The sequence below is a fragment of the Castanea sativa genome, chromosome 9, assembly GCF_040712315.1.
Source record: "Castanea sativa cultivar Marrone di Chiusa Pesio chromosome 9, ASM4071231v1".
In the NCBI taxonomy this organism is placed as follows: Eukaryota; Viridiplantae; Streptophyta; class Magnoliopsida; order Fagales; family Fagaceae; genus Castanea; species Castanea sativa.
This window is the reverse complement of record NC_134021.1, coordinates 41,757,613-41,828,933: the sequence shown is the minus strand read 5'-3', so window position 1 is coordinate 41,828,933 and position 71,321 is coordinate 41,757,613. Positions and strand designations below refer to the sequence as shown.

General features: G+C 34.1%; 6 protein-coding genes and 1 long non-coding RNA gene across 12 annotated transcripts in view; 6 read left to right on the top strand and 1 right to left on the bottom strand.

Moving 5' to 3' along the window:
- LOC142611106 (putative inactive purple acid phosphatase 16) overlaps positions 1-1,248 on the bottom strand; it is a 5,995-nt gene extending 4,747 nt beyond the window's left edge. For 2 of the 3 annotated variants that reach the window (XM_075783141.1, XM_075783142.1), the window contains exon 1: positions 939-1,248. In XM_075783141.1, the coding sequence (XP_075639256.1) occupies positions 939-1,197 (259 nt within the window). In that variant the 5' untranslated portion in view covers positions 1,198-1,248. Of the gene's footprint in view, positions 1-70; positions 189-938 lie in introns of those variants that run through there. The other variant, XM_075783143.1, reaches the window with a different exon arrangement.
- A 14,179-nt stretch (positions 1,249-15,427) lies between these two features.
- On the top strand, positions 15,428-17,648 carry LOC142610936 (uncharacterized). Its single transcript, XR_012839905.1, has 3 exons — positions 15,428-16,134; positions 16,220-16,311; positions 17,324-17,648. It is a non-coding gene; the product is annotated as an uncharacterized LOC142610936 (long non-coding RNA).
- A 14,232-nt stretch (positions 17,649-31,880) lies between these two features.
- On the top strand, positions 31,881-34,937 carry LOC142609333 (uncharacterized). 2 transcript variants are annotated; one of them, XM_075780905.1, is made up of 3 exons: positions 31,895-32,286; positions 32,558-32,650; positions 33,660-34,937. In XM_075780905.1, exon 3 carries the CDS (start codon positions 33,755-33,757, stop codon positions 34,532-34,534), a length of 780 nt encoding a protein of 259 aa, XP_075637020.1. In that variant the 5' UTR covers positions 31,895-32,286; positions 32,558-32,650; positions 33,660-33,754; the 3' UTR covers positions 34,535-34,937. The 2 variants fall into 2 exon arrangements, with proteins under 2 accessions (XP_075637019.1, XP_075637020.1); XM_075780904.1 differs by lacking the exon at positions 32,558-32,650 and having other exon boundaries at positions 31,881-32,286.
- Positions 34,938-39,981: 5,044 nt separating this feature from the next.
- Positions 39,982-43,746, top strand: LOC142610860 (large ribosomal subunit protein uL6c). Its single transcript, XM_075782822.1, has 3 exons — positions 39,982-40,121; positions 41,464-41,772; positions 43,277-43,746. Exons 1-3 carry the CDS (start codon positions 40,087-40,089, stop codon positions 43,611-43,613), a joined length of 681 nt encoding a protein of 226 aa, XP_075638937.1. The 5' UTR covers positions 39,982-40,086; the 3' UTR covers positions 43,614-43,746.
- Positions 43,747-47,513: 3,767 nt separating this feature from the next.
- On the top strand, positions 47,514-54,398 carry LOC142611164 (U4/U6 small nuclear ribonucleoprotein PRP4-like protein). Its single transcript, XM_075783214.1, has 6 exons — positions 47,514-47,773; positions 48,339-49,261; positions 49,934-50,387; positions 50,550-50,747; positions 50,870-50,951; positions 53,926-54,398. The coding sequence occupies exons 2-6, from the start codon at positions 48,345-48,347 to the stop codon at positions 54,018-54,020; spliced, it is 1,746 nt and encodes a 581-aa protein (XP_075639329.1). The 5' UTR covers positions 47,514-47,773; positions 48,339-48,344; the 3' UTR covers positions 54,021-54,398.
- A 3,365-nt stretch (positions 54,399-57,763) lies between these two features.
- Positions 57,764-59,397, top strand: LOC142610410 (eukaryotic translation initiation factor 1A-like). The gene is made up of 2 exons (XM_075782230.1): positions 57,764-57,892; positions 58,772-59,397. The coding sequence occupies exon 2, from the start codon at positions 58,797-58,799 to the stop codon at positions 59,223-59,225; it is 429 nt and encodes a 142-aa protein (XP_075638345.1). The 5' UTR covers positions 57,764-57,892; positions 58,772-58,796; the 3' UTR covers positions 59,226-59,397.
- A 4,074-nt stretch (positions 59,398-63,471) lies between these two features.
- Positions 63,472-68,704, top strand: LOC142609543 (O-fucosyltransferase 13-like). 3 transcript variants are annotated; one of them, XM_075781145.1, is made up of 8 exons: positions 63,472-63,586; positions 64,121-64,234; positions 64,695-64,859; positions 65,365-65,444; positions 65,860-65,930; positions 66,037-66,125; positions 66,811-67,032; positions 67,717-68,704. In XM_075781145.1, the coding sequence occupies exons 3-8, from the start codon at positions 64,732-64,734 to the stop codon at positions 68,447-68,449; spliced, it is 1,323 nt and encodes a 440-aa protein (XP_075637260.1). In that variant the 5' UTR covers positions 63,472-63,586; positions 64,121-64,234; positions 64,695-64,731; the 3' UTR covers positions 68,450-68,704. The 3 variants fall into 3 exon arrangements, with proteins under 3 accessions (XP_075637260.1, XP_075637261.1, XP_075637262.1); XM_075781146.1 differs by having other exon boundaries at positions 65,826-65,930; XM_075781147.1 differs by lacking the exon at positions 64,121-64,234 and having other exon boundaries at positions 63,479-63,586.
- Positions 68,705-71,321: the final 2,617 nt, after the last annotated feature.

The following is a 71,321-nucleotide window of genomic DNA, read 5'->3' as shown; positions in this document are numbered from 1 at the left end:
TTTACATAAAGAATGTGCATCCACAGGTACTAAGTACTAACAAACTAACCATTAACAAGTAATACGTTACCATGAGTTGACCTTTCTTTTATGAACAAAGCTTGGGTTCCGGTGTCCACATTAAACACATAAGGATGATAACATGTATAGCACTGGATCCAAGCCAAGTCTTTCATATTTGAGCTCTCAAAATTGAATTTCAAAATGATAAATTTATATACAACACATTCATTAGGGTCTTTTATTTTTATTTACTGAAATTCATTAGGGTCCATTGGGTGCAATTATTTTGAAAAAATAAATATTTAAAAAAAAATAGACGAAAAGATGCCTTTTGAAAAAGCATTATTTTTTCCTCTTTCTAAAAAAATTACTTTTTAGTCTAAAATTTAAAAACAAAACAAAAACAAAAGGCACTTTTGGGGTTTAGATACAAAAATCCAATAATAATAATAATAATAATAAAGGCTTTCTGATTTTACTTTTTATCTTTTACATCAAAAAATAAAAACCTAATTACAGTACATCTTTTGTAAATGATAATAAAAAAGAAAAAACACACACATACAAAGGCCGATTTTTATAACTTTACCTCTAAATCTCACAAATTACAGCATATGAACATTTTGCAACGAAAAAAATAAATAATGGGATTATTCTTTATTCTATAGTAGGACAATATATAATAATAACATGGGACATGTACTTCACCAAAGTTTTAATAACGTGGGACTTTCTTTCTTTCTTTCATGGTACAAATACAACGACAACAGACACACACACAGCTAGCAAATGATAAAAAGAGGTACTAATAAAATAGACCATTAGTTCATATCATGTATTTTCGTAGACTCTGATGGGTTGTCTTTTACAATTATGGTAACATATGTATCAAAGTGTGTAATAGCATTATCGATAAATGGGAGCGATAACATTACCTGGAGTTTCATCGTCAAGTATAGTGTTCATAACTCTTGTTGAGTTCACGTCCTGGAGTGGACCCCAGTCGGTCGACGTGGCCTCCCCATAATGCAGGTCAGCAAACAGCGCTATCTTGAACGGTGCACCCGCCCGCATCTGAACATACCTCTCACCCGAGGCCTTTGTTGTTGTTGTTGTTGTTAAGCCGAGCACTTGGTAATCTGATCCGACGGTCAGGATGAAGAGAGAGAAGAAGGTGAAGGATAAGATGGTCATTTTGGGTCTGATTTTGTGACCACTCTGACTCCATTAACGGAGAGCAGAGCAAAGATATGGTTTTTTTTTTTTCGTATCAACGAAGGTGAAGGTTGGTGGAGGTGGGAGTGAGTTTTGGTGGGAAAGAGGATGAAATAACGGAATTGCCCCTGGTTTGATTGAGATGGTTTTTGGGTTTGTGATGAATGTCCCTATTTTTAAGCATAATTTTGATTAGGTCCCCAATGATTTTGCGAATTTGCAGTGTACCAAGAAAAACATGATTTTGTTCATAGTGTAAAACACAAAAAGTCAAAACAACTCGTGACTCATGAGGTTGGGCTAAGCATGCATATTATCAAGATTTTTCAAAAAATATTTAACTAAGTCTTTAACTTTTTCTTTCTTTTTTAGTTTCAATTTATGGCATTTGCTCCTGATTTTAGTTTATCACCAGACTATAGCACTAATTAGTTTTTTGTATCTCTTAATTAACTATCAAAAACTTTACCAGTTGAACTAATTAAAACCTACTACTTTCTCTAACCTTAGAAAAACAGTATTTAATATTGTGTGAAAGTGCATTGTTCTCCTAAGAGGGCGTTTGGATTCAGTGGCTGCGTTTCCACGTTTTGGTTTTTTTTTTTTCTCTACTGCGGGGACAAGCGTGCACTGTGCGTGCACTGTTCATGTACTTTTTTAGCAATTTTTTATTAAAAATGGATCCCGCAGCACTATTTACACATTTAAAAATTATTTTGCTACAGTGTTTTCAGTTTTCAGTTTTTAATTTTCAGCAATAAGTTCTATCCAAACGGAACCTAAGTCCTCAACTTCCTTCCAATCGCTTGTCTTTTCTTTTTTTCTTTTTTTCTTTTTCTAGAAGATCCAATCTTTTGTCTGATTGCATAGGTTTCATAGTAACTGTATCATAGAAATTATATGTGTAATGAAATATCTAGGTAGCCAATAATAAATAAATAAAAGTTAGGAACAAATTAGATTTTTTTAGAAAAATATATTGTAGTATACAAACCCAAAGCTGAAGAATAGTTTTTGCATTTTATCTTTTTTTCGAATTTTTATTTTTTTCAACTTGCCGCCAAGGCCAAACTTTTGAAAAATAAGATAATTGCTAGTAATGGCAATATTGTAATTATGAAATGGGGCTTGGAGGAGACCCTTTTTTTTTTTTAATTAAAAAAATGTTGTTTTTAATCTTGGAAAAGGTGTTGTATATATTTTTTTAGAAAACTAAAAAAACGGCTACCAAACAAAAAGCCCAGTAACCAAGTACAAGTAGCATGTGCGGAAATTGGATTAGATTGGACTCATTTTGGCCCAATTTGGTGGCCTGTTTAGCGGACTCAAGTCACAACTTGAACAGCTAAAGAAACTGGTCAGAATAGCACGTTTAAAAGCTGGGACCCTTTTTCTCTCCTCAATCTATGTGGACTGTGTGGAGGTGACCAAATAGAAAATAATCTCTCTTTCAATTCTCTCTCTCTAATGGCCTGTTTGGATGTTTAAAAAAGGTGGGAGAGTAGAGTAGAGGGAGGGAGAGTAATTTAAATCCCTTGTTTGGAAGTTTTTTAAGGGAGGAGGGGGAGGGATTTGGAGGGGTTTGGGGGGGTTTCAACTACCTCTAACCCTTCATTTTTAATTCCCCCAAATTGGAGAGATTTGGAGGGAGAGTAGAGTAGATAAATTATTGACCAAATGAATTCTCCAATTTACCCTTTTTAAATTAACAAAATTACAAACCAATTAATCATAGACCAATATTGCAATTTATTTTCAAATATAGGTAAATTTGTCTATTTAATCATTTCCTCTCCTCTCCATCTCAAATTTAAAAACATCCAAACAAGGGGAAGGGCTAATTACTCCCTTCCCCCTTACTAATTTTAAAAACATCAAAACAAGGTGGAGGGTAATTATTTCACTCTACTCTCCTCCCCACTACTCTCCTCTCCTCTACTCTCCTCCCTCTCTAAACTTCCAAACAGGCCATAAGTTAAGGCCTTTTAAGGGTTTCTAGGTGGTGGAGTGGTGTGTTTTGCTCTACTATCATCAAGTGCCACCACCTAAGGCCGTAAGGTGCAACAACCTATGATATATTATATTGTATAGGTAGTGTTTGGATTGCTTTTGCATTTTGCCTTTTGCCTTCTTTTTTTTTTTTTTTTTTTTTTACCAGCGCCTCTTACACTGTTCATGGGACATAAACAGTGCATTAAAGTAAATGAGCAGTTTTTTCATTTGTGAACAATAACCGAAAACTTTTTTTATTGTTTTTAATTTTTAGTAAAATAAGCGGTATCTAAAATGAGAGTTTAGGAATTTTAAACTCATAACTTTGAGAAGTGAGAACTATTAGACCAATCCCTAGTATTTGAAACCAACCCATTAAAATTTTAGTCTTATGGTACTAGTCATGAGGTAAATTCAAATTCAATCACACTTCCATTTATATGTATTTGGTATGTACATTATTTATTTTGTGGCTCGTATATGTATCCACTAAATATTGTTTGACAAAATATGTAATATTGGAGCTTTGAGGTGCCCACCTACTGAAATATATATTCAAAATAAAATTAAACCTGCTCAAACACTAAAATAGTAGCAAGTAACAAAAGCATATATAGCTTGTCTAATCCAACCCAACTATTTACTTCTAACAAATCCTAATTGTTTATTTGGGGTTTTTCTTTTGGTAGTTAAGTGATACTGAGTTAGTACATGTGTAAAATGCTACCTTTCTTGTCATTATGATTTCTCTATCTCTGATTATGATGGCTTTTGACCTCAAGAAGTAGCAACATAAAATAACAATAACAAAAGCTAAACATCAAAACTGAACGCTAAAATCTAATGAGTGCTTGGCAAATCAACTTTGACAATATTCAAAAATAGAGAGGATGGATGAGCTCAGCCAAATAAATGGGTATATCTTATCATCAAACGGGCTTTTGTGGTTACCCCCAATCAGCTATTTCATTGGCTGAACGGTGAACTAAATTGAGTATTCAAACTTTTAAAGTAGAGTACAAATCTAGTCAAAACACAAAATAATTGATGCGAAGATTTTCCAAATGAAAAATAAAAATAAAAAAACAAAACCAAAAAATAAAAAGCTCTAGACAAAAGTTAATTTTTGGCATGACTTTTTAAGTCTTTTCATAAAAGCAAAAACAAAACAAAACACTTTATATCAACATTACTGGTATTTTATTAGGCAATTTGTTTTTTTTTGTGTGAAGTACGAGGTTATTGTATAGAATATATGTTGTCTTTAAAGTAAAATAAATCATTTTCACTAGTCAACTTGAGAAAGTTTGGTGTGAATCTACTGTTAAGCCTAGTGCCATAAATATTTTTACAATTTCGCCACGACTTTGCAGCATGACAAGTTATAAGAGTAGAATTAAAATAGTGAGTTTATTGGTTTTAGTTAACTTAACTGGTAAAAATTTTTATGGTTGTATAAGAGATTTGGAATTCAATCTTCGCATACAACAAAAACTAATTGGTGTATTAGTCTGATGATAAAAAACTATTATTAGAAGTAGAGTTATGATAAAATTGTGAAAAAGTTTGTGATACTAAATTTACAAGCGAATCCGTCTCCAATATAACATTTTCTACCCCAAACTTATTGCCATTTCGACCCCAGTCCTTTCTAGCCAATATATGCCTCAGCTCATTAAATAGCCGCTTCTTTCAATTATTTCTTGATAGAATTGAATTTCTGAAACTTCATTTTTTTTTTTTTAAGGATTAAGACAACGTAATCTTCATTGATAGAGATATTAAAGCCAGTTTATAGTTATTAATCTGTTTTTGGCAAAGCATTTTGAGTTTATTTATTTCTTATCATAGTTAATTAGTACTTATACATGTGATGAATGAAGATAATGTAGTATAAAAAATGTAATGCTTGAAAAGATGGAGGTTAAAATGAAAAAATTATAACTTTGAGAGCTTAATTGAGAAACTAAAACTTGCCCAAAAAAAAATAAAACAATTAGTTAAAGAACTCATTTGTCATTTCGCTCAATCTAGTCGATGTAACACAACCTCTTATTAATGAATGGTTCCTTAGTATATTCTCTGGCATATAGCTCCTCTGACTTTTGCATTTAGCATTTTGTTTTATGTTTTTGTTTTAATTTCTTTGTAAGAGTTGTGAAATTAATTATCAAAACGATGACAGTGATAACCAAATCAATAACTCATCAATCCAACACAAAGTACAACGTAATCTAAATACCTAGTTGGACTCAAAATGACAACATGTTTTACGAGTAAATTAATCCTTTTTTGTAAAAAAAAAAATTATATAGAGACCAATTATATGAGGCTGAAACTAAATGAAAAATAAATTACCATTCTCTAAATTTTCTAAAACAACTCTATTATGGAATTTGAAGAGGATGAAAAACATGAGACGGATCTTTCCTCCGTCCTAGGAGGACAGAGTGGAAGTAGACGGATTAATGTCGTTGTAGTGTATATAAGACGGTGCCGATCATTGAGAACCCGTCCGATATTTGATTGATTATAACTCCTTAGTTGTTTGTCACACGATGTGTTTGACTTGGTTTTGCTTTATCTCCACGCAAGCGTGTACACCTGGAGTTCTTGCGTTACACATTTGACCATAATAAGAAGACTCCTATATGGAAAAGAGCTCAAGAAGGAGGTAGAATCTTAAAAGGAAAGGAAACTCTACGCCAATATAAATATCCCAAAAACCCTAGCATCAAGGTACGCACAATTATCTCGACTCTGGCACTCTAGGGTTGTAAAAGGAGACTAACTTGACCTTCGGAGGGTTTTTGGCCGGCACCACACCGGTGCTCTCTTTTAGGTCCTCTATTTTCTTTTTTGCAGGCGTTGCTTTGGTTTGAGGAGTGCTCGCAGCTTACTGGTGATTTATTCGGCATCATCAGTTGGCGCCGTCTGTGGGAATTTTCGATTATTTCAGCCTTGCTCTATTCCTGAGACAAAAAGTTGCATGGTACTTACTCGATCGATGGCAACAAACAACAATCAAGGCGACGAACCGCACACCACAGCTCTAGAGAGGCAGGTCCAAACACTTGCAACGGCGGTTGAGCGCCTCACCAAGCAAAATCAGGATTTGGAAGAACAATTGCGACAAAGGACTGCACACCCAAGCGCACCAGAGGAAGACCAGAAGGGTGCTAGTCCGGAAGGAAGGAACGCGAAAGGACCTGGGGGCAGCAACGCTCCAACTAGACCGGAGCGGCAAGAGACCAATCGACCATCCGTCTCGGACACCTTGCCGACCCACATCGCTGCTGAGATGCAGGAGATGAGGGAACGAATGGATTTGATGATGAACGCCCTTAGAGGACGAGTATCCAGCGACCTGGACAACCTAGTCCATAGGACGGATTCGCCTTTCACAGCGCTTGTGAATTCATGCCCTCTTCCTCCAAAGTTTCGCATGCCTCACGTGGAGAATTACGACGGATCCAAGGACCCATTGGATCACTTGGAATCCTTCAGAACCCTAATGCATCTTCACGGCGTACCCGATGAAATCATGTGCAGGGTTTTTCTCACCACTTTGAAAGGGCATGCGAAGGATTGGTACAGTAAACTAACGCCTAATTCCATCGGCACTTTTAAGGAATTAGGCGCACAGTTCGTATCACACTTTATCGGAAGTCACCGGCATAAGAGGTCTACTGCGTGTATATTGAGTATTAAGCAACGAAAAGATGAGACATTAAGATCATACATAGCCCGCTTTAACAAGGAAGCCCTCTAGATAGACGAGGCGGATGACAAGATACTTGTGGCAGCATTTACAAACGGGCTACGAAAGGGTAAGTTCTTGTTCCCTCTATGCAAGAATGACCCAAAGACTATGTCCGACGTGTTTTACAGGGCGACGAAGTATATGAACGCAGAGGATGCCTTGCTAGCCCGAGAGAACAATAAGCCCAGAAAAAAGGAAAGACTGGAAGATGCGCAACAGGACAAAGGACGAAAAATGGCAAGAACCAGAGAGCGACGAGAAGACCGACGTCCCAAACCGCCTTCGGGAAGGTTTACGAGCTTCACCCCCCTCACAGCCCCAATTGACCAAGTGTTGATGCAGATCAAAGATGAAGGAACCTTGACGTTCCCGGGCAAGTTGAAGGGAGATCCGAACAAGAGGCCAAGAGATAGATATTGCCGTTTTCATCGCAATCATGGCCACGATACAATGGACTGTTATGACTTGAAGCAACAGATTGAGGCCCTTATCAGGCAAGGAAGGTTGCAGAGGTTCGTGAGGAAGGAGAGTATGGATCAACCCTAGGAGCAGAATCCCAGACGGGAAAATGAGCGTCCCAGGCCACCCGTAGGAGATATACGGATGATTGTAGGGGCAATACTTCTGCAGGGTCGTCCAAAAAGGCCCGAAAAACATACTTGCGGACGGTTCAAAGCGTCCAGTCGACAGGTGCCCCACTAAAGGCGACACGGCAAGATAACCCCAGCATCGAGTTCTCGGAAGAAGATGCACGACGCCTTCACCACCCATTGACGACGCACTCATGGTCAGCATACGGGCAGGGGACTACAACATGCATCGAGTTTTGGTGGACAACGGAAGTTCAGCAGATATCCTCTATTACCCCGCATTCCAGCAGATGGGGATTGCTAAAGAGCGGCTGGTCCCAACGAATGCACCCTTTGTTGGCTTTGGAGGAACAAAGGTCTATCCTTTAGAAGTCGTTGTGTTGTCTATGACGGTTGGAGATTACCCACAACAGATAACCAGGGATGTCTCTTTTCTCGTGGTTGATTGCTCTTCAGCGTATAACGCCATCCTCGGACGGCCCACTCTCAATGCATAGAAGGCTGTAACCTCTACCTACAATCTAATGATCAAATTTCCTACCGAATATGGAGTTGGAGAACTGCGGGGAAATCAGGTGGCTGCACGGGAGTGTTACATCGCCATGATGGAAATGGATAATCACCTACAAGCGATGAACATCGAGGAACAGAGAACAACAGTGGAACCGGTGGAAGAGTTGGAAGAAGTTCAACTGGATGATTCTAGGCCCGACCGAACAACCAGAATCGGCACCCTCGCCGACCAAACAATCCGACAAGCGCTCGTATTATTCCTCCAAAAAAATCAAGATGTTTTTGCATGGAGTCACAAGGACATGCCGGGAATAGATCCAACAGTCATAGTTCACAGGTTGAACGTATCACCCTCCTTCTCTCCAGTTCGACAGAAAAAGCGAGTGTTTGCCCCAGAACGAGATCGAGCCATAGCAGAAGAGGTGCAGAAGCTACAAGAAGCGGACTTCATACGCGAGGTGTACTACCCTGATTGGTTGGCGAATGTAGTAATAGTCAAGAAGTCCAATGGGAAATGGAGGATGTACGTCGACTTCACGGAATTGAATAGAGCCTGCCCCAAGGACAGTTACCCACTCCCACGCATTGACACCCTTGTAGACTCCACCGCAAGACATGAACTTTTGAGCTTCATGGACGCTTTCTGCGGTTACAATCAAATCAAATTGGATAAGACTGATAAGGAAAAAACCTCGTTTGTAACAAGCTAGGGACTTTTTTGCTACAAAGTAATGCCTTTTGGGCTTAAGAACGCGGGAGCCACGTATCAGAGATTGATGAACAAAATGTTCGTGCACCAAATTGGCAGAAACGTGCAGGTTTACGTGGACGATATGCTGGTAAAGAGCGCAAAGGTGTCTGATCATCTGAGGGACCTCCAGGAGACTTTCAATACTCTTCGGACGTACAAAATGAAGCTGAATCCAAACAAATGCGCGTTCGGAGTCACCGCCGGGAAATTCTTGGGATTCATGGTATCCTAGAGGGGCATTGAAGTCAACCCGGAGAAAGTAAAGGCGATTATGAAACTATCTCCTCCAAGAACGGTAAAGGAAGTGCAAAGCTTGACCGGGAAGATAGCAGCCTTAAACAGGTTCGTATCTAGAGCAACGGACATATGTCTCCCCTTCTTCCGAACACTAAGGAGATCTTTCAAATGGACGGACGAGTGCCAAAGGGAATTTGAAGAGTTGAAGGCATATCTCTCCACTCCGCCATTGCTTAGCCCATCTGCGCCGGGGGAGGAATTGTTCCTGTACCTTGCCGTCTCATCAGCAGCGGTCAGTGCTGCTCTCATCAGAGAAGAAGGAAGGATACAAAAGCCCTTGTACTTTATAAGCCGGGCACTAAGAGGAGCAAAAGAAAGATACCCGCGGATGGAAAAACTCGCATTCGCTCTTGTAATCGCAGCTCGAAAGCTCTAACCCTATTTTCAAGCACATACCATAAATGTCCTGATGGATCAGCCCTTACGGAAGGCAATGAGCAATCCCGAAACTGCTGGATGGATGGCTCTGTGGGCAATCGAGCTAAGTGAGTACGATATCCAATACCAGCCACGAACGGCTGTGAAAGGACAGATACTGGCAGACTTCATTGCGGAATTCACTATCGCTGAGGAGCAGGGGGTAGAAGAGACGCCCACATGGAGAGTTCACACAGACGGATCCTCCAATAAGCACGCGGGGGGTGTCGGGGTCGTATTCCACACCCCGGAAGGAGACAAAATTGAATGCATGATCCGTCTGGACTTCACCACTACTAACAACGAAGCGGAGTACGAGGCCTTGGTTGCGGGACTGGAGCTTGCGATAGCAGCAGGGGCTAGGAAGGCGGTTGTCTACTCCATTCTCAAATCGTAACCAGTCAAGTTAATGGGAGCTATGATTATAAGAATGAGAGGATGAGAAGGTACCTCGGGGAAGTGAAGAGTCGAACGAATGACCTCCAATTTACGATAGTTCAAATCCCAAAAGAGGAGAACCAAGAAGCGGATCGACTCGCAAAGGCTGCTTCGGCCAAACCAATGATCACGCCAGAACAGGTATTGTCCTTTGTCCAACTTTCATCACTATTAGATGACATTAGAATGCAGGAGGTAAGCATTGAGAATGGTTGGACGGTTCCAATTATGGCATACCTCAAAGACGGCAAGCTGCCAGATAACAAAGACGACGCAAGGAAGTTGAAGGTTAAAGCTGCCCGATTTGTCCTGGTTAAAAACGTCCTGTACAAAAGAGGATTCTCCCAACCATATCTATGATGTCTCGGCCGTGAAAAAGCAGACTACGTGATGAGGGAGATCCATGAGGGAATTTGTGGGAACCATTCAGGATCAAGGTCTCTAGTGCACAAGCTACTCCAAACAGGATACTACTGGCCAACAATGCAAAAGGATGCCCATACGTACGTTAGAGCTTGCGACAAGTGTCAACAATTTGGCAATCTCATAAGGCAGCCAACGGAAGAACTCACCCCTATGACGGCTCCATGGCCGTTCGCACAATAGGGGTTGGACATCATGGGTCTATTCCCTACAGCGGTAAGGCAACTGAAGTTCTTGGTGGTTGGTATTGACTACTTCACCAAATGGGTGGAAGCAGAAGCTCTAGCTACTATCACGGAGAAAAACATCCGTAGCTTCGTGTGGAGAAGTATTATTTGCAGATATGGAATTCCAAGGGTGCTCGTTCAGACAACGGGAAGCAATTTGACAACGACGCGTTTAGGGACTTTTGTTCTCAGTTGGGAATCAAAAATCACTACTCGTTGCCCGCCCACCCACAGGTCAACGGACAAGTTGAAGTCACGAACCGGTCCTCGTTGAAGATTATCAAGACCCGGCTCGAGGGGGCAAAGGGCATCTAGCCGGACGAACTGCCAAGTGTTTTATGGGCATACAGGACAACGGCGAGAACACCAACAGGAGAGACACCGTTTCGATTGGCGTATGGTATTGAGGCCCTCATACCGGCAGAGGTGGGATTAGCGAGCTACCGTGTGGAAAGCTACGAGGAGAGCAAGAATAACGAAGCATTGCGTTTAGAACTTGACCTTGTAGACGAGGTCAGAGCAGCAGCTGCACAAAGACTAGCGCGATACCAAGACATGATGGCAAAACATTACAACTCCAAGGTTAGGCACAGGGACTTCCAGGTGGGAGATCTGGTATTGCGAAAAGTACTCGGCGCTATAAAGGATGCCTCCCAAGGAAAACTGGGTCCTAACTAGGAAGGGCCGTACAGAATTATTTCATGGCATAGGAAAAGAACGTACTACTTGGAGATGTTAGACGGAAGGAAACTGAGCCATCCGTGGAACACAGAGCACCTGAAGAAGTACTACCACACTACAAGAAAACTGGCCTATTGCGGCGGACCTATTGCGGCGGGTGCGAAAACTGCCGCTATAGGTCGCCTATTGCGGCGCTTTTTTGGCCCACCGCTATTCATGAGATCTATTGCGGCAGACCAGTGGCCCGCCGCAATAGATCTAGTCTATTGCGGCGGGTCAGTGACCCACCGTAATAGACTTACTTTAGCGGCCTTCGGCTTAGATATAGCGGCAGGTCAATGACCCGCCGCAATAGACCCTGAAATTGCAGCGGACCTATTGCGGCGAGTGCAAAAACTGCCGCTATATATCACCTATTGCGGCGCGTTTTTGGCCCGCCGCTGTAGATGAGATCTATTGCGGCATTTTTTGTGACCGTTGCTATAGGTAAGGCTTTTGTATAAAATCAACTTTTAAGATCAAATGGTAAATTACATCCGATTGGCATGAAAATTAGCATGCATGTTAAGAACATATAGAAAATGTGATCCAACGGTTGGATTTTCAAAATATGAATTAAACAATAACTTATTGGTTGGTGTAACATTTTTTAGAGTTACATTAAGTGTAACTTGAATCAAATCCTATATTTCTTAATTCAATGTGAATTTTGACAAATCTACTGTTAGATTACATTATCTTCATATATTTTTCATGCTTGCAAAATTTCAAGGTGATCAAAGATTAATTGTCATCAATCAATTGTTTAAATTCAAGTTTTTATAGTTTAAATAACGCATAAAAGATGAGTTTTAAGATCAAATGGTAAATTACATCCGATTGGCATGAAAATTGGCATGCATGTTAAGGACATATAGAAAATGTGATCCAACGGTTGGATTTTCAAAATATGAATTCAACAATAACTTATTGGTTGGTGTAACAGTTTTTAGAGTTACATCAAGTGTAACTTGAACCCAACCCTATATTTCTTAATTCAATGTGAATTTTGACAAATCTACCGTTAGATTACATTATCTTCATATATGCTTCATGCTTAAAAAATTTCAAGGTGATCAAAGATTAATAGCCATGTCATCAATCAATTGTTTAAATTCAAGTTTTTGTAGTTTAAAATAACGCATAAAAGATGAGTTTAAAGATTAAATGGTAAATTATATCCGATTGGCATGAAAATTGGTGTGCATGTTAAGAACATATAGAAAATGTGATCCAACGGTTGGATTTTCAAAATATGAATTCAATAATAAGTTATTGGTTGGTGTAACATTTTTTAGAGTTACATCAAGTATAACATGAACCCGACACTATATTTCTTAATTCAATGTGAATTTTGACAAATCTACCGTTAGATTACATTATTTTCATATATTTTTCATGCTTACAAATTTAAAGGTGATCAAAGATTAATAGTCATCAATCAATTGTTTAAATTCAAGTTTTTATAGTTTAAATAACGCATAAAAGATGAGTTCAAAAATCAAATAGTAAATTACATCCGATTGGCATGAAAATTGGTATGCATGTTAAGAACATATAGAAAATGTGATTCAACGGTTGGATTTTCAAAATATGAATTCAACAATAACTTATTGGTTGGTGTAACATTTTTTAGAGTTACATTAAGTGTAACTTGAATCCAATCCTATGTTTCTTAATTCCACGTGAATTTTGACAAATCTACCGTTAGATTACATTATCTTCATATATTTTTTATGCCTGCAAAATTTCAAGGTAATCAAAGATTAATAGTCATCAATCAATTGTTTAAATTCAAGTTTTTATAGTTTAAATAACGCATAAAAGATGAGTTTTAAGATCAAATGGTAAATTACATCCGATTGGCATGAAAATTGGCATGCATGTTAAGAAAATATAGAACATGTGATCCAACGGTGGGATTTTTAAAATATAAATTCAACAATAACTTATTGGTTGGTGTAACAGTTTTTAGAGTTACATCAAGTGTAACTTGAACCCAACCCTATATTTCTGAATTCAATGTGAATTTTGACAAATCTACCGTTAGATTACATTATCTTCATATATGTTTCATGCTTAAAAAATTTCAAGGTAATCAAAGATTAATAGTCATGTCATCAATCAATTGTTTAAATTCAAGTTTTTGTAGTTTAAAACAACGCATAAAAGATGAGTTTAAAGATTAAATGGTAAATTATATCCGATTGGCATGAAAATTGGTGTTCATGTTAAGAACATATAGAAAATGTGATCCAACGGTTGGATTTTCAAAATATGAATTAAACAATAACTTATTGGTTGGTGTAACATTTTTTAGAGTTACATTAAGTGTAACTTGAATCCAATCCTATGTTTCTTAATTCCACGTGAATTTTGACAAATCTACCGTTAGATTACATTATCTTCATATATTTTTCATGCCTGCAAAATTTCAAGGTAATCAAAGATTAATAGTCATCAATCAATTGTTTAAATTCAAGTTTTTATAGTTTAAATAACGCATAAAAGATGAGTTTTAAGATCAAATGGAAAATTACATCCGATTGGCATGAAAATTGGCATGCCTGTTAAGAAAATATAGAACATGTGATCCAACGGTGGGATTTTTAAAATATAAATTCAACAATAACTTATTGGTTGGTGTAACAGTTTTTAGAGTTACATCAAGTGTAACTTGAACCCAACCCTATATTTCTTAATTCAATGTGAATTTTGACAAATCTACCGTTAGATTACATTATCTTCATATATGTTTCATGCTTAAAAAATTTCAAGGTAATCAAAGATTAATAGTCATGTCATCAATCAATTGTTTAAATTCAAGTTTTTGTAGTTTAAAATAACGCATAAAAGATGAGTTTAAAGATTAAATGGTAAATTATATCCGATTGGCATGAAAATTGGTGTGCATGTTAAGAACATATAGAAAATGTGATCCAACAGTTGGATTTTCAAAATATGAATTAAACAATAACTTATTGGTTGGTGTAACATTTTTTAGAGTTACATTAAGTGTAAATTGAATCCAATCCTATATTTCTTAATTCAATGTGAATTTTGACAAATCTACCGTTAGATTATATTATCTTCATATATTTTTCATACTTGCAAAATTTCAAGGTGATCAAAGATTAATAGTCATCAATCAATTGTTTAAATTCAAGTTTTTATAGTTTAAAATAACGCATAAAAGATGAGTTTTAAGATCAAATGGTAAATTACATCCAATTGGCATGAAAATTGGCATGCATGTTAAGGACATATAGAAAATGTGATCCAACGGTTGGATTTTCAAAATATGAATTTAACAATAACTTATTGGTTGGTGTAACATTTTTTAGAGTTACATTAAGTGTAACATTTTTGGATAAACAATAACTTATTATCAATTTTATTTTATTTAAAATAATTTTTTTATTTTCATTAATTTACACATGATTCTTAATTAATCAAAAAATTATTAAATATTACTATCTATATTAAATATAAATATATATATTACTATTTATAAGATATTTATGTATTAAATATTAAATATTACTATTTATAAAAGATTTATGTATAAAATATTTATTTATAAAACTTAAATATTACTACCGTTAAATATTATTTATTTATAAAATGATTGGTGGAGGTCGTTTGATTACAATGACTTTTGTTTGTTTTATAAACTGTTTTAATTTTTTGGATAAGACTAATGTAATTAAAAGGTGGATTGTCGTGAAATTTTTGAAATTTAATTTTCAGCTATTTCATTAGTTTTATTTATTTATTTATATATATATATATATATATATATATATATGTATATATGTGTATGTGTATGTGTATATATATATATATATGTGTGTGTGTGTGTGTGTATACATATATATATATATATATGTCTGTATGTATGAGCCGTGTTAGAGTCAGGAGCTGAGTGGTATAGTGTGAGTGCAACAGCTAAGTGCTCTATAGTTCGAGCCTTTGCATAAGCGTATTTGAGTTTTTTAATTTTTAAAACCATTAAAACCCTACCAGTTATAACCCTAACCTATTTATAACTTCTTATTTCACTCCAGCCGCCCCTCTCACTTTTTTTTTCTCTCTCTCTCTTTCACCATTTTTTCTCTCTTTCACCAATCTAGAGCTTAGAGAGAAGGAGAGAGAGAGGGAATGGCGGCGAGCGAGCACACCGTGTTGGAGTTCGGAACGTCGTCGTCGACCTTGACAGCCAAAATTCACCCTCTCATCATCTTCAACATATGCAACTGCTACGTCAGACGCCCTGACCAAGCCGAGCGCGTCATTGGCACACTCCTCGGTTCGATCTTACTTGATGGCACCGTCGACATTCGCAAAAAAAATCAGGTATATCACCTTAAAGACATATATATTGAGATACAATAGAAATTACTTGGGTCTATATATTTGCCTTAATTTCTTCTTTTCCCCTACTGGTATGGCAAGAGGTCATTATCTCAAATGACCTTTACCTTGATCGGAGTCTGATATCACTCCCTGAAGGGATTGGAAGTCTCACATCACTCGAGAGGCTTACTGTCTTTTGCTGCTCCAATCTGACATCACTTCCATCAGGAATGCATCGGCTCTCCTCTTTACAAACCCTGCTAATCATTGACTGTCCCCACTTGAAAGAAAGATACCATAAGGGAATTGGCGAGATTGCTCATGTCCCACATTTTCAATATTATAATAATCCTGATTATATTTATGATCATTTTCAGTTTTAAGAATGAAATTCTTATTCAGGCAACTAATATCCTTCGGCTTCTTCAGGTAAGAACTACAACTTGTACTATTTCTTTTCTTTTTGTGCCGACTTCTTTATCTTCTTCCAATTTATTTGCAATTTAATATGCAGATTTATTCAAAGCACTGTACAAACAACTGAAAGGATGCCAAGGAAACATGGGACGGTTGCCTAAAATTGCTCATTGATGAACCCAATTCTTGGTATGTCCAAAAGCATTTGCATTTATTTCATATGTCAATTTTAATTATTTTATTTTTTTGGCTATGTGAACTAAGTATAAGGATTAATTAAACCCACCAGGAAGGGTGTGGATGCCACGGGTACCACTGCTCTCATATGCAAAAGCAATTGAATCATAGAAAAAGTCCCAATGTCGTACTTTTTTTTGTTTAAAAACTTTTGGGCACAGCAATTGTGCGAAAAGTCAACAACTAGGAGGTGAGTACCTTCTTTTTCTTTTGTTTTCTTCTCTCACAAAATTTGTCATTTGAGATAATGACCTCTTACCATACCAGTAGGGGAAAAGAAGAAATTAAGGCAAATATATAGACCCAAGTAATTTCTATTGTATCTCAAAATATATGTCTTTAAGGTGATATACCTGATTTTTTTTTGTATAGATTGTGGTTGATAAAGATTTAACTTTTGTTGCAAAATGATATAGTTTGCACAACTTAAATTGTTATGGAAGCACATTTGGCTCAATATAAATTTAGTAAATTTTGAATGTAAATCTTTTGACAAATTTGTGGCTTAAGATAAATTTCATAATTTGGAATGCAAATTGTTTAACAAATTTGCGCTAGTCTGATAGTGTCATGGTGGGATCTGGAAGATGGTATGGTGATTGGTGAATAAGATGGTAAAGGTGCTCAATTCTCACACATTTCAGAATGTAGAGAGATTCCTTCAAAGGTTGAAATTCTCGTACTTTGTTGAAATTGGGACTAATAAAACTAGAAATCTATAACGGGCTAGATTGTTTTTGTGGTTTATCTGAATAACTTAAATTTAAAAACCAATGCAATAGATTAAAAAAGGTGTTGACCTTTTTGGGTACATATAAACCTTGGAGTTTCTCAGTCAAATCAAATGGAGGATTATGCTCCATTTTTTGTTAAACTAGAGATGTTTGGAATTGGTGGTTATTTGTTTTCTTGTCATTCTATTCTATTTATACGTACTAATTGAGTAACCATACTTTGTATGTAGGATGTTCCTTTGGCCGAACATTCTCCAAGTCTGCCAAAATCGTCAGCCGCATCTTGTCAACCAAGCAGCTTATAAGTTTTATCTTGGTGTTCGACGACTTTTTTGTGAACAAAGAACTATGGAAGAATGAGGAAGCATTTTTTGCAAGTGTTGAAGGATATTTGTTAAACACTTAGAAACTTTGATTATTGTATTAGCTTAATTTGAATGGTTGTTTTACTCAAAAGACCACATCTTTTTTTGTTAATTTTATGATGGTGGTTATGGACAATGTTATGTATTTGAGAATATATTTCTATGCAAATATTACGTTAGTTTGGAGACATTTGTGGTGTTAATTAATTATATTTGTGGTATTGTGTTAGTAGAGCTAAAACTACTATAGGTTCTTTGTAACAGGTTTCAACAATATATTTGATGCAAAACAGGTTCTTTGAAACAGGTTGTCTCTTGTAATTGATGTAAACAGTAGTTTCAAAGCCCACGGGAAAAAAAAAAAAAAAGAACCTATAGCGGCGGTCCAAAAGCGCCGCAATAGGTTCCTATTTTATCTATTAAATAAAATCCTATTGCGGCGTTTTTTGACCGCCGCTATATGTTTGAACTATAGCGGCGGGCTATAAGCGCCGCAATAGGTTTCCATTTTATCTATTAAATGAAACTCTATTGCGGCGCTTTTTGACCGCCGCTATAGGTTCAAACATATAGCGGCGGTCAGAAAGCGCCGCAATAGGGTTTCATTTAATAGATAAAATGGGAACCTATTGCGGCACTTTTTGACCGCCGCTGTAGGTGAACACAATAGCGGCGGGCACGACCTGCCGCTAAAAGTCATTTGAAACAAATTCGAACGGGCCTATAGCAGCGGTTTTATGCCCGCTGCAATAGACTAAAACCGCCGCTGAAAATCGTATCTATAGCGGCGGGTTTTTGTACCGCCGCAATAAAGATACTGCGACGCGACAAGCCTGGCGGGGAGAACCGCCGCAATAGCCCCCGCTGCAATAGGTGAAATGTACCTATAGCGGCGGTTTTTGGGGCTTTAGCGGCGGTTTTGGCCCGCCGCAATAGCCCAGTTTTCTTGTAGTGCAGTAGTGCAGCGGGCATAAGACAACATCTACCTCCTTGTTTCTAGTTCATTTTTAAATAGTTGTAGTTTTTACTTAATTAGAACCTAAGTTTTCTTTTCCATGAAAAATATGGTTTGCTGATCTGACATAATGAGAATGATTTTTATTTAGAACATATGAAATGTATGGTGCTCAAAATTTAGAAAGTCCACAAAGTGGACGAATCATCCAAAGGATGAAGACCTTCGAAGTCCATAAAGTGGACGGATCATCCCAAATGATGAAGACCTACGAAGTCCATAAAGTGGACGGATCATCCCAAAGGATGAAGACCTACTAAGTCCACAAAGTGGACGGACGAGCCCAAATAATGAAGACCTACGAAGTCCACAAAGTGGACGGGTCGTCCAAAATGCACAAAAATCTAGTCCACATAGTGGACGGACATCTACTAAATCCACACAGTGGATGGATTACCCAGAAATAGATAAAAATCTACCAAGTCCACATAGTGGACGGACATCTACTGAGTCCACACAGTGGACGGGATTATCCAAAATGGATAAGAATCTACCAAGTCCACATAGTGGACGGACCCTAATACGTCCATATAGAGTGGACGGATAATAAGGATCTACCAAGTCCATATAGTGGACGGATCATCCAAATGGATAAAAATTTGGTCCACATAGTGGACGGGTCCCTATTTTGTCAGCATAAGGGACGTATATCTATCAAAGAACACCTTGTGAACGGGTCATCCAAGTGGATAAAAAGTGTCCAAAACAGTGAACGGATCAACCTACAAAGATTGTTATCATATTACTTCACATAGGGTACCGTCCAATAAAATGGACGGAATGACCCCTGAAGGGTGAAACGTACCAATTGTGAGACGGATTGACATCATAAATGAAAAATGTCTTCATTACATTCAACTCACAATTGGACGGACCCCTGCGACATGATTAAACTTGCATGCAGCAATAAATTAAAAGTACTCGACGGATAAAAAGCAAGCAAATACGCTAACAAGATTTGATATGAAATGTGCACAATTACAAAACGACGGTTCGACAAAATAAATTACAACGGTTAAGTTTTTGACCGCGGTTTTATAATAAAAAAAAAAAAAACTGCTAATGATGCTTTGGCGAAGTGTTTTCAATCTTTTGACCGTCGTTTGGTTGACTTGGAGGGAGAGTTTGACCTTCATCAGCTGGAGCAGTGACGGCAAACACATCGTCTGTGCTCCCTGAACGGACAGATTGCGCGAGTGTTTGCCCTTGAGCGTCGATGGAGACATGGGACACATCCAGATCGGGATATGAAGACTTCACCTGACGGATGGCGTCGTCGAATCCGTCAGCAAAGGATTATAACTCCTTAGTTGTTTGTCACACGATGTGTTTGACTTGGCTTTGCTTTATCTCCACGCAAGCGTGTACACCTGGAGTTCTTGCGTTACACGTTTGACCATAATAAGAAGACTCCTATATGGAAAAGAGCTCAAGAAGGAAGTAGAATCCTAAAAGGAAAGGAAACTCTACGCCAATATAAATATCCCAAAAACCCTAGCATCAAGGTACGCACAATTATCTCGACTCTGGCACTCTAGGGTTGTAAAAGGAGACTAACTTGACCTTCAGAGGGTTTTTGGCCAGCACCACACCGGTGCTCTCTTTTAGGTCCTCTATTTTCTTTTTTGCAGGCGTTGCTTTGGTTTGAGAAGTGCTCACAGCTTACTGGTGATTTATTCGACATCATCAGAATTTATCAAATAAAACCAAAATATTTTTAGCTAATATTTATTTAGGCAAAAATTGTCAAATTTTGTAATGGGGGGATTGAGTAATGAGCCACCTACAATCATTAATCATAATAGAGGCAAAAAAAAAAAAAAAGAACACCAAAATTGACTTTTTCATTAATCATATTAGCAACTAATTAATTACTCACATACCTAAAAAATTAATTAGCTACCTCAACCTCCAAAATGAGTAAATTTGGTGGTTAGGTTCACAAATAATGATTTATGTAAGGTATCTTGCGTGTATTATTTACGTAATATATGCATGTACTTAGTAGTAAATGCAAAACATCCAGGGCTTTCTTTTTCTTTTTCTTTTTTTCTTTTTTGGCATGAAGAAAAGACTGCAGAGACAACAAACCAAATAAATATCCAAAGTCAAACCAAACATAAAATTAAGCAAGTGTGACATTAATTAAAGAGGTCCCTTTGAGCCACCAAATGTCATAATCCGGAGTAAAGAAAGAGGATTAAGGTGAAGACACCCAGTTCAATAAACCTAGACGCTTCATTGTATTGATGGATACCTAATTTGGAGTTTTGTTAGTTACTTTTCAACCTAAATTGATTATGATTGCTACAAAATAATCATTTCTTTAGTAAGAGTTATAATATACAAACAAGTAATACTACTCTCATCAAAAAAAAAAAACAAGTAATACTACAGCCACAAATTATTTTACAATATTTTTACAAATTGTTGATATGTCAAATTTTTATTGGGTCTCATTTGAGTTCACCACTAATATCACTTTTTTTTACTTATTAATAACCACTCACGACATCAACAATCTGCCAAAAAAAATTTGTAAAATAATTTTAGCATTTTCCTTTACAATTATTCAAGTTTTAAGTTAAGAATTATGACTTATGAGTAAGGTCGTGTGTGTTTTATTCTGGTGTCTTAGTAAGGAACTTATATATAACTTAACTTTGTAGTTTGTAGTTTGTAATTGTATATATTATGTAAATTTTATAGGTAGGAAAGGCATTTAGTTTTTTCTTTAAAAACAAAAATACAATAAAATGCTTGTCCTTTATTTTGTATCTCAAAGTACGTTGGTATGGTCATTCAATAATAATATTAATAAATAATGGGTGACCTCTTGAAAAGTTCTCGTGTTGCACCCCTTTTTTTTCGGTCTGGTGAGAACGGCCGGAGTTTAAATTAGACCGACGCCTTGCCCGGTGGAGTAATATAGCCATAAAGGCCTCCATTTTTATTAACCAAAAAAATATATATATTAATAAATGATTTTTTTTTCCTTTTTGCTAAAGCTTAGACATAATAGTAGCTATAAATTGCCACCTATTTGGAATAGAATGTGTGGGAAGGAAGGAAGGAATCGAGTACGAGTTAGAAACTGTGGGCCTATCCTGATGGTGAAAAAAGGCGTCACACACATGCCAGATCTTGGCCCAACCCAAGGAAAAAAAAAATAAAGAAGCCAATCCTCCGAAGAGCCCAAGGAGCAAGCATCCCTTAGGAATTCTCAAGCAAGCCCACGGTACTACAAGACAAGAAACTAATGGCTTGTTTGGATGTTTAAAAAAGGAGGGGGAGTAGAGTAGAGGGAATGGGAGTAATTCAATTACCTTGTTTGAGAGTTTTTTAAGGAAGGAGGGGGAGGGGTTTGAAGGGGTTTTAACTACCTCCAACCCCTTCATTTTTAATTCCCTCAAATTGGAGAGATTTGGAGGGAGAGTAAAGCACATAAAATTATTGATAAAATAAATTACCTAATTTACCCTTATTATATTTATAAAATTACAATGTTAAAAACAAGGGGAAGGGCTAATTACTCCTTTCCCCCTTACTAATTATAAAAACATCCAAACAAGGTGGAGGGTAATCATTCTCCTCTACTCTCCTCCCCACTACTCCCCTCCCCTCTACTCTCCTCTACTCTCCTCCCTCTCTAAACTCCCAAACAGGCCATAAGAGAGGAGGAAGGGACAAGAAAGCAAGGAAGAAAGGAAATATTTAAATAAAGTAACCAGCGCGTTTGCATTTAATGTACTGTAACAACTAACATCGCTATATTAATAAAGGAGTGGCTCCTGAACAGTGAACTTACCACTTGCAACACAGTTTATCATCTCCAGCACAACTCTGATGGAACAAGCATCTATAGGAAAAACCCTAGCTATACAAGTGGAGGACTAGAATGCAATCCTAAGACCTATATAGAGGGAGGGAATACCACCAGAAAAAGGAAAAAAAATAAAAAACACAAAACCGAAAAAAATATAAACTGAAGAGCAGGACTTTGTATTAAAGACTTAAGCTTTTCTTTGATTATTACATCCTCAGCAGACTCGAGGAAGTGTTGTTCCTTCATCGCTGTATCTCTATGTTATCTTTAAAAATCTAATTCTACTAGCCCTCTATCTAGACCATAATAACGTATCAAAGTTGACCTTGCAAGCTCATGCTCTAAAAAATTAATTGTACTGGGCACAAAGAATCTGACTCCACTATTCTAAGTAGGCTTTACGTTCCGAGCTCCTACAAAATGATACAAAATCTTTTTCTCAATTCTTCTCCCAAAAAAAAAAAAAGAATGATACAAAATCTATGTATCGAATTGTTATAAATATGAGGGGTGTAAATTATATTTTTTATTAAAAAGATAAAAAGAGAGGTATTATTTCAGCAACTATTTTGTGATTTTGTGTAGGTAGGCTATACATGAAAGGTTAAATAAACACAAAATATTAGGTAAGTTTTCTTAAGTGCAATAAATTAAGTTTTTTAATTAAATTTAAATACATGACTAATTGACCAATAAAGTAGAAACAATGTTAAATTGCATGATTAAATTTAAATACATTGACCAATAAATTTTTTTTTTGATGAATACATTGACCAATAAATTAAATACAAACAGTGCTATCTTTTTCCAAAAAAAAAATCAAAGTTTTTTCTTTTGAGTAGATAAAAAAATTAAAGTCAATAAAACTATATGTTCAAATTTAATTTTAAGACCTAGCATAGTGTATTGAAATTTACCCTAGATATAATTTCAAATCAACCTAAGTACCCTCATCCTTCGAATAACAATGAACAATATTTGTAAATTCAAACACATTGTCATCACTCAATACTTCATAAATGAAGTAACATGTAATATCAAAGGGGGTGGATGCTCTCTCGCCACATGGCCTTGATCATGCAATTTTTGAAGGAGATTTGGATGTGGTTTTCAAGGCTCTCTCGGTGGGAGTGGATGCTCTCTCGCCACATGGCCTTGATCATGCAATTTTTGAAGGAGATATGGATGTGGTTTTTAAGGCTCTCTCGGAGGGAGTGGAAGCTCTATCACCGCATGGTCAAGACTATAAAGGCATGTTTAGTAAACTTTGATAGGTATTATAATGCAATAGTTATTCTTATAGTTTAGTTATGTTTTTATTATAAGGAATAGTCATTCCTTATGAATAGTTAGGTCATTTTTGGCAACAATTTTTTTTTCTATTTTCAAAAACTTATTTTTTGAAATATAAAGAAAAAACAATTTTCTTGTATTTTTGAAATAAAAAACAGGTTTGGTTAGTTGAATTTTTTTTTTAAAAATTATAGTTTTTTGAAGAAAAAAAAGAAAATACTAAAATATGTTGTTACTAGGATTTAAGCTTTAATGCTAACTCATTAAATGAGACAGATTCATTAAATTAAATGCGTATTTTCATTAATTTTTGAAAATTAAAAACTGAAAATAGCCTTTTGCATATTTTCAGTTTCCTTCACAAAATGAGTTTTGAGAACAATTTTTATTTTCTGTCAATTTTTGATTGCCAAACAAGTTTTTTAGTTTCAAAAATAGAAAATTGTTTTTAAAAACAGAAAATAAGGAAAAAAAAAAACAGTTACCAAACATACCCTTATTCTTCAAAATGAGAAATAACTATTTCTCTTTAAAAATGTTGTATTAGCTATTCCGTAATAAGTGCAATAATTTCAAAACTTAATATAATTCAAAATAAACAAACTTTCCATATACATCTAACAATTATAAAATTATAAAATCATAAAAAAAACACATATCTCTCTTAAATTTAAAAATAACAATTTTTAAAGAGATATAATTGTATGAGTAAAATATTTCCTAAAATAAATGTTAAGTTTCATTCTAATGTTGTAATTCACAACCAAACTAATGAATATGTTTAATTATTACATTACAACACATTTTATTCTTAGTAATAAAGATTACAATTTCTATCGTAATCTCTATTCAGTGTACCAAACGCACCCTAAATTTATTGCAGGTTCGCAAAGAGCTCATTTCTTCTCTCATACTAGAAAGCAGAGTGATTATGTTGTCCATGCTTTAGCAAAGAGAACTAAATCTTCTTTTCTATTATTAGTCTGGATGGACTTTGTTCCTTTAGACCTTTTCAATTCGTAATTTATGATCATCTATAGTTGTTGAATAATATAATGAGGTAGTTTTCCTATAAAAAAAAAAAGAAGAAGAAGTAAACGTATAATATATAAAAAGCAAAATTAATGCTCCATCAAGTGCAACCTCAACACATATGTTCAACTACTGTTAACCACCGCACACACTTGGTGCAATTGTCACTTTATAAGTACAAGTGTTTGTGGAGTGTGGGAGGCAAGGGCTGAAGTTCAAGTCTCTAGAAGGGAGTTTCACACACATATACACTTAAATTATATTAGAATATAATTTTCTAATCCAGTAGCTCGAATCATTTCCCTCCTAAACCCCTAAGCACTTTGTATATGAGTATGTGTCAATTCAATTACAAGGCATTTGGCTTCTACTACTATTAATCATATAATAACAACTTCTTCTTCTTTTTTTTTTTATGATTTAAGCTTTCTTATTAGGGAAAAAAAGACTAAAATATTCTTTAAATTTGGGGTCGCTTCTAAATCAGTTTCTTAAATTTAAAACCCACATTTACACCATTGAATATTAAAATGAAGTCATCATGTACCATCAAATTCTCAAATTATATATATTGACCCAACAAAAATAACATCATTCTTCACAATGATTTTATTTAAGAAGTAAAATCATAAATAAAAGATGAGAAATTATAAATTTTCACAATTTCAATTTTGTTTAAATATAAGTGGGACCTTTCTCTCTCTTATAAAATTTTAAGGTGGTGATAGTTACATATGCAATCACGATTTCAACTAGACTATGTACAAAAATGTGTAATTTAGTGTGTAACAATAATTAGCAATTATATATATATATACACACACACACACATCTCAAGTGGAAGAAATTTTTGTATTTGGTGGAATTTCTTTAGGAAATAATCTAGGTCTATAACTTCTTGTTCCGTAATTTGAAAGTGGAGCACTGAGAATGGTAAAGAAAAAATAAGAGTAATACTACAAGTACAAATTATTTTATAACATTTATACAAAATGTATAAAAAATTTATAAAATAATTTGTATTTTTAACATTATTCAAAAAATAATAATTTTATGTAAATATGACAAAAAATTATTTATTATTTACCATATAAAATAATCGTAAAAATAGTATATAATATTGTTGTGGTCCTAGAATTACCGAATTATTATTCAATCTCTCCGTTTGACAAGGAGCGTGGACCCTACTCATGGTCCCCACACGCGGCTGCCACCCCTTTGCTGAGAGGTTTCTTTGCACTTCCTTAATAGTAAATTAACACGTGCCGAATTTGACTCGTTGATTTTGGTAATATTTATTTTAATATAAATTTACATACTACACACCATGCTTGTGTGCCAAGTGTTTTAAGATAAAAAATTTACACACTACATGGACCATATGTAGGTGATAAGATTCTCAAAAAAAAAAAGAAAAAAGTAGGTGATGAGATTGGCCTTAATCAAAGGATTTTTTTTTTTAATCACCGAATTTGATATATATATATATATATATAGAGATGCTACGTCTACAACATTTTTATAACAATTTTACAACAAATCATAGGTGGTTAGTTGTTATAGGTTCAAATTTGAATCTAATACTAAGATTACTTTTTTGTCCCAACAATAACAACCAGTAACAACTTGCCACTTAAGATTTGTTGTAAAAATGTTGTGGACATATCATTTCTCATATATATATATATATATATATATATTTATATAGTTGGTGTCTATTTGAGAACAATTTATTTAGTTAAAATTGAAATTTTTTTACTGAAAGTACAGTAAATAAAACTGAAAGGTAATTGAAATAATACACTAGAGTTAATAAATAGTACCAAAAAGTGCAATGAGACTCATAAATAGTAGCAAAAATAAACTAAATAAAAAAATTGACTTTTTAAGCAATTCCAAACACACACTTAGTGTCCATTTGGCATGATTAATTTTGCCAACTTATTTTACTATTTAATTTATTTTTGTTACTATTCATGAATTTTACTGTACTTTTTGATACTATTCATGGGTCTTACTAAACTATTTCAACTAATTTTTACATTTATTTATAATACTTTTAGCAAAAAAAATTTAATTTCAGTAAAATAAGCAGATCACAAACATACTCTTAGTAAGTTTTTAATAGAATTATGTATGTGTGGTGGCATGCTTAGGGTCTGGTTTTTTAAAAAAAAAAAAAAAAAAAGGTCACGAAGGTAATTCTACCCCAAATATGCCTCTGAATCACAAGTAAACAAACGGGGTCTTTATTGTCGCGTAGGTTGTGACTTTCTAGAATATTACCCCATTTCACCCGACAAGGTCACAGACACGGAATTATATTAATTGACGGAAGGGTATTTTCGTCCATTTGTTGCATTTACGGTCTTGTTTGCACATTCGAGATTTCACACTCAACAAAAAAAAAAAAGGTCTTCGGTTTCTGTCTTTTACTCTTTTCTCACCTGCGCCTAAAATTCCCCCATGCGCGTGCTTTACACTTGACGCGGACAATACATATATATTGACTTATAAATTTTTTTAAAAAAGAATTGATTATTTTGATAACTTTTTTATATTTTGGGTAAAAAGTTTAGATTTTATTCTCTAAAGTCCAGAGGTGTTTGGTTTTTACTCTCTAAAATTTCATAATTTTGGAGTGTAAAATCTGATCACCCCCAAATTTTAGGTGGTAAAATTCAAATATTGAAATGTCAAGATGTAAAATTCAAACACCTCCGAACTTCAAGAGCTAAATTTTAAATTCTGAAATTTCAAAATGTAAAATCCAAATACACCCAAACTTTAAGGGTGTAATTTATAATTTACCCTTATATTTTTCTTAAAAGTAGTATCAAAACTTTCGTTAAATGATCCATTAATAAATGTTCTAAGCAAATTTGTTAACTAGGCTCAATATATGTGTGTGAGTATATATATATATCAAATTTTCAATAGGTTGCTCATCCAAATTCCAAGTTTAGGAAGATTTCCTAGAATTTGCAAGAAAAAAAAAAACTAATCGAAATGACCAACAGGATGTATCCTAGTAGAGAAGACTTTGATGCTTAAATTTTGATTCTCCCATTATAGGCACTATTTTAAAAACCAAATTGGTTCAATTAGGTATCAAACTAGGAATCGATTCAATCAAAACCTGGAAAGAATTGGTAGAAACCAAAAATCTGTCTCTTTTTTTTTTTTTTTAAGTTTTTTGACAGTTTTGATTTTTAAAATCATGATTATAGACCTAAAATTGTAGCAATTCTACTCATAAATGTCTCCATTTTTCATAATTGAAAAGAGTTATTATTCTAAATGTAACAGTCGTTTAATTAATGAGAGTTATGGCCATTAGCTATCGTCATTTAATGAACCTAATGACCTAGACGATTATGTCTCGATTTTCTTTATGGTTATCTAGAGGTACAAGGTTGTCCATTAGGGTGGATAACCTCACCAATTTTTCTTTACCCATTAGAAGTGTTCATTTATTTAATTAGTCTAGATTAAAGGACTAATTCTCATTATATTTATTGGATAAATTTGATATATCAATGATTTAAAAAAAAAAATTTCTAAAAAAGGATTTAAAAAATTAAAATTTACCTATTTGAGATCGATTTAAAAAAAAAAAGGTTAAAAACCCTTGCATTTAAAGTTTAATCATGTTTGAAAAAGTAAACACATAAAGCAACATATCAAAATTATTATCATTTGAATATATTATAATCCTGAATCAAACAAGTAATTAATTAAATTTCAAGTGGGTGATGTATAAATACCAGTTTTTAAATCACAAATTAACAAATTGGATTTGAATCAAACCTTAGGTGGATAGAGTATAGGAAACTTTTTTACCTCCAAACCAATTTGGAGACCAACTCATTGCGTGTAGATTGATAAAACTATCCACATATATTTGTAGTTATATGATCTATTTAATGAGTTTTGTGAATTTTTTAAATAGAACACGTAAATAATTTTACGAGTCATTATATAATATGTTAAAGGAGATTCCTTTGAATCAGTTTGGATATTTTTTATATTATAAAGTATAATAACCTTATCTATAGTTACTTGATTTTTCTATAAAAACGCAAATCCTTTGGTGCTGCAACATAAATGACAACTCAGAAACTTATTCTCATCCATTATTATTACTATTTTTTTAAATATCCTAAACATTTGGTACTTAAATAAAGAAGTTAAAAATTGATTAAAATGTCCTATTCTTAAAGAATAATTGTAAAATTAGAAGTGTATTACCTGCTTCCTTTTTAACTGAAGACATGGATTATTCATCATCTAGATTTAGAACACATTGAATATATTATTAGATTAATATATTATGATGAATTAGTTTCTAATGATTTAATTTTTATAAGAGTATGCACATCATTAGATTAGATGACAACTTCTACTTGCTACATAAATTCGAAAAACCTCTTTATTTGTACTTCTTTTTTAATAGGTAAATAATAGGGAGAGAGAAGGAGAATTGGACCACATACATATAGGACACCACAAATAATATAATTAACGTTGGACAATCACATGAATTCCATATTTAGAATAATGCTAGATATACAAATTTTTTTTACAAACTAATAATGTGGTGAGTGATTATTGGTAAATAAAAATATGATATTAACAGTGAGCTTAAAGGAAAACCAATAAGAGGTTGGCCACATCAACATTTTTTGTAAAAATGTTGTAGAATAGTTTGTAGCATTGCTCCCATATTTAATATCATAATACATTTCACAATTAGAAAATATTTTATGGACAAATATTTCCTCCAATTTGGTTATATAAAGATTCATAAAGCCATAAATTACACAACTCCTTAAGTTATTTAAATAAGTTACATGATTCATTGAATTATTCAAACAAATTATGTAGCTCATTAAATATGTTTTGCAATTAAAAGTACATATGAATGGTTGTTTGAGTTGCAACATAGTGAGCTGGAGGAATTTCCTCCAAACCAATTTGTATATAAACTCTATTTATATTTTGTTTGGAAATGTTAAAAGTACTACAACTTTGACTACATAAACCTTACAAACTAATATGACAATGGATGTGATTGATAGGTTTCAACTACCTTGTAACTGAATGTTTGAATTATTTTTTGATAATTAGTGGCACATTAATTTGTAAACTCTATGTAATAAAACTATTCTTAGTATTAATCATTTTATTACATCAAATAATTTATGCTCATATAAAAAAATTTCTATTATGCAAAATCGATTAATAGGCTTCTATAAATGCATGAGTGTAGTAACCTCCAACCTAGTTTGGACATTATTCTATGTTTTCACAATTTGCTCACCAGAAAAGTTGTGTTTGGTGAACAAGTTTAACACCAATTCCACTTGAATAGGATACTATCGCCACTTTTATTATCTGCTAATTATAATTTATCACCTTACTAATTTATAAAAAAAAATATGTGCATAAATTTATTACTATTTATCATTATATACCATAATTTTTTTGTTTTATTTAAAGAAAAATCTAAAGAAAAAGATAGAATATTTAGACAGAAGATTATTTGAATAATTTTTCGCCTTTGGCATAGTGCATATCCCAAAGGCCCAAAACTTTACCCACCTCATCAACGGATTACGGATCTCCTGTTTGATTACTTTCCATTGTAATTTTTTTTTTTTTTGAGAATCACTTTCCATTGTAATTTGTAATAGATTCTATCTTCTATTTTTCTCCCTTAAAAAAAAAAAAAACCCTATCCATTATGGGATCTGCGCTCTAATCATTGCAAAGTTTCATTAGTTCAAGAGGCCTTCCCAAGTAAATTAATAAATATGGTGAGATAAATTTTTTTACAATTAATATCAATACTTTATGATTATTTTAACCTTAACAAGCATTGCTCATTGCTTGTTAACATTTGCTATAAACATGATATTAGTAATGATTTCATCTAAAAATAGTAGTTATCAATTTATAGGATAGAATATATATGGTACATAAATACACGTTTCATTTTGTTCAATATTTTAAAATTGTAGTAAAAAGGGTTTTGTGAGACTTTGTTTGGCAAATGGGTTATGACAAAACAAAAATGAGAAAAGAATATATAAATAAAAGTATGAGTAAATATGTAATGAATTTGAAAGACAAATTTGAGACTAAAAAATGGTTACATATGTTAATTTATTTCTTTTATTATAATTAGATTATTAGCATATTATGTAATCTTAAAAATAATTTTATAAGATTGTATAAAAAATACACACATATATATAGGGTTTGGACGAAAACTTCATTTTTCAGTAAGTATCAAAACTTCAAAAAGTAGATTACCCAAAAAAGTAAAATGAAAACATGGTTAGAGTAAATAGACATTTGCTTTTTCTTTGGTAAATCTACCAAGTTGTGAGTAATTAGGTATATAAAAATTTATGCCATGTTGGATATACACCACTAAGGGTGTCCACGGGTCGATTCAAGTCAAGTTTGTGCCCAACCTGAAACCGACCTGCTCACATAGAGTGGAAGGTTGAACGACCCGCCGTCGACAATCTTGGGTCGAGTCGAATCGGTCTCCGGTGGACAATGGTCGGGTCGGTCGAAGTCGAAGTGAGTTTCAACCACTAGATCTTCGTCAAATCTTTATTGGATCTTTGCTGGATCTGTTGATTTTTCGTCGGATCTATGTGACAACCACAAGATCGAAGCAAAAACCACCACCTCAAGCTAAAGATTTGAGCGAAAACTTTTATCTCTTCGGTCAAATCGAGTTTTGGAGAAGAAAACCTGTCTTCCGACCTGCTTAAGTCGGTTTTTGGTGGTGACAACCTGCTGCTGACCGTCATCGGCGCCGGGTTGGCCGACTTTCGGGTCAGCTTGGACAATTTGGGTGGGTGGGTCAGTTTTCGGTGAGTATCCCTATTAAAATTTTCTCTCATTTTTCCTTGTGTGTAAAATACTTAATATTTTAAAAAGGAAAAAAAAAAGAAAAAAAAAATATAAAGAGATCCTTGTGTGAGGTGAACAACAAGAACACGCACTTATGGCGGCGTGGTGTTCACCAATCAGTGGAAGTCCTTATCAAAAAAACAAAGCAAAGGATGGACCAGTCCAGACCAGACCAGTATAGTAATTCTCTTTTTTTTCTTTTTTCAATAAATTTTTTCATGAACAGTATAGTAATTCAAACTTTAAAGTTTCAAACAAAAAGCAATGAATATTGAAAATAATATAAATATAAATTCCTACACCACACTATTTAAAACTAGGGGCTTTACTTCCAAGCAACACTCATAACGTATCTAATAAAACCTCGGACCAGTTCTCATATTTTTTATATAGATCATCACTTTTTCTACAACACCACCCTCCCCAAAAAAAAAAAAAAAAGAAAACTCTTTGATTGATTAACCCTATCAGACCCTTCTGACAAATCTGCCAAACAAACCCAACACTCTTCTATTTTCTAGAGATTTTTGCAGATTTTGTTTGTTGCTCAAAAACCCATTTTCTGACACACTGTTTTTTCTTGGGGTTCCTTTGGTTTTTTGTTGTCTTTGGGGTTTCACTGTTTTTTTTTAAAGAAAAAAGTAATGGGTAGTTGGAAGAGACAACCCAGTGGAATTCATCATAATGAACCTCAGGGCACAAGATCACACAACAGGAAACCACCTCTGGGTATGTTTCTTTTTCTGGGTTCTTATTTGTTTTGTTCCAAGATTCTAGTTTTACACTGGAAACTACTAAAATCAGGTTATGATTTTTCTGTGTAAATAGTTTTTCTTTAATGGGTTCTTGTTTCAAGAAAGTGGGGTTTTCTTGGAATTTGATATAGCCGTCTCTGTTTGCGTGTGGATTTGTTGTTATTATCTCTTTGGTCCTTATTCTAAGTTGTAAGGTTAGTTATAATCTGCGATCTTCTGAAATGTTTGTTGTTTATGGGTTTTAGGTAATGACAAAATGGGTTTGTTTAACAGTTTTGACGCGGTTTCTATCTGATCTTAAGGTATTGAAAGAAGAGCATGTCCGTCTTGTAGGCAAGGTTTGTGTTTGTTACTTGATTTTGGAGATTGGAGGGGTTGTTACATCCTAGAAGTGTTGTTATGTAGCAACCTAAATTTGGAATGTTATTTAGGTTTTTGGCCATGAGGCTGTATTTATTTATGTTTGATGGTTTATATTTACAATGATCTGAGGCCATTTAAGATGGTACAACTTTGTTTAAGAGGAAGAGAGTAAGAGGCGTTAGCTGAGACCATCTCCACCCAAAAAAAAAAAATCCAATTTTTTTTTTTAGTTTTTTCCAAGTAGATTTTGTTAGGGGGGGGGATGGATGTTAGTGGGTGTTGTCTTGCTTGTCTTGTTCGGTTCATGTTTCTGGTGTTTGTTACTCATGTGACGATTTGGGAAGAAAATTCACATTCTGTAGTTCCATGTGGGGCTTCCTCTGTATTTTGAACTTCACTGGTTGAATTTACTGGAGAGTTGTAGGTTTGGGTGCTTGCTGATGTTTGTGACTTTCTGATGAATCATGAGTTAAGGTGAGTCTAAAGAGATCTTAAGATTTGTATATGTTACTTGGTACCTGGTTTGAGTTCTGGTTGTTTAACACAATGTGGGTAACATAAGATAAACAAATGTGGAAAGATTGATGTTTTTGTTGGATGTGGTTCTTGAAAATGTGAGTTAATGATGTGGGAAGTTCTTCAGAAATGGAAAATGATGCTGATGAAGGATGGAATCCATGATGGAGTTATCCTAGTTATCCTATCTATTGTCATATTCTGCTTGTTTCTTCTGTGGATTTGTTATATACCTGTATTCTACATTTAGTTAAACTTATAAGATGCATTACCATGGTCCAAGGGGCTGAGCCCACCTGCAATGAATAATAGTGATGGCACTAGGAAGGTTCCAATGATTGAATTTATTGTGTCACTTTCTATTCCTGTCAACTCTGCTATTACCTTCTTCTAAGAGATAGATTTTAAGTATGATAGTGGATCCTTGCATGTGTAATTCAATTTACGTTTTTGCTCATTTGGTTTCAGATAGTTGGCAGTCGTCCGTGCCTTCCTGGGAAAAGGAATTCTGCTTATTAATTGGTTCAGTTCCATGGCGAAAGCTCTTGGAAACCAAGAAATGTATGTATCTTTATGACAATGTTGTTCAATGGAATGACTCTGCTGGTGAGGAGGCATTTTGCAATGCAAAAAAACGATATTGGGCAGGGATTAACGGCCTTCCCTGTAACATATCATTGCCTGATCCTGATATCTATATTGACAAAGTAGATTGGAACTCCAGCATAGATCCAGAGTTGCTGTTGGACTTGGAACAGGAGCAAGAGACTCATGATGAGGGAAATAAAGATGAGAAGGTTGTGATTCTTGGTGATTCGCTCTTGAATAAATCATTCTCTTGCACTGGATGGGGAGAAGATGAAGAGGAATTACAAAAAGCTGCTGACTTGTCCCGGCATCCTGGAAATGAGGATTGGGACCGCAAAGTGGATAATGACAATAATCCTTGGGAAAATAGTAATGGTCAGGATAATGGAGCCATGAAAGATTATGGATGGGGAAGTCATCCAAATGATTCACCAGCATGGAATAAGTGGAAAAACAATTGTTATGAGTGGGAGAATAATTATAATGTGGCGGAGAATGTTTATAATAGAAGAAGTGGCTGGGGAACAAATGATGATAATAGCAGGAAAAAACAAGGCTCTCCTAGGTACATGTCAAGGTATAAAACCTCAAGGTTTGCGGGCAATGACTATCAAAGGGGTAATAATGAATGGAGAAATGGTAGGGGAAGGAAGAAGGCAAATTTTTCATATGTGGTAGATAATAAACCTGCCTCGAGGCAGTGGAACTCTTGCGGTTATGCCATTATGGATTCAGGAGAGCGGCGATTCCAGTAAGTTGGGAGAAATCAGTTTTGCGTACGCTTTTGAGTATATAATATGTTGTCTACTTGAGTGAGTTCTATTCTTTTATTCTGCGGAAGGGATAAGTGTTAATAGTGTAATTGAAGCAGAGTCCTCCATGTTCAGTTTATGCTGCATTTTTTTGCAGAATGCTTGGGATGATTCATTGCAGTTTCTGAACATGGTTCAAGGCAATGGGATAGTAGGGTGCATTGTTATTATGTTTATTTTATAAACTTTACTGTCATAAAATGCTTTGTTCTGTCTATGACAATCTAAATGTCAATGTCGAGGATGCTATTGCTAGGTTGAGATAAATTCTAGTTTTGAATGTAAAGTTCATCAAGATTATCATCCGAAGTATGAAATTAAATGTTCATATAGAAAATTTTTCCCCTTTGTTTTTGTTTCCTTATTTGGTCTGGGAAGGAAAGTTAATATCTTCCACCTAAAAACCAGCGATTGGATTGGATCCAGTTTGTTCTGTTTCATGGTTTTTTCATTTGCTTAATTTTGTCACCAAATTTTTATTTTTATTTTTTACTTACGAGTTACGACAAGTCGGAAAGGAGGAGAAATTAAGTAGTGTCATTTGGTTACAAGGCTCTTATGTCACGTATCACCTTTAAACTACAGTTGAGATGGATCCAATTGTTCAGTACTATGATTTGAGCTACAAATGGTCTGGTTTGGTGAGGAATGTTCAATGTTGTTGATGGCTATGTGAACAGGGAAAAACTCCAGCTTGAAATGCTCACTAAACACATCTAAGGATCTCAAAATAAAATAAGGTCTTCTTGTTGCCTTGTTAGGTTGGTCCTCTCTTAGCCAAATCATCACTATATTGTTTCAACTCTTTGATACCATGTTTTAATCCGAGCGTGCGTATGCTTCTTATCAGTATATTGGGAAATTTAGAATTTTTTTTTTTCCAAACAGTGCCCTTTCGGTACAAATTTTTTATTTTTCCACTTTTGAAAATTAGTTGATTTAAAAAACTGTGAATGAAAAAAAAAAAAAAAAAAAAACTTAAAGAAGCTGTTTAAAAAAAAAAAGGACGTGGCTTGTGTTTATTGCATTAATGCATTGGACATAGTGAGATATGGATATGTGTCTGCATCTTAACGTGTCTAGTGCAACTGATGCACTGGACATAGTCCAAGTTTAAAAAAAAAAGTGATTTCCAAACAAGATTTTAAAAGTTGTACTTCAAAAAAATACGATTTTAGATATCTCAAGATCACATTATAATATTTTTAGAATAACACTACAAGCACAATAATTTATCACCACAGCTGAGTTGATATATTTTTATTGTTTCTTATCTAAATCTACCATTGATATCATTTTATCGTTTATCATTCACAATTTGTCATCTTAATGGTTGTAAACTATTTTGTGAAGATTGATGTGACTTAGAGGCTTATTGATTTTATTAAGAACATCTATTAATTATCTATTTTAGGAAATTTTATATGAGAAATTGAAAAAAAAGTCAAAAAATTCAAATCATTTTTTCATTTTCTCATAAAAATGTTTCTAAAATAGTTTACTAATGTATACCATAAGAAAATATTTTATGAAAAATCGTAAACAAAAAAAGTTAGTCATTTATCTAAGCCCTCAGGAAATATGCTAGTAAAACTCTTTTTTTTTTTATAATTATTATTTAAGTGACATCCAATTTGTATGGCTGCACAATGCACTTGTTCTATTTGAGTTAGTTTGATGAGTCTTCATAATTCTTGGTGTGAAAATACACCATGTATTAGGTACATATTTTCTTCCTCTCACATATAGGTGGACTTCAAAGGTAGAAATTTATTGTGTGAGTAGGAAGAAACATGCATCCATGCTGTATTACCTCATTCTGACCGAATGCTGATTGCTTGATTTGATGGAATTTTGTACCTCTGTGGTCTTTGGAAAATGGATCGTTGACCGGTTAAGGTAATCTTTGAAAGTTTATTCCCTTCAATTTGTTTGCAGCCGGCCTAGTATAGTGTTGAAGAAAACTATCCATTTCAAACCAATAAAATAATAGTGGCTTTACACTGCTCAAAATATGATTTCTTATACGACTATGTTTGATCCTCTTTATTCCATTATTGCAATTATCCAATTATTAACAAAAATTATAGAAGCATGCAATAACTTGATAGGACATGTTGATTTATCCTTTTTTTTTTTTTTCACATTTAACTCAATCTCAAGTGTGGAAAACCTAAGCTAGGCTGCTACATGCAAACTATTCTGTAGAGTAATAGCATTAATTGTTCAAAAAAATAAAAAGTACCTTTTTAATCTAGAAAGAAGTTATTTTATCGATTTTAATATAACATTTGACAATACACTTCACATCATATCTTTTAATTTTAACACATCACCATTAAAAATCATTTTTTATTAATAATAATAAATAAAACTCAGCCACAAAGTAGAAAACCTGACCTTTAAAAAAAAAAAAATTCAACCGCAAAATAAGATACCTAACATGTGAGAGGAGAGAGAAAATGAAAAGAAAAAAAAAATATTAGCGCATGATAATGTACACTTCTACTAACGCTGAATTTTTTTTAACATATGGAATATATGAAGCTCAATTTTTGCTATTTGCTATGCTAATATGCTAAAATTTAGCACGCCTAATGCTAATGTTCTAATTAGTGCTTAAATTTCTTCTACATCCTAAAAAAAAGAAGATCTAAGTGTTGTGTCCTAGACGAGAACCTCCTATTGCTTCTAAATTCCTAATTTAACATTCCACTTTTGGTCTTCACCCATGTGTTCCTAGTTTTGATATGGAAAAATAACACACTATTCTATCAAAGTTTTTGACCCATTTAGCTTGTGCCCATTCTTAGAGAGGTTTCTGACCCATTTGTGTTCACTGTTCAACTTATATAATTCCACTTCTAAATTAAGTAATTAACTACTTGGTTAAAGGGTTAATACTTATTCTGAAATTTGGTCTTACCTAATGCTTTTGAAGTAATCCAAAAAAAGAAAAAGTTGAAGTAAAATTAATTTGAATATTATAGTCCATAAAAATACATTGTTGTCCACAAAAGTGAGAGCAAGGTTAAATTGATAGAGATGCACATGACATGACAAGGAATTTAGGCAACCTGAGTTGCTTTAAAAAGTGGAAAGATCACATCACTTTGGTATAAAGTATGATTCTAAATGGAAAGAGAAAAAAAGGGTTTTGCTTTATATTCTTCATTCATTCATTGATTGATAATAAGAAATATTCTTAAAATTACTTGTGCCGTCCATTGAGAATGTAAAGCATTGATCAAAAGTTACTCTTAATTCTTAAACTACACGTTGTGGATCAAAAGTTACTCTTAATTCTTAAACAACACGTTGTGGATTCTTTTTGTTCTATACTATTCCAACTCTCTGCTTTTTTTGACTGGGCTGGGCTGGGCCAGGCCTAATCCTGGGTCCATTTGGATTGGTTGTTTGAAAATGTGCATTTTTTGTAGATGTTAGTTTTGAAAACATTATTTTGAAAACCATAGTTAAACATTCGGGAAAACTTGTAAAAATTGTTGTATGAAAACAGTCTTCAAGTTCTCTGCTATTAAAATTATTATTTTGGATGTAAATTATCAAAGATGACTAAAAAATAAATAAAAAATGACTTGACTGTGAAAATGTAAAGGTTATACGGTCATTTTAAACTTAGTCCATAATAATAATAATAATATAAGGGAGAAATTAATGAGTATGTTTGGTTTATGAAATATTTTAAGAGACTTTTCATGAGAGTGGTATTAAATTTTTTCTAAAATGAATCATTAAGTGGACACCTGTTAATTTGATCTAATAAAAAAATTATAATAATAGCTTGCTTAGAGTATTCACATTTGAGTTTGTATAAAAATACCTATTTTAATACAAAAAAGAGTTACTTTATTTACTTTACAATACCATTTTACAATTCACCCAAGCCAACATCCTATTTCTTATTTTTCACCTCAAATCCAACACTATTCAAATTTTTTTTTTGTTCATTTCATTCTCTTCTCTCTCTTCCTCTTTGTTTGTTTCTCTCTTCAACCACAAATTAAAACCAACTAGAGGGTGTGTGCGCGGTTCGGTTGGGTTGGTTTTTTTTTTAATTTGTTACTGAACCGATATGGATTGGTTTTGTAATAATTAAAACCGATGCATACCGATTAGGGTTGGTTTTCCGACCTATAGCGGTGCGGTTTGATCGGGTCAGTTTAATCGGTTTGATCGGTTTGATTTGCAACATTAACAATCTGTTTTTGTTTTGATTTTTTTTTTTATAAAAAAAGGTTATTAGTACTTAGTAGACTGTGACACATATTAAAGTAAGTTAGTTAAGACATATTAAAGTAAGTGGGACTAAAGTAAGTTACTTAATACATATTAAAGTAAGTTAGTTATAACCCTAAGACATATTAATTTATTAAAGACAATAAGACATATTAGAGTATGGTATTTTTTTATTTTTTTATTTTTTTGGGGGCTAACAAGCTAAGTATTAGACTATATAATATAATAGTCTTTCCAGTTTCCACTATTAAAGTCTTATATAAAAATCACTACCTTAACTTAATCAAACCAACTTCATAAAAAAATAAAAAAATAAAACAAGAAGACATTCATGCTTTCCCAAACTTAATCAAACCAACTTAATTATTCATGCTTTCCCAAACAAATGAAAAGGAAAAAACACGAAGACAAACAAAACACGAAGACAAATCAGTGAAATCACGAAGACAAAACACGAAAGAGAGAGTTAAAGGATTCTGCAGAGGCTTACCGTTGGTTTGTTGTGACTGGTGAGCGACGACGAGAGCTCAGGCGAGCGTTGCTACATTAGGTTAGAGGCGAGAGCGAGAGCGAGAGAGAGTTAAAGGATATTGAGACAAAAGAATGAATTTAGACCCCTTGAGAATTTGAAAACCTAGCATAAAACGCACCGTTTTGTTTTTGTTTTTGTTTTTTTTAATAACACCCATATGATACGACGTCATTTTACTATAAAAAAAAAAAAAAATTAAAATTAGAACCTGTGAAACAACGCTGTATCCAAATTGGGGGAGAAACGAATACTGGTATACTGGATTGGTTCAGTTCGGTTCGGTGTAGATCGGTTTCAGATTCTTTGATTCGGTGACTGCACCGCATCGGCATTGGAACGGGCTTCGCCCTCCGAACACTGGCCTCAGCTCATTCGATTGGCGCTAGTGTCGAGACGGTGTCATCGGCGCCGGTCAATTGAGTCAGCTTCGGTAATGATTTGCTCACACCTACCAACTACCACCATCAAATTCCCAAAAAAAAAAAAAAAAAAAACCAAACCGGTGACATGTAGTAGCTCTAAACACAAGGGTAACTTCGACATTTCGCTCCTCTCATAAAGGGTATTTCCGTCATTTCAAAAAACAAAAACAGGTACCAGTGGATAACATAAACACAGTTCATTCGGATGGCCTCTTCTTCTTCTCTACTTCATGAGATAACACTTAAAACCTTAGCTGATGCTTTCTTTATAACTCTTAACAATGACTTCCTCTCTCAACTCCTCATTTCAAACCAGGTCAGTACCCAATACCCAAATCTTCTCTATTTCTATCTTATACTATTTTTTTTTTTTTATGCTCAGCTTCTTACATACTTGTGTTGCTTTAATGCGTTTTCGTTTTCGTTTTTGTGAGGTGTGGAGGTATATAATATTTGTTTGTAGTTGCAGGTGCACTTAAAAATCCATTTTAGGCTTCTGGGTGTCTTTAATTTTATAAGAAATTTGAGAAATTTTGAATTTTGAACCTTTTTTATTTGTCATTACATGGGGTTTCAGTTAAGCTACCTTAGGATAATGGCATTAATTTTTCCAAAATGGCATCGAATTTTTATGCTGATATGATGTTAACTTGTTTTTATTTAGAGTCAGTTTGATGGGTCTTCTTTGATTGAAAGAAAGCTGAATGCTTGATTTGATGGAATTTTGTATCTCATTGTGTCTTTGGAAAATGGCTCCTCCTTAACTCATTAAGTTACTGTGTTGAAGAAAGCTATCCCTTTCACACGAAATAATTGTAGCTCTAGTCTGTTGATAGTATGACTGTTTATACATTATAGTGGATTTTTTTTTTTTGGTCATAGACAATTGTACCTATTTTCCACAACTTTGGGATATTATATTGTTTCATGTGTTATTTCCCAACTAGAATTTGTTTAGTTTATGGAAGTTCTTGATTTTCTTTTTTCTTTCTGTAAAATATGACATGCTTTTGTACCAGAAGTCTGTTCCTTTGTACAATAGCTTAAGACTTTGAGGGTTTAGAATTCTAGAAGTAGGTTTTTAACTCCTAAGGTAGCTTGTAGTATAGACTTGTATGAATAGGTTCAGTGGTTTAATAATAAGAGAATATGTAAAAAAATTTTTTTTGATGGTATGTTAAAATTTCCCTGTCAACATTGTTTTAGACACAAGCATAGTTTTTTTTTTTTGATAAGTGGAAACAAGCATAGTTGATTGATTTATTGTTATAATCAATGGTTGTGATACTCCTGGACAAAATATTGAAAAGGGAAAATTTCACTATGAGCCTTACGTTTTTTTGTTGTTTTGTTTTCAAAACTTATTGAGAAACTCAACTCAACTTCGCCAATAGCAATCTTTAGGCTCAGCAGAGTGCAGATATTGGTTTTCCTTGGTCTACATATTCATTTCCTTCCTGCATTTTATCAACAATCAACCAGAGGATTATGCGTCATGTATAAGCAAGACAGTGTATTTGGGGAATCTTTATTATATCTGGACAAAAATTTGATAATGATTTCTGTAATACTAGACTTACTTCACTTGATGGTAAACTTATTACTCAAGCATGGAATATTTGAAATTTTGAGCCAACTCCTTTACTATCATATTTCAGCAATTTGAGGACTGTATTTTTGGGCAAGAAAAATGAAGTATGTGTTTCTAGTGTTCCTGTAAATCGTGTTGGTTTCCTGAGGAAAACTGTGGTGTGTAAAGAATCAAGAATAGGAAAGCAACCAATTCAAGTGCCAAGCAATGTGACAATCACTTTGGAAGGTCAGTTTTTAAAAGTAAAGGGTCCTTTAGGGGAACTTTCACAGTCCTATCCACGAGAAGTGAATGTTGAAAAGGAGGAGCCTGGTACTCTCAAGGTCAAAAAAGCAATGGAAACTAGAAGGGCCAACCAAATGCATGGGCTTTTCAGGTAAATTCTTCTATCCTTTTGGCATTAACACTTTGCCTTTTCTTTTGATATTTTATAATATGATTATGTTTATCCCTTGAATCCTAATACTAATAGGCTTTTATATTTTTTATTTTCTTGGCTTTATTCTTAAATTCTTCATGGCTCTTTTCTAAATTTGTGTGTTTGTGTAGAGAGGGAAGGTGGGGAGAGACTTTGCATTAGAAAAGTATTTGATCAAGGTTATTCCCCCACTATAAATTTGAGAATCTAGAGATCATCATTCAATCTCTGATGCTCTCTCTCTCTCTCATTGGTTGCAGTTTGTATTTTTGAGTTGTTTTTGGCACTTGACTTTGTTAGTCTTATTGTGTAGGAACTTGGCCTTCTATTGTTAATTGTTATGGAAAGTGTCCCATCGTCTATATTTTATCTCAAGGTTTAAGATTTAATTAGTAAAAAAAAAAAAAAACTTTTGATTTGAAATTTAAAGAATTTGACCATAAGGTAAGAAGTACACACTGAGGATCAAGTAGTGGTTTCTGGACCCAATAAAAAAAAAGGAGAGTAAGAAGTATTCACATAGGCATGCACACTAGCAGACTTTTGTATACATGCATGCAGCTACACTCTAGCACTTGTGTATCTCTCCGTTTGGAGAGCAAATTTAATTGTACCAATTATGATGTGGCTTGTTGTTTATTCCATGAAGCTAGTATGATTCATTTATCTTATGAACTACTTGCCTATCAGCACTAGGAATGCATATGAAATTTGATGAATTTATAAGGCAAAAATTAATGTCATAAAACTGATTTAGATGTTTGAATTGGTGAAATTACCATTCATAGGATAGAAGCCAACTCACTATGAGTAAGAGAAATTGGAGTTGTGGCTTTATAGTTTATATGATGGTGTAGATGTCAGGGGAATGAAAATTCTGGTTTTTTCTTTGGCTTGAATAAATGCTCATTTATTTGTATATCCCCATTTGAGTTATTTATATATTACATGGACAGTCTTCTTTGTTGAGCAAAAATATGCATGAGTAGTCATAGATGTGTCTCACATGTACTGCTAAAGAAAAACATAGTGGGAATGAATGTTACTTTCATAAATGTTTCTCTTGAATGAGCAAACTATTCATGGGCATTGCATAGAAACATCCAGTATAAGTCATGACGATCGTTGTATAACATCACAAACATCAGGCTCAGCAAATCCATGAAATCCGAAGTAGGGGGCATAAGCATCTATGAATTGCACATTTTGATGCATACCCACTCGTGATGCTTGCCTATCCATGAGAAAATTGATTTAACAGACCATTCATACTAACCATTGCTATCAATGTAAATTGGTTTAAGTATTCATCACCCCTCTGCCCCTTCCTCTCTCTCTCTCTCTCTTCTTCTTCTTCTTCTTCTTCTTTTTTTTTTTGTACACATGGGGTTGGCATTACTCCTGCAGTTTCCTTGTAGTATTCTTAATTAATCTTTTGATTCTTATAAAACAATTTGGTTAGGACACTTACCGACAATATGGTGGTGGGAGTATCGAAAGGTTTCGAGAAGAAACTTCAACTGATTGGCGTTGGGTATCGAGCAACGTTAGAAGGAAAAGACTTGGTACTAAATCTTGGGTTCTCTCATCCAGTTAGGATGGCAATCCCGGATGGCATAAAAGTGAAAGTGGAAGACAACACCAGAATTACTGTCAGTGGATATGACAAAAGTGCTATTGGTCAATTTGCTGCTTCTGTTAGGAGATGGAGACCCCCAGAACCGTATAAAGGTAAGGGTGTGAAATATGCTGATGAAATTGTTAGACGAAAGGAAGGGAAAGCAGGAAAGAAGAAGTAATGGGAGGTTTTTGTTTACTTCTTTGTTTGTTGTTGTCTCATTGTTATTTTCAAATGTGCATTAGATTAACTGGATGTACTCACAGTTAAAGAATTTGATTACAATTGTCAAGTAGCTTGCCTTTTTGTCCCCATTTTCTATTTGTTGTCTTGACAATTGAATTTTCATAGCATTGCAAAAAGTAATGGTCACTTGTGTGGGGTGTCAAAGAATTGTGTTGCTTTCATGCAGTTGATATTATTATTTATGGTCACGAAGGTGAGTGGAAGTTGTCATTTTCATGTTGTGGGAAGCGTATGCAAGACATCTGTCAAAATAGAAAGGAAAAAACAAACGTGAATTTAAGACTGTTTCAAAGACCCACTGGAAAGAGAGGAGATGAGAAGGTTCCATCAAATACTAGTTCCATAGACACCCGGACTGATCAATTTAGATTAATTGAGCATATCAGTGATGTTTCCTACATCAAACTGGATTGGCAAAGGCAATTTTTGAGCAATCTTCAGTGTTCTCTTCAAGTTCATCATCTAAAGCAGATATCCCGTTCCTTGCATAATCATCATCAACAAAGATGGCAATCTCTTTTGATCCATAAAAGTCAACTAAAAATCAGCCATAGCAGCCATTTGGTAGTAATCACTTTGTGTGATTGGAGAAAGAATGGGAATTGGAGGGCAGAAAGAGTTGGATCAGTGGCATCAAATGAGACAAGCGGCACTTGGAGACCATTTTCAATCCCAGAAATTATTTGAGCTATAGCAGAGGACTTCCTCAAATACTTGAAAATCTGCCCAAGAAAAAGTTGCAATCAACATAAATTAGGTTGCAACTTGCAAGAACTCTATATCTGAGTTTAGAATTTAAAATATCAACTTTCAATGGAAGAAAGCACACAAAATATTACTACTGTAAAGTCTATAATTTGTAATAGACAAAGTTAATGCCTCAAAAGTGTGGGATAATGCATGATCAACAAGAATGCTACTAACAAACAGAGCAGGGCTAATATCAGAAAAGACAACAGGAAAGACATAAAAGAGCTCGGGAAGGGCTTATATTGAGGGAAGTTGCATTATCACATAAATGCAGAATGGAATTGTAAAATTATGCATATCAAAATTGGATATTTAGCATTAAAAAAAGAAAATAAATTATAATTGAAGAGAATTCTGAAATTCAATATAAGTAATGAAAATAAAGCAGTAATCTAAAATTTTGTTGGAAGTCCAAATTCACAATTTTAAAATTATGACGAATAAAATAAAAGAGAAAACTTCTGTTTGCAAAACGCTTCCACGAATGGAGAAAAATTCCCAATGAACCATAAGGAGAGAATGTTATTCAAGTAAGCTCTACATTACTTATTAGTACAGAAGAACTAAATTATATTTCAAAGAAAATACAAAATGGACAATTCCAGTCTTGCCACCAACAGATACCAAGAAGGCAAACAATTTGTATCCTCTGTGATAAATTTCCAAGGCCACCTTGGCGGCTCTACCAATAAACCGAATTGAAACTAAAACTTTGGCAGTACACTCATAACTCAACCAGTAAGGAAAACCCAAATCAAAACTATTAGTCCATGAACCACCTACTAGTGTTTCACAGTCAACTTGCAACAATACACTGATACACAGCCACCACACCAATTCTTTAGTATAAAGACTCAGACTTGGCTCAAACTAAGAGGGCGTTTGGATAGGCAAACGCACGTCCACGTCCAGAGTTTTTTTTTTTTTTTTTTTACACGGGTTTGTTACTGTTCATTGGCCATGAACAGTGATTTTAGGCCAATGAACAGTAACTTTTGGCATGAACAGTATTTTTTACCAATTTAAAAATTATTTTGCTACAGTATTTTCAGTTTTCAGCAATAAGTTCTATCCAAACAGACCCTAAGATTGCACAAGGTTCAAAATCTGGGAAAATATGGGTCAAAATTACAATTTGATAAGCACCCAGATAACTTTTAATGGAGAAGAGACTAGTAGGACTAATAAGTACAAGAATGGTGACATAGACATGAAAGGGTGACCAACGAAGTAAGAGCACCTGACCAATTAAGATGTCCTAGAAACCCATTAACCAAAGTAGGAAAAGTAAGTGAAAGGGAGGAATAATAGGAAACCAATGAAATTAGAGGACTTGGAAAGAATATTTCTACAACGAGTTTTTCTTTCCGATCATCCAATTCCGAAGAATTTCCATAACCCACTCTCCCTTTCACTCTTGCTTCATTATTCTGATCCTCTCCTCTTATCTCTTTGACTCCACAAAAGAAGCAACTTTAGTACTTATCCACAAACTACATGAAAGAAAGAGATGAACAACAAATTTTTTTACAGAATGGGTCATTGGGGACTGAGGCGTGTTGGCACTAGAAATAGTGCTAGAGGGTTGGCAAAAGCAAAACTAGGCTTGCATGATTGCATGACAAAACATAAATAAGATAATCAGCACACCATACAACCAGGCCCGACAGGGCTATTTTCTTATTCTTTTTAATACCTTCTCATTTTTATTTTAAGGATTTTAATAACACATAGAACTTTCTAATAGTAAAATTTGTTTCGCTCATTAAATAGAATTAGAAAAAAAAAAGTGTAAACATACAATATGGTACGCACATCTAACCAGATGATATGCCAATGTTAATTGTTAAGGACCAAGTTAAAACATTGTACATGGAATTTCTGTTGAACAAAGTTTCTCTCCAAACTAGTTTGGAGAGAAACCCTTCAAACTTATTATATATCTTTTTTTAGGTGTGAATTTTGAAAATCTAACCGTTGAATTTCATGTTCCTTATGTTCTTAACATGCATATCAAATTTCGTTCAAATCGGATTTTATTTACTATTTGATCAATGAACTTATTTTTTATACACAATTTTAGATTACAAAAACTTGAAATTTTAACATTTGTTTGATGACATAGCAATTAATTTTTGATTTTCTTGAAATTTTGCAAGCATGAATAATATAATAAGAACATGCAATCCAACGGTTAAATTTTCAAATTTCAAACTCAATATAAAATTATTTGATAAGTTTAAAGGGTTTCTCTCCAAACTAGTTTGGAGAGAAACTTTTTCTATTTCTGTTTGTGAATATAGTGGAATTTGCATGTATAAGGTATTTTTATAATAATAATTTTTTTTATTATCAAACTTATTACCTTTGAAGCTCTATGGAGTCAATAAATCCTCACAAGTCACAACAAGAACAAGCAAGATGTCTACCCGCCATAACTCAAAATATAATGAATAAAAGAAAAAAAAAAGATTATACCAGGATTTACCATAACTCAAAATAAAGAATATTGTTGTAAAAATATTGTTCAAATTTGTTGTAATACTAGAATTTTTTTTCTATTAAAATTGTAAAAATAAAATAAAAGGCCCAATATAATTTTTAAACTTTATATTTTTAAAGTAATAAAGTAGACAAAAAAAAAAAACAAAAACAAAGCACTCATCTATGTTAATATCTAATAATATCTAAAAGAGTAAAACTATGTCACATTCTTAGCATAATGTTGGTAGGTTCTTAATAAAATTAAACTTTACTTATTTTATTAAAGTATTGTATTTTTTTTTCTTAAAAAAATATTATATATTTTTTCTATTATAAGTGATGGATTTATTTATATTTATTTCTTCTTTATGTTATTTAAGCTGTATAGAGGTTGAATTGTTTGTAAAAATTACTAAAACAAATTTTAACCACATATTACATTATTTACAAAAATATCACTTAATATAAAATGCAATTTTAATAAAAAAAATTACAAAATTTAAAAACATTTTCAAATTATAAATTACAAAATTCACCCCTCAAATTTATGGTATTTATGGTTGGTTGTTTTCTTCCATCAGTAAAAAACAGCCTTCCATTAGTGGACTCACGGCCCAAATCACAAACCCAAACGGCCGAACTTGCTTGAGCTCCATTCTTCTTCTTCTTCTTCTTCTTCATCTTCATCTTCAGTTCGAGTTTCAACAGAAAAACAAGTACTTCGTGTGACTAGTTTTTGATTGTAAGTTCGTAACACTACACCTGTTTACTGTGGCCATCTGTTTTGTGAAAGCACAATCTTACGAGAGATAGAGAGGGGGAAATCTTTCGCCACTGTCTTGACTGTCTGAATCGCCACCGGTAACGTGTTTTTCCTTTTACATATACATATTTTGTGTGTAAAGTCTTGTTTGTTTTTGTGGGTGTGTGAGATTGCTCTCCGAACTTTCCAATTTATGCGTTCCACTATTGCACACCACCTGTTTGTTGAATTGCCTGACTGAAAATGCATAACTTTCAGTTCTGTTTGTTCGAAATCCTCTTCTGTTCCGCAAACCCATTTTTGTTTTTGGTACTAAATATGCCTAGTTCGGCTTGTTTCTTTTGTTAAGTTAGGTTCTTTGTAATGGTTTGATAGAGTAAACCCGTTAGAGATTACAAAAGTTGTTTTATTTTTAATTTTTTCTCCCAACTTGTTAATTTCACTTACCCAGAAAACATTTTTGAATGCTTAGCTTGAGTAGATGTTTGGCTGTATCTGGGTTTGGTTTTGTTTAAGCCAATAAGTAAATCTTGTGCTGTGCTTTTTAATTGTACATGGCAAATAACTGTAAAGCAGAGTTTGGTTTCACTGTATAAGCTCTTTTTATTTAACATAAATGCTTTGCTCTGATTTTGATTTTGATTTTGATTTTTCCTTGGTTAGGCTATCATGGAGGTGGACGAGGAAAACCCGGGCTCAACTTCTCCTACAGAGGCATCTGATTTGGGTCCTGATAGTCAAACATTGGTTTCCAGTGTTCATGCTACTCCACTTCAGCCAATCCAACCTATAGTTCCACCAGTTGTTGTGCCTCCTATTGCTCCTATTGTTCCTCCTATTGCTCCAATTCCTTCGATTCTTCCTCCCCCGGTTATTCGCCCATTGGCACCTCTCCCCGTCCGCCCTCCTGTTTTAAGGCCGCCCATTTTGCAAAATGGCGAGGTGAGAGAGAGTGACTCGGATTCAGACAATGAAGATTCGGGTCCAACCCGTACTGCTCCAGGTACAACTGGGGAATATGAGATATCTGAGGAGAGCAGACTGGTGAGAGAGCGGCAGGAAAAAGCAATACAGGAGCTTATGATGAAGCGTCGTGCTAAAGCTCTTGCTGTGCCTACTAATGACATGGCTGTCCGGACTCGTCTTCGCAAGCTTGGTGAACCTATGACTCTTTTTGGAGAAAGAGAGATGGAAAGACGTGAGAGGCTGCGGATGATTATGGCAAAACTGGATGCTGAAGGGCAGTTGGAGAAACTGATGAAAGCTCATGAGGAGGAAGAGGCTGCAGCTACTGCTGCTAAAGCAGATGTTGAGGAAGAAATTATTCAATATCCCTTTTATACAGAAGGGACAAAGACTCTTAAGGATGCTAGAGTTGATATTGCAAGGTACTCTCTTGTGCAGGCAGCTTTGCGTATTAGACGTGAGCAAAGGAAAAGGGATGATCCGGATGAAGATACGGATGCAGAGTTGGATTGGGCTCTGGGGCAGGCAGCAAATTTGGTGCTTGATTGCAGTGAGATTGGGGATGACCGGCCACTCTCTGGTTGTTCTTTCTCACGAGATGGAGAAAAGCTGGCTACGTGGTATTGCTCTCTCTCTCTTTCTCTGTAGTTGTACCCACACGCATGCCTAGACATACGTGTTACTTTATTCATATGAGTTAATAGCCATTATGTCTTACCATTTACTGTGAACAAGTTCAATTTAAGGGACCTTCCTTGGGGGAGCAGGGGAAGTGTATGGGTTTGAACTGTGGGGCAGTATATTTAATATGTAAGCATTTCTAATCATCTAAAAAAATTTGATAATTTTTTTCTTATCAAAAAAATTTAAAGGATCTAAGCCCCCTCCTTCCATTCATTTTCCAACTAAAATTATATTTTACAGTCTGGAGTACAACCTTTTTATTGGCATTCAAGTGCGGATTTAATTTTATACTTTTTTGCCCACCCACTATTTAACTGATTATGATGGGTTTCCTACAATGATTTGAAAAAGTACATGATGTCTATTCCTCCGAATTGGCTGTTGCACCCCTCCCTTTTCCTAGGGTAAAGGAATAAACACTTACAGAGGAATTTTAGGTAAATATTGAGTTTGCCCTGCTTCCCAACTTAAACTTCTAGGTGTATGATTGGTAATGAGGCTCTGATCTATGGCTTTGCTCTTATTATGGTATTGAAAGACTTATATGCTGCTAAATTGCAATGGTACATGTAACTGACCAGATTCCTTATATTGTCTGCTTCTATCAGTTCTTTAAGTGGCGTTGCTAAGTTGTGGAAAATGCCTAATGTTGAAAAGGAATTTACACTGAATGGACACACAGAGCGTGCTACTGATGTCGCATTTTCTCCTGTGCATGACCATCTAGCTACTGCCTCTGCTGACCGTACTGCAAGGTTGTGGGACACTAGAGGATCTTTGTTGAGGACATTTGAGGGCCATCTGGACCGCCTTGCACGCATTTCCTTCCATCCTTCAGGGAAGTACTTGGGCACTACTAGCTTTGACAAGACTTGGAGATTATGGGATGTAGAAAATGGGGAGGAGTTGCTTCTTCAGGAAGGTCACAGTAGGAGTGTCTATGGGCTAGACTTCCACCGTGATGGATCACTAGCTGCATCTTGTGGACTGGATGCACTTGCTCGTGTTTGGGACCTTCGAACTGGCAGAAGTATTCTGGCCTTGGAAGGCCATGTCAAGCCAGTGAGACTCAAAACTCATCTACTTTTCTTTTTCCTTTTTTGGTGTTGGGGGAATAAAGTCATGTTTATCAGTTTATATATTATATATATGTACATGTGCATGTGTGCTTTTTGGTTGTATGTTTAACTGATACAATTATGTTCTTCCAATCTCTTTTTTTAGGTTTTGGGAATCAGCTTCTCTCCCAATGGATATCATTTAGCCACCGGAGGTGAAGACAATACCTGTCGAGTCTGGGATCTAAGAAAGAGAAAAACTTTGTATACGATACCAGCACATTCTAACCTCATTTCAGAAGTAAAGTTTGAGCCTCAGGAAGGATATTTCTTGGTAACTGCTTCCTATGACATGACAGCTAAGGTGTGGGTCCTTTCTGAGCACTGTGATTCCTACATAATAATTTGAAGTTTAACCTTCTGTTTTTATTTCCTTTTCTGATTCCTATGTTGTTTACATATCATTCTTCTTGGGTGTATTTTCAGATTTGGTCTGCCCGAGATTTTAAGCCTGTGAAGACACTTGCTGGACATGAATCAAAAGTCACATCCTTAGATGTTACAGGAGGTTAGTACATGACTGTAGATATGTTGAGCATATGGCAAGATTCTGATTTATTTCCTGGTTTTTTCATTTAAGCTTCTTAATAAATTGATGCATGGAGGAAGTGGAGATACACTACTCCAATTACCTTATATCTTCTAGGATTTAGTAACTTCATTTTTAACGTAAATACATTTTACCCTTCCATATTTATATGCATATGTTCTGTTGTTACCTTTTTTATTCCCTTATAGGATCCAAAATTCTTATAATCATATTATATAATTTAAAAAACTAGAGCTTCCACTTTCATGAGCTTAAAGATCATCAACATTGGTGGTGCCAAAAATTTAGATTCTACAAACTGTAGGTTCTAAATAAATTAGTACCATTTCAGCTTAATTTATTAGTCATTTCCCAGGTTTACCTGTTGCAAGTAGGTAGGACATTTGCACTTGCCTGGGTATTAGATCTCGTACAGGTGATGATACCCATCTATTAAAGGAAAAAAATGCTCAAAGAGAGAGATTTCAGTTGATATTTGGTTTCATTACTTCTTTCAGTCTCAATGAAAAATATCTAGATAGTCATCCTCTAAATCATATGGAACATGTTTGTTAAAAAGAGGATAATAATGAGCAGCTAAATTTTATTAAATTAAGTCGCTGCTGTCTCAAACTTAATTGTTTTTTAAATTTTTTGTGAAATCTTGATACTGTGTGATATTGACTTTTGAGTCCTCTACAAGTACAGTTTCTTGCTCGACCTTGAATACATTGTTACACAGTTGCATAAATAATTCTGCTTTCTGAGGTGGGAAATGTATTCATTTCTTTCCCCTAGTAAAAGAGTATTTGATTTTGTTTCATGCTCATAACGTGTTAGTGAGTGTATGTACACGTATAGTTGAGCTTTTCTATATGTGAATGCCTATTTATCTGAGTAGTTCATTGGAATGGTAAAATTACACTAATCATCATGAGCTGGTAGCAGTACTAAACTCATGGTTTTGTTACAGCACAGCATCAAGCTTTATTACTGTAGATAAGATTCTAAAGATGCCTTCCCACTCCCCAAATTTTTAAAAAAAAGATGCCTTCCCACCCTGACATTTTTTTAGTTCTCTTCCCTTCCCACCAAGGGGGTGGGAACCATGCCCCTCTTGCTCTCCTGTGACCTATTGCCTTTCTTATCTTTCTCTTCTCTCTCTCTTATCATTTTCTTTCCTCTCACTATGAGCGATGTTTGAGAGAAACATTACCTTTGATTCTAAAAAGTTATTTATAATTTTCCTGCCCTGTCAGCCTTTCTAATTTTCTGTCCCTGCACCCCTGGGAGATGCAGTTGTGGTTTTCTTCTCCTCTTTCCTTATTCTTTTTGGTTAATGTTTTGAATTATATTCTTAAATGTGCTCCTCTTTTCCCCTTAATTTTAATGACATTGCTTGCAAAATGCAAATATCAGACACCCCTTCCAGATTGCCAACCATTAGGTCTTGCATGGTTTTTTTTACATTGACATGCAATCTACAGGTTGACATAAATTGGTGTAAAAAATCTAGATCAATAACAAGTAAATGAGTTCAAAGCTCCTTGAAACAGTGTTGTGGTTTCTATTATCGCTAGCTCATCAATCCTTTTGACTTGTGGCTTCTGATGCTTAGATGATGCTCTATGTTGTAAACTGTCATGGTATCATTTACTGCTTTAAATAAATGCTCTAGGGACATGCAACACCATTAGGGAATAGGAAAAAGAAGATAGGGGTAGAAAATTATTTAGAAATTGCTGTTTGGATGCTTTTGTTGAATTTTGATTTAGTCAGCAACTTTGAGAGAAACTTTAGGTTTATTCCAGTGTTACTTCTTTGCTACATTGAATACTGTATTCTATGGTGCATTGGGAGGGAAAGTAATCAGTGGATATTTGAGGGGAAGGAGATTTTTATACCGAATCTCAAATTTCTTTTCTTGAAAACTCTCTTCGAATGGGTGACACACTCTTTTACTATCTCAACCTTTTGTCTAATGGAGTTTTAGACTCATTGTACTTGTATCTCTAATCTTATAGCTTCCCTTTCTTTCTCTTGTTTCTTTCTTTTTTTTTAAATCTCTGTATACTTCCTGTATACGCTTTTCCAAATTTAATAGATTACTATTACTTATTAAAAGAAAAACTGTTTTTGGTATATAGCTAACATTGTATGGAAGCCACCTTTGGAGTCTGGGGATGTTTAATTGGTAGATCCAATTTTTTAATGGTACGTGGAACTGCATGTAGCAATCATGACTGGGTTCTATCATCTATGGCCTTGTCAAAAATATAAAATGACACAATTTATAATCTAAACTGCTAGAACCCTAATTTTATTAGGAATCAATAAATTTAATCAAGTTAAAATGTGAATTATCCACAATCCCTTGATGGTTCCTCGAAAGGTGTGTGTTTGTGTGCATGTGTGTGCATGCACACAAAAATGTACAAACTACATGCACATGCACCAAATTTAATAGATTACTATTACTTATTAAAAAAAAAACTGTTGTTGGTATATAGCTAATATTGTATGGAAGCTACCTTTGGAGTCTGGGGATGTTTAATTGGTAGATCCAATTTTTTGATGGTACGTGGAACTACGTGTAGCAATCATGACTGGGTTCTATCATCTATGTCCTTGTCAAAAATATAAAATGACACAATTTATAATCTAAACTGCTAGAACCCTAATTTTATTAGGAATCAATAAATGTAATTAAGTTAAAATGTGAATTATCCACAATCCCTTGATGGTTCCTCGAAAGGTCTGTGTTTGTGTGCACGTGTGTGCACGCACACAAAAATGTACAAACTGCATGCACATGCACCAAACAAACATGCTGCATGCATCCGCTCTGAAACTTTTGAATTGTCCTACCTTAGAAGTTGTATCATATGTGGCAACTTCTTGCTTGATGGTTTATTTTCTGCTTCTGACTTCTAAATGTTTCTTTCTATGACAGATGGGCGTTATATAGCAACTGTATCACATGATCGGAAAATTAAGCTTTGGTCCAGCAGTAGCAAGGAGAAGGAACAGGGTATGGATGTGGACTAGGTTGCTGAAGATGATAAAATATTGGTGGATCCTATTTCCTGGATTTTTTGGTCTAGAAACCCTTTAGGGATGAGTGGATAACAAAGCACAGATTGCTTCAAGTTCAAAATGTCTATTGTGGAGTTGCACTTTTAACCATGAGAGATATGGTTTATGGGTAAATGAAAGCTTTCGTTATATACTGCATTTTCCTGACTTAGGTTTCATCTACCTTGTTATTTTTCTTTTTCAAACTCTGATCAGACTTAGATAATTTGTTGTAAGAGATTTTGAGAGGAACCATACTAACTGAAATGCTTGGTGTACCTAATCTTTACAGTTATAGTTGTGAAATCATCCAGCAAGAAAACAGGAGTGAGTCTACGCAGTGTTGAAAAACTGTGTTGTGTTTTCCTTTGTGAGTCTGCGCAGTGATAATTGTTGATTACTTGTACTTTCAGTCTTTTGTTAATACCGATCATTACAGAAACTACAGCAAACTGTTTTTTATGTCAGGGAGAAGAATAGCAGAGAAGATGCCATTGGCACAAAAATTAGTCAAGAACTACCAGAGGCTCTCAGTATCTGATAGATGCAGTCTGATTTGATCAGCACTAGAGCAAAAAATTTCTACTTGACTTGAACCCAATTCTGGAACACTTATTCTAGGCCTTGTTAACAGGGCTTTTTTTTTTTTTTTTTTTAAATTTTTTTTTTTTAAAGATAATTACTGTGGAGGGTTAACACACAATGGTACACCGTCCCTTAACCCAGCGCTTATAAGTCGAAGGTGGGAGGCGTAGTTCCCCGATGTGGGACAAAACCGTGAGGGTCACACCGGAACCTAGAGTGGACAGTACCTTCTAAGGGAGCTTACCCTCCACAATTACAATATGCTTCTAATCCATAGCTTAAACCCTTTTCTCTTAGACCTTCAAGCACTTTGTGCATGGGAAGATACTAATTTAGCTACAAGTCCCTTGGTAACAGATCTCGAGTTTCCTTGGTTTTTTTTTTCTTTTCATCAGAGATGCCTTGTTGGAGTTGTCACTCTGTTATATACAGATCAAAGTCGTCAATCTTCGGCTTCAGAGTGGTATTTGATAAATTCAGTTACCATTTCAATCTATGGGAAGCCATAACATGAGAATAGACTCAAACTTCTCTCCATCACAAGCTGTTCAATCAGCTTTGCTTTAACTTCCAAACATTATTAGTCGCTGGCAATGGCGAAGCCTGGATTTGGCTCCAAAGTAGACAAAGTTCAAAATACATACAATATCTAACGCATTGAATTCAACAATTATAATTTTGTACAAACATATACGCAGTGAATTAAATTTTATTCTTTATACATCCGACAAAGAGTTTTAGCTCAGTTGGCATCTCCTTCTTCTATAAGCGTTAGGTGAAGCATGAGGTTGTCAGCTCCTATCGGAGGTGCATGTGTAACTTATCAATCAAAAAACTAATAACAATTGTTTATAAATAATGCAGGATAAAAAAAAAATTATAGCTTTTGCAATGACGAGTCTATTCTAGTTTACAAAGAGTGTCTATGGGCTAGCCTTCCAGCATGATGGATTACTGGTAGTAAGTTGTGGACCAGATGCACTTAGAGAGAAATAATTGACTTTATCCATATGCTGATATGCATACCATTTGAGTTTAACTTGTTGAATTAGATGTGTATATTATGTGAGTTTAGATCATAATTTTCATCAAGTACTTATAATTCTTGCAAACACTAATACAATTACACGTTTTCATTCTATAACATTTGTTATTTATATCTTTCTAAATTGCAAGTCAATGGAAATTTCAAAAACCTAAACCACATGCTTTTACAATTTAACTCACATTTTCTTTTTAAGGGTAAAATTTTAAATTTCAAAGACAATTATGAAATGACAAAATATCCTCCACACAACTTTTATCAAGTTAAAAAATAATTTTACATTATATTACACCATAAACAAAACTATCCAATTCATTCTTATTATCCAGTAAAGACGTTCAGACTTTTTTTCAAATAACAAATTACATTTTCCCTTGTTAATTATGGCGTAGTTGTAATTACCTCCTAAATTAGAATATTAAACAAAATAACATATTTAATTGTTGTCGTAGAGCACTTTGCATCCTAGCCGTTAGGAATTTTGTCAACCTTTTAATAGAAAATTTTAATTTTTATTATACATTTTCAAAAAATTTGATTCTATCATGTCATTAGATACCCCTTTCTCCGTCATGGGTTGAGGATGACATTAAAATTATGCTAGGGACACAACTTTTAGCACAATTTTGTTTCATAATTTGTCATATGACAAGTTGTGATTGGTAAGGATGTATCTCCACATGGCCCACTGACATGCCCTTACCAATAATAACTTATCATGTGGCGAGTTGGGACATTAAAAGTTGTGTCCCTAGCATAATTCAAACATTAGATGATAGTTTTTGAAAAATATTCATATTGTTTAAAAGTTAGGTATTCAAGTGATAAGCTCCTGGTAATGTGCTTTTTTGTGTCTAATGTTGGTAGTTTGAATCCATCTCCTCCTCTCCCACTATTTGCCTATAAAAAGAAATGCTTGAAATTTACAATAATCCAAATAAAAAGCTAGTGTTCCACTGTTAACGTTTTACTTTGTACTCCATCAATTACAATGTCATTTAAAAGAGGGAAAAAAATTACAGTATGCCATGTGTTTAGTTTTTTTTTTTTTTTCATTTTAATCTAGTACTTAATGGATAGGCTACATCAAGAGTACTATAGTTTAACTAATATTATATGTGTTTCAAATAGAGATGTCTAGGATTTAAATATTCACTCTCACATTGTAGGAGAAAGTATCTAGTGAGCCGGACGCGTACACCCTTTGTGAGACTGACATGTGGGTCCAAATCTCAGTCTCACAAAAGGCGTAGGGGCCTAGCTCATATAAGATTTTCTCTGCACGGTAAGTATTGTGTTGAAAATTTAGACAATTGACAGCTAGATTTTATTGCATGTGCTAGGTAGACTTTGCTATGAACACTTGCCAATTTCAGCTTTGTATTGTGTAAATTTTATTAGTAAAACTTCAGCCCTTAGTGCCACCAAAGTGGTCCAATGATATTCCACTTGATTCAGTAAATATGTTAAAATCAACCGCATGCAAAAGGCTATGAATAAGATCATTGTTGTAAAGAAGGTGGTATATAACCTTTCAAGAGAATACTCATTATAATTTCGGCAATAAAAAAAGGAAGTGGATGACCACTTAAATGCAAAAGTCCTATTACTCTTTAGTTTTATTTCTTGCAAGTTGTAATTACTACCTCCCTTTTTATTTTGGGTAGTATTAACATGCACCGCAAGTTGCTGATTAGAAAAAAAAATTTGTCACTAAAGTCAATTTTTTGTCGGATTTTTTACCAACTTTACAGGGTATAAAGTTAAAAAAATTAACTTTTTGAGTTTTTTAGTACTATTTTTAGTCATTTCATCAATTTATGTTAACTTTTTATTAGATTGACCCTATAATAAATCATTCTTACAGTGCCCGTTAACATTTCTCTTTTATTTTATAACAAATCGATTTTTTTTTTAAAAATTGACAGGTTGGGTTCTTGCTAAAAAAAAACAAAAGGCCAATCTTTATCAATGGTCTGGGGTTTAATTCGAGAATTGATATCCTTAAAACTTAAAAGCCCAATAATAAGCCCAAAACCCAGTATAAGGGCTGATATAGCCTAGGCCCAGGCCCAAACCTACACCGATTAACTCGACCTTTTTTGTGGTACAAAAAGGGAGCTAGGGTCTCAAATCCACACCATTCAGATTGTCATCGACGATTTTTTCGATCAAATCAAAAATAACTCCCAGAGCAATCTTTAGCTAAACCCAGGTACTCTTCGATTCTTTACTATTTAATTTTTTTTTACTAATTTTTGTTCTTAATTTTATATGATTTTCTTGTTAAAATTTTAGGGTTTTGTTGTTGTTGTTGAACGAAGCTAAAAAAAAATTTATTTTTTTATTTTTTAGTTTTTGTTGATGATGATTATGTTTGCTATAGCTGGGTTTTCTGAATTTTTTTCTTCTTCTAAAGTTGAAATTTTGGGGGAAAAAAAATCTAGGGTTTTGTTATTGGAATTGTTGTTGTTTTTCGATGTGATTATGGTTTGTTTTGTTATTATCTTATCAGAATTTTTCTTGCTTCATGTGGGTTTAGGGATTTATTGGGTTTTAGATTTTAATATGTTATTATGCCTCTCAAATTTTCAGGTTTATTTTTATATATATAAAAGAATATTTAATTATTTTTTAATTTTAAAAAGTAAAGTTTTGGTGAACAAATTTTTTGGTTGAGTTTGAATTGTTTAGTCAGTGATGGGTTCTGAGGTTGGTTGGTTGGTTGGGTTTGTTTGTTTTTGTTTTTTTTTTTTCCTTATTATGTGGAATTGTATTTTCCTTGAAAACCTTAAAATTGTGGTGCTATATATGTGTTGTTTTGCTAAAAAAGCTGGAGTCTATGATTTCTTACATTTTTATTTTGTATTTTCCACCTTCTGAAGCCATTTTATTATGTGGGTCTTGATTTATTATAAGTTTTTACCGCTAAATTCAAATTATTCATGAACTCCTAATGATATATGTATTTTCACTGAACTATTGAGTTTGTACTTCTGTGTTTGTGTTAATATATTGTTTCATGGGCAAAGGTTGAATTCATGAACCTATTACTGGGGAGTTTGGACTAATAAGTAGTTTTGCTCTGGTGCAGTAACAGAGTCAGTAGCCAACTAGCCATGCCGAAGAATAAGGGAAAGGGAGGAAAGAACAGAAAGAGGGGTAAGAATGAAGCAGACGATGAAAAGCGTGAGCTTGTTTTCAAGGAAGATGGGCAGGAGTATGCCCAAGTGCTTCGCATGTTGGGAAATGGCCGGTGTGAAGCGATGTGCATTGATGGCTCCAAGCGCCTTTGCCATATCAGAGGGAAGATGCACAAGAAGGTCTGGATTGCGGCCGGTGATATCATACTCGTTGGTCTTCGTGACTACCAGGATGACAAGGCTGATGTGATTCTCAAGTACATGCCAGATGAAGCTAGGCTCCTCAAGGCATATGGAGAGCTTCCTGAGAACACTCGTCTCAATGAAGGCATCATAGATGACGAGGAGGAGGGTGGAGGTGACGATTATATTGAGTTTGAGGATGAAGATATTGATAAGATATAGGGTTTGGAATTGTGTGTAGATTTTATCTTTAATTTTGAAGAGTATTGGTTAAGCGATGCTTATAAGTCAAAATTTCCAATCGCACTTTATTGAATTTGAATTTCAGGTGGGGACTTGGTTGTATTCCATGTAACACCTTCTCTTACTAATTAGTGTCTGTTATGTTTGCCCTTTTTTCTTTCTATGGTTGTTGGTCGTCCTCCCCCCCCCCCCCCCCCCCCACAACACCAAACCGTTGATGATGCTTGTATAACGTAAACTCGCTCTTGGTTATTTCCTCAATGGAGTATGATCTTTGAAGTTTCTTTAGATTCTTCTGTTCTAAATTTTGCATTGGCAGAGATGTGCAATTCTTTAGAATTTATTTTTGCTCTAGATCAGTGGGTTACTTAATGATTGAGGGTCAAACTATATGGATTCTCGCTTGAATGGTTGAAGTTGGGGTTTTGCACATTTGATCTACATTATGAATTGTATTATATTCTATCTTAAATTTACCTCTTCGGGAGGATAGACTGATATTCAGTTCTATTGTCCATAGTGCTGGTAAAAATATGGGATCATCTGGGATCCTCAAGCCTCTTTTTGTTGGTAGGCTTAAATCCATCTTTCTCCTTTGGTGCAATTAGTTATTGTCAAATTGAACAGAGACTTCATTTGAGCCTCAACCATCTCTTTCCGTCTCCTACTAGACCAAAAAACCTTTTGCCTGAGTATGAATCTATGATATCTTTCAATTGCCTCAGGCTGCTTGTTTATGGTTCTCAACAGGAGAGTTTCCGGAAGGTGGGGTGCCATCTACTGCTTGGTCTAGCCCTTGTTGGGTTCTCTGCCATAAGCTTTGGTTTGTTTTCTCTCTGAACAGATCTGAGGCTACTAGAGATAGGATAAAGTAGATTTAAAACTTATTTTAGAAAAATATTTCAGCTGTAGCTGTAGCGATAAGCTAGCGCTCCCTTGCACATAGTTGTTGCTTCTAGTTTGATCTGAAACCTCATTTTTTGTGTTGCTACTCATTGTGCTATCATCCCAGTCTTCCTGTAATTTTCACGTGGTAATATATATGAATACTGTACTTAAGCTTTGGCTCAATTGGTCTGGGATAGGGTTGAACAGGTAAGCTTTGAATGTGACCTAGCAAAAAGTAGAAACATTGAATTGATCATACATAGTGTTTGAAGTTTTGAGTGTTCCAAACTATAAATCATTATTGTATGAATCGGCAATTATGCTCCAACGTTCGATACATGCTTCAGATAACGAGTGAATTCGAGCAAAGATCTGTTTTTGCAAGAACACATTCAATGTTAAAAGTACACCAATAGCTATGCTCCAAGATTTGGAGCTAGTTATAATTGAATAGCAATAGCAGTGCACATACTATAATCTCCAAGTCTCAAGTCATTTTTGTTCATTTGATTTATTCTTCAACAAGTTAACTTTTAAGCTATTTCTATTACGATTGGTTTCCATTCTTTTGATTAAAATTGTACTACTTATATTTAGTATACATGTGAGCTCTAAGAGCATAACATAACTCAAGGGGTTTAGCTTCACTTCCCTTCAATTAATTTTGAGCATTGTAGGAGAGACAATACTGAGATGTGTTTTAAAACGGATACGTGTCAATCTCTTGTCCCGTCTTGTGCTCCTATCCACAAGTGATTGAATAGCAATAGCAGTGCACATACTATAATCTCCAAGTCTCAAGTCATTTTTGTTCATTTGATTTATTCTTCAACAAGTTAACTTTTAAGCTATTTCTATTCCGATTGATTTCCATTCTTTTGATTAAAATTGTACTACTTATATTTAGTATACATGTGAGCTTTAAGAGCATAACATAACTCAAGGGGTTTAGTTTCACTTCCCTTCAATTGGTTTTGAGCACTGTAGGAGAGACAATACTGAGATGTATCTTAAAATGGATACGTGTCAATCTCGTGTCCCGTCTTGTGCTCCTCTCCACAAGAGAGAAGCCTTACCTAAACTCAAACTCTAAAGCTAAAAATCGAATAAAATCAATTCTAACTATTGTGGTTCAGCTCTTAGAGCCATATGTATACTAAATATAAGTATTACAACTTTGATCATAGGATTGGAAACCATCATAACTTTACATACATACTTAGGATGAATGAATGATACTTCCAACCTTTAATTAAAGTTGTCCTAATTGTACTACGCGTTGGTATAATATATTACATGCTTAAATATTATCATACTATATCCCATCTAAAAAAGATATTGTCATACATAAAGGCGGGGAAAAAAATGTGTTTAAAGCATTTTGAGTATTTCATATAAAATATTTCAAGTTTTTTATATATAAAAAAATTAAATTAATAAAAATCATTTTGAAAAAAAAAAATCTGTGTAAAGTATTTTATAAAAAAATATATTAATGCTTTTTTAAAAATAAAAAGCACATTCTTCTATGTAAAAAATCATGTTTAAAATATAAGTATTTTATATATAAAAAAAAAGTTCAAAATTTCTATGTAAAGTTGTAAACTGTAAGTACTTCAAGTGTTTCATTGAAAATATAGGGCCCATTTAATAAGAGAATTTTAGTAATGTTGTTTGTATTTTTAAAAAATATATGTGGATAAAAAAATATGTGAAAATATGTATAATGTTGTTTAAATACTGAAACTATTGTTTAAACAATTATAACAAATGGGCCCATAGTATTCCCAGGATATTTGAAAAAACCAAAAAAAATAAAAAATAAATAAGGCTGTATTTTTTTTATTATAAATAATCTGTTTAGGATTGGATCTGACTTGACACAGATCCAAATTGGGTTGATACTGACCCGAGTAGCGATTTAGCTAGTGCTTCCTTGCACATAGTTGTTGCTTCTAGTTTGTTCTGAAACCTCATTTTATGTGTTGCTTGTGCTGTCATCCTAGTCTTCCTGTAAATTTCACGTGGTAATATGTATGAATACTGTACTTAAGCTTTGGCTCAATTGGTCTGGGATAGGGTTGAACAGGTAAGCTTTGAATATGACCTAGCAAAAAATAGAAACATTGGATTGATCATGCATAGTGTTTGAAGTTTTGAGTGTTCCAAACTGTAAATTATAATTGTGTGAGTCGGCAATTATGCTCCAACTTTCGATACATGTTTCAGATAACGAGTAAATTCGAGCGAAGATCTATTTTGCAAGAACACATTCAATGTTAAAAGTATACTAATAGCTATGCTCCAAGATTTGGAGCGAGTTATGATTGAATAGAAATAGTAATGCTCATACTATAATCTCCATGTCTTAAGTCATTTTTGTTTATTTGATTTATTTTTCAACAAGTTAACTTTTAAGCTATTTCTACAAGTTAACTTTTAAGCTGATTCTAATCCGATTGGTTTCCATCCTTTTGATTAAAGTTGTACTGCTTATATTTAATATATATGTGAGCTCTAAGAGCATAACATAACTCAAGGGGTTTAGCTTCACTTCCTTCAATTGGTGCACGTGTCAATCTCGTGTCCCGTCTTGTGCTCCTATTCATAAGAGAGAAGCCTGAACCGAACTCACACTCTAAAGCAAAAAATCGAACAAAATCAATTTTAACTATTGTGCTTAAGCTCTTAGAGCCACACATATACTAAATAATTAGTAAATATAAGTATTACAACTTTAATCAAAGAATGGAAACCATCATAACTTTAGATACATGTTTTAGATGAATGAATGTCACTTCCATCATTTGATTAGAGTTGTCCTAGTTTATACTACACATTAGAATATACTCAAAAGTGGGGGAAAAAAAGTGTTTAAAGCACTTTGAGTATTTCATATAAAATATTTCAAATATTTTATAAATAAAAAAATTAAATTAATAAAAATCATTTTGAAAAAAAAAATCTGTGTAAAATATTTTATTAAAAAATATATTAAATGATTTAAAAAAAATAAAAAACACATTCTTCTATGTAAAAAATCATGTTTAAAATATAAGTATTATATATATATATATATATATATATATATATATATAAAGTTCAAATTTTCTATGTTAACTGTAAAGTACTTCAAGTGTTTCATCGATAATATAGTATTCCAAAGATATTTGAAAAAAAGAAAAAAAAGCCGTGTAATATTTTTTTTTTCAAAAAAATCTGTTTAGGATCGGGTCTAACTTGACACAGATCCAAACCGGGTTGAGACTGACCCGGGTTTTACCCAACGCGGGTACCTTTTGAAAACAAACAGAAAAGTTTTCTCTCTCTTCCATTCGGGGAGGGACTTATAATTTGGGGGTTAGGGTTTCTGGAAATTTTCGATTCAATCGCAAAAAAATTGGAGCTTTTCTCAGATTCGTTGGAGATTCACCTAGATCTGCTTCCATAAGGTACTTGAAATCCACATTATTTTGATACTCATTAGATCTCTCATCAGATTTTATGCTTCTGAAATTCTTGTGCTTTCAATTTCATATACTCTCATTTGAGAGCTAAATCAATTCAATGGTATATTTCTTTGATTTCGTTCTTTAATTTTTTTGAATTCTACAATGGTCACACAGGTAATTTTGATGCAGATCTGATGCAAGTAATTCAACAAAAACCAATGAATTTAGTGTGTGTGTGTGTGTATATATATAAAATTAAAATCTGAATTCTGTATCAGAAATAAAAAAAATATAAAGAGACCCATTTCACACATTCAATGGTGCTCCTCACTTAAGCACTAATCTTTAATTTTTTTTTAAGGTGTTAAATTTGTTTTTTTTGGCAACTTCTAATGGATGACATTTATCTTAAGTTGAAGTAATACTGAAAATTTCATGAATGTTATTAATACTTAATAGCATTTGGAGTTGGATAAATTGCATAGCCTGTTAGGGGTTAATGCCATTCGATTACCTGACAACTGGTTTTGGCAGGTGGGGTTAGTTGCCGGTAAATTTTACTAGCTAGAGGCAAGTCCAAAGAGCTCTTATGTAGAAAGGTTCCTTACATTATCAAAAATCAAAAGAGTTGGAGTAGCAAGTCTTCGGGTAAGTTATTGGAATAGTATGAGATGGGCATAAATTTCCTGTGTATGGATTGTTTTGTTTGTAAGCTGACCCTATAGAAGGGACTATTTGTGTGTTCGGATTAGCTTTATGCTAATTTTCTGAAAGTGGGCAAAAGTACAGTTTTACCTAGAAAAAAAAGGCTTTAAAAAGTTTGACATAAGCAAATAAACTACAAAGCTAATCCAAATGGATACTTTAGTTTTTAGCTCAATTTGGTTTTGTTATGCTTTGTATCATGCTAATTTGATTGTGGTCTCGTTGAATGAAGCATCGGTAGGCTTAAAACTAGCATTATTTTCTGTAGCAAAGTTTACAACCAGCATAATTTTGTAGGAACTTTCACACTTGATAGCCTCTATGATCTCTGTGTTCACTGGGACAATTTAATTTTCTGTCTTTTTTTCATAGTAAGTCCATATTTTTTTTATATCTAATGCAGGTCTAATGCAAGTTCGAAATTCAGGAAGAAAAATCAAATGGTGGTTTTGTCAGTGAAACCCTTGTTTATCATCCTAGTGGTGTCTCTCTCTCTCGTCCTTGCCATAGTTTTGCTTTTGCCTCCTTCTCCATTTTCCCAGACCGTGCTTTCTTCCAATTCAACACTGTAAGTGTCAAGTTTGAGGATGTTATTTTGTTTTTGGTTTTTTTCTGCTGTGTTTGGTTTCCTGGAAAGTGAGGGAAAATGGAGGAAAAGAAGATTTCCAACGCCTAAGTTTCAGTTATTTATTTATTTTTTAATGTTTAATAAGTAACTTTATGCTAAGTCAGTTAATTGAATGGACATAATTCTTCTCTCGTTTCTCAGTAACAGAATATTGTCAATTCCTTTTCCTTTTTTTTTTTTTTTTGGCTCAACTCTTGAGAAAATATGGGTAAAGAAAAGAAATCGGAGTACTAGGATCTTAACATTTCCCTATTAGGTGAGGGAGGTTGTCAATGTTTAGAAATTGATAAGCATGGGTAGGGCATAAGATTAAAAAATAAAAATAAAAATCCAGTTTTATTGTTATTGGTTTTTTTGTTTTTTGTTTTTTGTTTTTTGTTTTTTGTTTTGTTTTGTTTTTTTGTTTTTTTTTTTTTCCATCTGATGTATGAATTTGTGGATGCAGAGGGAAATCTGACATATTGAGTGTCCGGAGGATGGTGGACTGGAGGCCTTGCAAGTGGTGGCTACAAGGACACCTAAGTGGTAAGTGGAGCTTCAAGTTTGAGTTTCTCTGTCTTTGACAAAAATTGTGGATCTATGGGATACATATAGGATTTAGGAGATAGCCTACAAATGAATTTTTTGGGATATAATAATTGTTTGCCAAATATGGAGCGTAGTCATTTAAAATTGAAGAGGAAGGAAAGCAGTTTACATGGAGAACTTAATAAGGGTTCTTGGGCCTTCTATAATTGTTTTGTCATGTATATCTTTGAGTTTGGAAAGTTACTGAGGAATGATTTGCAAAATCAAGAATTTTGAACTCTTTAATTATGTTTGGGATGGAAAGAGAATTATGGTTGGTATAGGGATTCCATTTGGTTTGTGATATTCTGAGTCAATCTTAATTGATGTTCATTGCAGACAATTGCATTGGTTTTTTGTTGAAATGCTGCAGCTTTGCCACTTGAGAATAATGGATATATCCGAGTTGATTGCTACGGTGGGCTCAATCAGATGCGAAGAGATGTGAGTGCTTAAGAGAATTTCGTATTTGCAACTTTGAGATCTAATTTGAAAATTCTCAATTTTATTTCTTTGATAAAAAAAGGTTTATTATTTATGATGACTGCAGTTATGTGATGGTGTTGGTATTGCCCGTTTGTTAAATGCAACCTTGGTTTTGCCAAAGTTTGAAGTGGCTGCATATTGGAATGAATCAAGGTAATTGATGGTTATATTTATCAAGGTTGACGGGATAGCTATGAAATCTGATAGAACTATTATTTACGTTTCAAGAATCTGTTCGCTGTGAATTGACTGTATATGAATAAAATGTATTGTTTTATATAATTATATCATAGATAATTTATAGTTTGCCTTTTGTTTTGTTTTGTACAGTTGATAGAATGAATTTAGGGTAAATTATACTTTTGGTTCTTGAAATTTGGCTTAAGTTGGATTTTGGTCTCTCAAAATTTTAAAACATAATAGTACAGTGAAGTAAGAGATGGGCTTTACATTTAAAATTATTTGGATTTTGGTCCTAAGTAATTTTACTTCTACTTTGACCTTCATAATCATATCAATTGGGCTTCAATTTTAATATTTAATTAACTCTCAAAGGCTAACAAGATGGTTTGATAAGTGTTTTTCTCATCTATATTCTGATCATTCTCTCATTTCAGCAGTTTAGTCTGATGAACTGTATAGAATACGCCTTCTTTTATCTATGATTTGATCTTATAAAATGCTTCTGTTTGTATGATATTATGTGTCAATGGCTAAAAGGTTTCCTCAAGCAACAAGAGTAATGTTGTTCTTCTTCTTTCATTTTTCATAATCCTTTAAAATTTATCTTCATTTTACTAAGGCAGTATCCTTTCATAACCATTTGGTTTCACCTCAGTGGTTTTGCAGATGTATTTGATGTTGAATACTTTATTCAACAGATGAATGGGTTTATTAAGGTTGTCAAAGAGTTGCCACCAGAAATTGCATCAAAAGAACCTTTTCGAGTAGACTGTAGCAAACGCAAAGGCCAATTTGATTATATTGAAAGTGTTCTTCCATCGTTGCTGGAACATCATTATATTTCAATTACACCAGCAATGAGCCAAAGAAGAGATAGGTATTACCTTGTAGTTCTATATTTCCTGTTTTGTGATGGCACTGAAACTGTATTGTTGTGACTTGTGACTGAGAAATTTATCCCACTTGGAGAACGTTGATTAATGAGATGTATACTGGCCATTAGTTTTTTGATATAGAGTTGAACTGTCAAATGCAATATGTGGTCTGGTTTCAACATGTTAATATGAGGCGCTGGCCGCATATCTTAAGATTGGGCCTTGTGGATATTCCTGTTTCTTATTTTAGGAAACAATCATTTAGTGCTGAGAATGATAAGGCGCTTTGAGGGCCAGAAGCTCAGATGAGTTGAAGTATGTGTTTTTGAAGTTTATATGAGTGGATATTGTGCCAAATGTCCTCTTCAATCGAGGGGCTCCTAGATTTTATGGACTCCCTGGGCTTATAGCTGTTCTATGTTTTAGCCTATGCTGTTTTTTTTATTTTTTTTCCCATATACACCATTGTACTTGATTTGCGTTATTAATTGTTCACTTAAATAAAAAGAAGATAAATTGAAAGTTGACTGAACATCTTTTTTATTCTCATATGAGTTTGATGTCTAACAAGATTGGTTTAACTTCCATATTTATGTGCTTTAAAAAAATAATAATAGTAATTAAAAAAAATCCACCATATCTTTGATATTAATGGTTTATTGCTGACTACTTTCTTTTTCTTGTAGGTATCCTCTGTATGCAAAAGCTTCCCTTTGTCAAGCTTGTTACAGTGCGTTGCGCCTCACTAGATCCTTGGAGAACAAGGCTTCTGAGCTCTTAGAAGCCATACCCAAGCCCTTTCTCTCACTTCACCTTCGATTTGAACCTGACATGGTAGCATACAGCCAATGTGAATACTCAGGTCTTTCTCCATCTTCTGTCAAAGCCATTGAAGCGGCACGAGGAGATAGAAAACCATGGACTGGAGAGTTAGCCCATGTCTGGAGAAAACGGGGAAAATGTCCTCTTACCCCTAATGAGACCGCCTTCATACTTCAATCACTTTCCATTCCAACAGACACAAATATATATTTGGCAGCTGGGGATGGTCTGATGGAAATTGAAGGCTTAACATCTGTCTATACCAATGTAGTTACCAAGTCTAGCCTCCTAAGTGATGAGGATTTCACAAGTATGCACGGGAACACAAAAGCTGCATTGGATTATTATGTGTCTATTAATAGTGATTCTTATGTGGCTACATATTTTGGAAATATGGATAAGATGGTTGCAGCAATGCGAGCTTTTAAGGGCTTGTATAAAACCCTTTTCTTAAGCAGAAGAGCCTTTGCAGAGTTCACTTCAGAAGGTTTTAGTGGGAAAGATCTGATGCAAGCCCTATGGAAGGCTCATCTAGATGATTATGTCATGGGGAGAGGTTCTGCTTTGCCTGACTGCTTTTGTGAGTTCAAATTGTGATTTCGGGTTCATCTTTCTTGCCATATATTGTATTTCTTCATTTTTTGTATGTGATATGACTCTAGAAGCAGTTTTTTTGTTAGGTGTTTCTATAATTTAGGGCTTGTAGAATTAAGAGTTTTCCCCTTATATCTTGTTTTTACAAGTTCTAATGTCATTGACTGACTTTAACTATGTATCTCTTGGCCAAAGTTTGGGCATTGCACCTAACCTTTCTGTTTTCACTTTTTCTACTAAACAAGTTTCCTTTTGCTACATTCGTAAATTCTTAATCCATCTCTTTACATTACCTATGCACTAATGCGTTTTACTTAAAAACCGCTTTTCAGAATAATCTATGATTAAGATTTCAATTGTGTATACATTGGTTTTGATGGTTATCATTCCCGCAGACCACGCTAGAATTATTGAGATCGATTAGATGATTGTTACATTATAAGAATGTTTCTACAAGTAGGCAGACAGGATTCATTCATTGATCAGTACTAGTATAATTGGTATGCTTGAAGCCTTGAGCATCTTTACTGCAGCTGTCATATGCTTTAGGTTACAAGATTTCCTAAGATTACATTCTCCTTTGAGTGAAATTGCAGATAAAATGGGACAGTGTAAGTCCATTTTAATGCTTTGGTTCACCTTTGAGCAAGCTTTGATCTGGGGTATACAGGAAAATTTCCACGTGTATTCCCAGGAGACAGATTTTTCCTCTATTGCAAGCAGCATTTCTTCTACTGGTTATCACTTGAAATCCTGCATAGCTGACTGGTTGATGGACCTTCAAATGTTAGTTTTAGTTTTTGTAATGCCATTCTACATAAAATGACAAAGGTCGCGACCAAAAAGCAGTATAGCGTCATGGAGCTGATCGAAGCCAATTCTCTTCCGAAGTTCCTTGCAACTTGAAATTGAAGTATCATGATGAATAGTATGGTTGAGTGAGTCTTGCTAGCTCAGTTGGTTGAGTGCTCGTCAGTGGGAGACGGTTCACTAATCTAACATCCAACTACATAAGCTCAAGTTTTGAATCCCATTTTGGCATAAGATTCAATATTTATTGAAATTATACTGTTATATCAATGAAAAGGGTGGAATTTGTCAAAGAAAACTGTCAAGATAAACCAATTGTTTTATTATTATTATCATTATTTCTTTTTAAAACTCACAACAATTTTTTTTTATTTTTTATAAAAAGAACACCAACCAATCAGGCCCTTGGGGTTGATGTTGTTGTGTCTAGGAGGATGCTTACAGAGATATCTGCTAAAAATATGAAAATCTGTGGGTATACTGTTCAGCCCACCACCAAAAGTAGAGAATAGGGTTTTATGCTGCTCTCTTTTTCAGGGAGAAGTATGTGCTATGTTTTAATGGATGATAATTGAGAAAATTTCTCAGTAACTAGTGAAAACGTTAGTTATAAAAGGTTTCTCGCCTGTAACCCTTTGTTCATATGATGACATTTTGAGCTAACCTGATGAAGAAAACGAAAAATATAATAGATTTTGGGTATAATCTTGCCCAACTTTTTGCATAATGCCACATGGTCGCTTACCCATGTAGAAATAGCAACTCTTTTTTTGTTTTTTGTTTTCTTTTTTGGTTTTTTTTTTAACCTCCCTATATCTTATGGGGAGAAAATTATTGAATACTCCAAGAGTAGAATAAATGGAGCCGATTTAACTAGTTTGATGAGGATCTATAATCAATCCTAGAATTTGAGGCTAAAGCTTGGTTGTTTTTATTCTTAATATTTGCTTTTTCCTTTTTACAGGGTAATTGTCCTTTCTTTTTCTTTTTTTTTCCCTATGATTTTTACGTCTTGCTCTCTAACAAAACTAAGGAGAGGAATGAGAAACTCACATGATTTTTTCTGAACTTTGACTACTATACAATTCCAAGTAGTTCTTTTTTGGTGTGAAAGCAATTGTAAGGAGTAACAATAAAATCAATTTTAAGCTTACATGTTACATCTCTGTATCTTGACCAAAAGAAGAAATATTTGATTTTTCTGGAGTAGTTATGTTCCGAATAAAACTGCTTCAGCTAAGGGTAAAATCATTGATTGGAGGCATGTTACAATTAATATAATGCAAACCCAAGTGCATATTTCAGTGAGTCTGAAGTCGATCCACAGGGAATGGCTGACACTAATGTAAATTTTTTTATTATTAAGTAGTAAATAAAAATAGTTTTTTGTTTGTTTTTAAAACCAAAGATGGAGAAAGATAATATTGAAGCTACAATTGAAAATAGAAAAATAAATCTATGATAAATTAATCGTGAGAAAACATTAGGGATTCTAGGGTCTACCTAATATTTTATCATATGAACCTAGATGGTTTTTAACTTAATTAGGGTAGAGAGCCAACTTGCCTAATCGGAAGATAAAACAGTAAAGTACTTAAACAATGTTTAAAGTAAATTGAATCAGTGGTTGTGCAAATAAAAGGAGTTTCTGCAAATAAAGAGAGTTTGAATGAATGAGTGTAGGTGGGGATTGAACTCAAATCTTTTATTCAACCATCAGAGAATTTACCAGTTGAGCTAATTGGAACCTACTAGTACTCTCTCTCTCTCTCTCTCTCTCTCTCTCTCTCTCTCTCTCTCTATATATATATATATTACATTATATTTAAACTGATATATTGGATTAATGTATTTAAGCTAATATTTGAGCTTATAAAATATATGGATTTTGAATTATATGTTAATAAACATAAAAATAAATAGATGCATATATACATAAATAATACCGACATATATGTGTATAGCAGTAACTCCAAAAGTAGTACACATATATAGATCACTACTAAAATATTTTATTCTCCTAGCCAAACCAAAACGGCATCTGATATGAAATTGACTTTTTTTT

What these genes read in the sequence shown, in the direction of transcription:
- LOC142609333 (XM_075780904.1), top strand. Translation starts at nt 32,202, where the DNA reads ATGGGTAGTTGGAAGAGACAACCCAGTGGAATTCATCATAATGAACCT. An exon ending in CAACAGGAAACCACCTCTGG is followed by an intron (nt 32,287 to 33,659) that starts GTATGTTTCTTT and finishes ATTTGGTTTCAG; the next exon opens with ATAGTTGGCAGTCGTCCGTG.
- LOC142610860 (XM_075782822.1), top strand. Translation starts at nt 40,087, where the DNA reads ATGACTTCCTCTCTCAACTCCTCATTTCAAACCAG. An exon ending in AACTCCTCATTTCAAACCAG is followed by an intron (nt 40,122 to 41,463) that starts GTCAGTACCCAA and finishes ATCATATTTCAG; the next exon opens with CAATTTGAGGACTGTATTTT. An exon ending in CAAATGCATGGGCTTTTCAG is followed by an intron (nt 41,773 to 43,276) that starts GTAAATTCTTCT and finishes CAATTTGGTTAG; the next exon opens with GACACTTACCGACAATATGG.
- LOC142611164 (XM_075783214.1), top strand. Translation starts at nt 48,345, where the DNA reads ATGGAGGTGGACGAGGAAAACCCGGGCTCAACTTCTCCTACAGAGGCA. An exon ending in TGGAAGGCCATGTCAAGCCA is followed by an intron (nt 50,388 to 50,549) that starts GTGAGACTCAAA and finishes CTCTTTTTTTAG; the next exon opens with GTTTTGGGAATCAGCTTCTC. An exon ending in ATCCTTAGATGTTACAGGAG is followed by an intron (nt 50,952 to 53,925) that starts GTTAGTACATGA and finishes TTTCTATGACAG; the next exon opens with ATGGGCGTTATATAGCAACT.
- LOC142610410 (XM_075782230.1), top strand. Translation starts at nt 58,797, where the DNA reads ATGCCGAAGAATAAGGGAAAGGGAGGAAAGAACAGAAAGAGGGGTAAG.
- LOC142609543 (XM_075781145.1), top strand. Translation starts at nt 64,732, where the DNA reads ATGGTGGTTTTGTCAGTGAAACCCTTGTTTATCATCCTAGTGGTGTCT. An exon ending in CTTTCTTCCAATTCAACACT is followed by an intron (nt 64,860 to 65,364) that starts GTAAGTGTCAAG and finishes TTGTGGATGCAG; the next exon opens with AGGGAAATCTGACATATTGA. An exon ending in GCATATTGGAATGAATCAAG is followed by an intron (nt 66,126 to 66,810) that starts GTAATTGATGGT and finishes GTTTCACCTCAG; the next exon opens with TGGTTTTGCAGATGTATTTG.